This window comes from Lolium perenne, chromosome 7, assembly GCF_019359855.2.
Source record: "Lolium perenne isolate Kyuss_39 chromosome 7, Kyuss_2.0, whole genome shotgun sequence".
Taxonomy (NCBI): domain Eukaryota; kingdom Viridiplantae; phylum Streptophyta; class Magnoliopsida; order Poales; family Poaceae; genus Lolium; species Lolium perenne.
In genome coordinates this window covers 144,232,022-144,303,924 of record NC_067250.2, presented here as the reverse complement: position 1 = coordinate 144,303,924, position 71,903 = coordinate 144,232,022, and the positions used below count along the sequence as shown (strand labels likewise).

At 45.7% G+C, this 71,903-nt stretch overlaps 3 protein-coding genes across 3 annotated transcripts; 2 read left to right on the top strand and 1 right to left on the bottom strand.

Moving 5' to 3' along the window:
* The first annotated feature begins 30,181 nt into the window (after nt 1-30,181).
* LOC127318720 (5'-adenylylsulfate reductase-like 4) lies at nt 30,182-34,589 on the top strand. The gene is made up of 4 exons (XM_051349197.2): nt 30,182-30,516; nt 32,770-32,957; nt 33,042-33,166; nt 33,683-34,589. Exons 1-4 carry the CDS (start codon nt 30,343-30,345, stop codon nt 33,979-33,981), a joined length of 786 nt encoding a protein of 261 aa, XP_051205157.1. The 5' UTR covers nt 30,182-30,342; the 3' UTR covers nt 33,982-34,589.
* Nucleotides 34,590-41,582: 6,993 nt separating this feature from the next.
* On the top strand, nt 41,583-47,163 carry LOC127318632 (uncharacterized). The gene is made up of 11 exons (XM_051349117.2): nt 41,583-41,721; nt 42,809-42,920; nt 43,155-43,965; nt 44,068-44,120; nt 44,401-44,478; nt 44,564-44,862; nt 45,184-45,652; nt 45,745-46,047; nt 46,181-46,372; nt 46,465-46,556; nt 46,647-47,163. Exons 1-11 carry the CDS (start codon nt 41,627-41,629, stop codon nt 46,849-46,851), a joined length of 2,709 nt encoding a protein of 902 aa, XP_051205077.1. The 5' UTR covers nt 41,583-41,626; the 3' UTR covers nt 46,852-47,163.
* Nucleotides 47,164-49,636: 2,473 nt separating this feature from the next.
* On the bottom strand, nt 49,637-55,664 carry LOC127318629 (putative F-box protein At1g32420). Its single transcript, XM_051349115.1, has 2 exons — nt 55,364-55,664; nt 49,637-52,069 (listed from the first exon to the last, which is right to left on the bottom strand). The coding sequence occupies exon 2, from the start codon at nt 51,203-51,205 to the stop codon at nt 49,904-49,906; it is 1,302 nt and encodes a 433-aa protein (XP_051205075.1). The 5' UTR covers nt 51,206-52,069; nt 55,364-55,664; the 3' UTR covers nt 49,637-49,903.
* Between the last annotated feature and the right edge of the window lie 16,239 nt (nt 55,665-71,903).

Genomic DNA, 71,903 nt, shown 5'->3' with positions numbered 1-71,903 from the left:
GATTCTGCCTTTTATTTCGCATTGCCTGTTTTGTTATGTTCGATGGATATTTCGATTCCATTGATTTTCAGTAGCTTTGTGAAATGTCCAGAAGTGTTAAGAATGATTATGTCACCTCTGAACATGTATATTTTGATTGTGCACTAACCCTCTAATGAGTTGTTTTAAGTTTGGTGTGGAGGAAGTTTTCAAGGATCAAGAGAGGGAGATGATACGACATGATCAAGGAGAGTGAAAGCTCTAAGCTTGGGGATGCCCCGGTGGTTCACCCCTGCATATATCAAGAAGACTCAAGCGTCTAAGCTTGGGGATGCCCAAGGCATCCCCTTCTTCATCGACAACATTATCAGGTTCCTCCCCTGAAACTATATTTTTATTCCATCACATCTTATGTGCTTTGCTTGGAGCGTCGGTTTGTTTTTGTTTTTGTTTTGCTTGAATAAAATGGATCCTAGCATTCATTGTGTGGGAGAGAGACACGCTCCGCTGTAGCATATGGACAAGTATGTCCTTAGGCTCTACTCATAATATTCATGGCGAAGTTTCTTCTTCGTTAAATTGTTATATGGTTGGAATTGGAAAATGATACATGTAGTAATTGCTAAAATGTCTTGGATAATGTGATACTTGGAAATTGTTGTGCTCATGTTTAAGCTCTTGCATCATATACTTTGCACCTATTAATGAAGAAATACATAGAGCATGCTAAAATTTGGTTTGCATATTTGGTCTCTCTAAAGTCTAGATAATTTCTAGTATTGAGTTTGAACAACAAGGAAGACGGTGTAGAGTCTTATAATGTTTTCAATATGTCTTTTATGTGAGTTTTGCTGCACCGGTTCATCCTTGTGTTTGTTTCAAATAGCCTTGCTAGCCTAAACCTTGTATCGAGAGGGAATACTTCTCATGCATCCAAATACTTGAGCCAACCACTATGCCATTTGTGTCCACCATACCTACCTACTACATGGTATTTCTCCGCCATTCCAAAGTAAATTGCTTGAGTGCTACCTTTAAAATTTCCATTCTTCACCTTTACAATATATAGCTCATGGGACAAATAGCCTAAGAACTATTTTGGTATTGAATATGTACTTATGCACTTTATCTCTTATTAAGTTGCTTGTTGTGCGATAACCATGTTCCTGGGGACGCCATCAACTACTCTTTGTTGAATATCATGTGAGTTGCTATGCATGTTCGTCTTGTCTGAAGTAAGGGCGATTTACCACCTTATGGTAAGAGCATGCATATTGTTAGAGAAGAACATTGGGCCGCTAACTAAAGCCATGATCCATGGTGGAAGTTTCAGTTTTGGACATATATCCTCAATCTCATATGAGAAAATTAATTGTTGCTACATGCTTATGCATAAAAGAGGAGTCCATTATCTGTTGTCTATGTTGTCCCGGTATGGATGTCTAAGTTGAGAATAATCAATAGCGAGAAATCCAATGCGAGCTTTCTCCTTAGACCTTTGTACAGGCGGCATAGAGGTACCCCTTTGTGACACTTGGTTAAAACATGTGCATTGCGATAATCCCGGTAATCCAAGCTAATTAGGACAAGGTGCGGGCACTATTAGTATACTATGCATGAGGCTTGCAACTTGTAAGATATAATTTACATGATACATATGCTTTATTACTACCGTTGACAAAATTGTTTCTTGTTTTCAAAAATCAAAGCTCTAGCACAAATATAGCAATCGATGCTTTCCTCTTTGAAGGACCATTCTTTTACTTTTATCGTTGAGTCAGTTCACCTATCTCTCTCCACCTCAAGAAGCAAACACTTGTGTGAACTGTGCATTGATTCCTACATACTTGCATATTGCACTTGTTATATTACTTTACATTGACAATATCTATGAGATATACATGTTATAAGTTGAAAGCAACCGCTGAAACTTCATCTTCCTTTGTGTTGCTTCAATACCTTTACTATGAATTATTGCTTTATGAGTTAACTCTTATGCAAGACTTATTGATGCTTGTCTTGAAGTACTATTCATGAAAAGTCTTTGCTATATGATTCAGTTGTTTACTCATATCATTTACATTGTTTTGATCGCTGCATTCACTACATATGCTTTACAATAGTATGATCAAGGTTATGATGGCATGTCACTCCAGAAATTATCTTTGTTTATCGTTTACCTGCTCGGGACGAGCAGGAACTAAGCTTGGGGATGCTGATACGTCTCCGATGTATCGATAATTTCTTATGTTCCATGCCACATTATTGATGATATCTACATGTTTTATGCACACTTTATGTCATATTCGTGCATTTTCTGGAACTAACCCATTAACAAGATGCCGAAGTGCCAGTTGCTGTTTTCTGCTGTTTTTGGTTTCAGAAATCCTAGTAAGGAAATATTCTCGGAATTGGACGAAATCAACGCCCAGGGTCCTATTTTGCCACGAAGCTTCCAGAAGACCGAAGAGTCAACGAAGTGGGGCCACGAGGTGGCCAGGAGGGCAGGCGGCGCGGCCCCACCCTTGGCCGCGCCGCCCTGTCTCCTGGGCCCCTCGCGTCGCCCCCTGACCAACCCTTCCGCCTACTTAAAGCCTTCGTTGCGAAACCCCCAGTACCGAGAGCCACGATACGGAAAACCTTCCAGAGACGCCGCCGCCGCCAATCCCATCTCGGGGGATTCAGGAGATCGCCTCCGGCACCCTGCCGGAGAGGGGATTCATCTCCCGGAGGACTCTACGCCGCCATGGTCGCCTCCGGAGTGATGTGTGAGTAGTCTACCCCTGGACTATGGGTCCATAGCAGTAGCTAGATGGTTGTCTTCTCCTCATTGTGCTTAATTGTCGGGTCTTGTGACCTGCCGAACATGATCAAGATCATCTATCTGTAATTCTATATGTTGTGTTTGTTGGGATCCGATGAATAGAGAATACCATGTTATGTTGATTATCAATTTATATCTATGTGTTGTTTATGATCTTGCATGCTCTCCGTTATTAGTAGAGGCTCTGGCCAAGTTTTTGCTATTAACTCCAAGAGGGAGTATTTATGCTCGATAGTGGGTTCATGTCTCCGTGAATCTGGGGAAGTGACAGAAATCTCTAAGATTGTGGATGTGCTGTTGCCACTAGGGATAAAACATTGGTGCTATGTTCGAGGATGTAGTTACTGATTACATTACGCGCAATACTTAATGCAATTGTCTGTTGTTAGCAACTTAATACTGGAAGGGGTTCGGATGATAACCTGAAGGTGGACTTTTTAGGCATAGATGCATGCTGGATAGCGGTCTATGTACTTTGTCGTAATGCCCAATTAAATCTCACTATACTCATCATAATATGTATGTGCATGGTCATGCCCTCTTTATTTGTCAATTGCCCAACTGTAATTTGTTCACCCAACATGCTATTTATCTTATGGGAGAGACACCTCTAGTGAACTGTGGACCCCGGTCCAATTCTCTTTACCGAAATACAATCTACTGCAATACTGTTCTACTGTTTTCTGCAAACAATCATCTTCCACACTATACATCTAATCCTTTGTTACAGCAAGCCGGTGAGATTGACAACCTCGCTGTTTCGTTGGGGCAAAGTACTTGGTTTGTGTTGTGCAGGTTCCACGTTGGCGCCGGAATCCCTGGTGTTGCGCCGCACTACATCTCGCCGCCATCAACCTTCAACGTGCTTCTTGGCTCCTACTGGTTCGATTAAACCTTGGTTTCATACTGAGAGAAAACTTGCCGCTGTACGCATCACACCTTCCTCTTGGGGTTCCCAACGGTCGCGTGCTGTACGCGTATCAACGTCCTCATTATAGGATCGCCTGAATTGAGTGGCGGTCCTAGAGGGCCTTCCCGTGCTTGTCGTCTCTCTCTCAAACACTTCTCCAAAGTTATAATTATCCATCTTCCTTTTCTGAAATTTTTCAACAAACATTATAAAATTTGATTTGGTGACATATAATTGAGGGAAACTACTATAGGAACTTGCTAGAGTACTAATCATGCATCAAAACTAGTTTTTACAACTTAGAACAAGCATGCAAGCTCACTAAACATGTTACCTACAGCAGCAAAATATTCAAGATATACTCAACCAAACAAAATTCTACTTGGATAATCGGAGGAGTCACATACCGAAGAGCAAATGTGCCAAATTTCAGACAGAAATCTGGGCTGAGCAAAGAGATCGAGAAATCTTGAGCTCTTGAGCAGAAACGCGAGTGAGAGAAAGCTGGTGCGAGTTTTTTCGGGAGAGAGAAGAGAGTGGGAGCAAGAGATGAAGTGGTGGGGCAAAGAGGGGCCCACACGCCAGGGTGGCGCGCCCCCCTTGCTGGCAGCGCCGGCCTGTGGGGTGCCACCCTGGGGTGCCCCACTGGTCATCCCCAGGTGCTCCCAGGTGCGTCTTCGAAAAATAAGACCAACGGTATAATTTTTGTGAATTTTTGAAAACTTTGAAAAATGCACATTTATGGGTATTAAATTTATTATTATTGGGCAGAAAAAGATTTTGAAATCTCTAATTGACAAAAGAACTTTGCAAAACAAAAGTGCTACAGCAAGTAGAACAAGTGGAGGAAGAAAGAAATGTTGTTTACCTCCTCTATGCATATAAAAAGTATTTGTTAACAAGGTTGATCAAGTCTTGCCACCAAATAAATTTTACATAGCATAAGAAGATTTAAACCTCAAATCAATCATGTTACCTTGAATTGTATTGATATGGATCCAATCATAAGATTTTGATATCCTTCTTTAGGCTCATATATAGGACAATCAATAGCTCCCACTTTGATAGTTCTCACATTAGAAATAGTATTAACTCCACATACTTTATCAATCCTCTTGGGAAAATAAACGGTATGCTCCTTGTCATCGACATTGAAAGTAACTTTTCCTTTATTACAATCAATAACAGCCCCTGCGGTGTTAAGAAAAGGTCTCCCAAGAATAATAGACATATTATCATCTTCAGGCATTTCCAACACAACAAAATCAGTTAATATCAAGCAGTTATTAGTAACTTGAACAGGAACATCCTCACATATACCAACAGGAATAGCAGTAGATTTATCAGCCATTTGCAGAGATATATCAGTAGGTATCAACTTATCTAAATAAAGTCTCTTGTAAAGAGAAAAAGGCATAACACTAACACCCGCTCCCAAATCACATAGAGCAGTTCTAACATAATTATTCTTAATAGAACAAGGAATAGTCGGTATACCTGGGTCGCCCAACTTCTTTGGAACTTTGCCATTGAAAGAGTAATTAGCAAGCATAGTGGAAATCTCCTCATTAGGAATATTCCTTTTGTTAGAGACAATATCTTTCATATACTTTGAATAAGGAGGCAATTTAATAGCATCAGTCAAAGGGATTTGCAAGAATAAAGGTTTCATCCAATCACAAAATTTGTTATAGTGTTCTTCTTCCTTTGATTTTAGTTTCTTAGCAGGAAAAGGCATTTGCTTTTGAACCCAAGGTTCTCCTTCGTTACCAGGTTTCTTAGCAGTAAAATCTTCTTTAGTATACTTTTTATTTTTAGCATGCTTTTCAGGTTCATCTTCAATCTCTTCTTTATCAGAAGCATCATTCTTATCATTATCATTATCATGTTCATTACCACTTTCAGTTTCAGCATCAAAAATAGAAATACTATTAGGACCATTAACAGGTTCAGAGGATTCTACAACATTTTTATGTTTCTTCTTCTTTTTCTTAGAAGGAGCACTAGGTTCAATTCATTGAGAATCTTGTTCAACTCTTTTGGGATGCCCTTCAGGATATAGAGGATATTGAGTGGAAACACCGCCTCTAGTTGTTACTTCATAAGCATGTTTCTCTTTAGAATTATCTTTTAACAAGTCATTTTGCACTTTAGTGATTTTATCAATTTGAGTTTGAACCATATGAAAATGTTTAACAAGCATCTTAACATCATTGGAGGTTCTCTCCACAATATCATGCAAATTACTAATAGCTTTAGAATTTTCCATTAAATGATTCTCTACTCTCATATTAAAATTTTCTTGCTTAACAATATAATTATCAAACTCATCTAAGCATTGAGCAGGAGATTTTGAATACGGAATATCTTCCCTAGTAAAGCGTTGAAGAGAGTTTACCTCAATCATGGATGAAGGGGGAATTATCTTGCATAAATCTTCTATGTGAGGTAAATTCTTCACATCTTCGGATTTAATACCTTTCTCCTTAAGAGACTTCTTGGCTTCCCTCATATCTTCATCATTCAATTTAATTAAACCCCTCTTCTTCAATATTGGCGTCGGAGTTGGTTCAGGTGTAGTCCAATCATCATGATTCCGGCCTATTTTAGCCAATAATTCGTCAGCTTCATCTGGAGTTCTTTTCCTGAAAACACAACCAGCACAACTATTCAAATATGCTCTAGACTCAACGGTTAGTCCACTATAGAATATATCAAGTAAATCATGCTTTTCCAAATCATGTCCAGGTCGAGCTCTGATAAGAGCACAAAATCTTGCCCAAGCTTCAGGCAATTTCTCTCCATCTTCCTGGTCAAAGCTATAAATTTTCTGTAAAGCAGCATGTTGAGCACTAGCAGGAAAGTATTTCCGAAAGAAAACATCAAGCAAATAACTTGGACTTTTAATAGAACCAGGAGGCAAACTATTATACCAAGTTTTAGCATCATCCTTTAATGAGAAAGGAAAAATTTTAGCAACAAAATAAGTAGGCATCTTGACATCATTAGAAAACAAGCTACTCATAGAAGAAAGTTCATTCATGTGTTCTACAACACTTTATTTTTCAGTACCACAAAAGGGTGTTTTCTCAACAATAGCTATATGAGATAGATTAAGAGAAAAATCATAATCTTTATCCTTAATGTTTATAGGAGATGTGGCAAATTTAGGATCAGGAGATAGCTTATATCTAACAGTATGTTGTGCAAGAAACTTTTTAATTTTTCTTGCATCAGTAATAGCATTGCATTTATCAATAAAATCATCATCAAGTTCCACATAATCCTCATCAAGATCATCACTAGAATAATCAACAGACTCAGGTGAATTAACAGGTGTAGCAGCATTTTCATTAGGAGTTTCAATATCTTCAATTTGTCTAGACCTAGAAATTGTAGCATCTAGAAAAGATCCCAATGAACCACTATCATCAAGCACAACAGAAACATTATCAATATTATAAGAATTTTCAGATTCAGCAGAAGTACCAACAAGTGAAGCTTGCGGTGGTGAAACAAGTTGACTTATCACAGATGGTGAATCAAGAGTAGCAGAGGTACTCAGAGTTGTACCTTTTCTTGTAGTGGATGGTAATATGGCGACTTTAGGATCGCGAGATTTACCCATGATGGAGAATTTGCAGCGAACAATATCAATCCAAGTGAACTTCCAAATAAAGCTATGCTCCCCGGAAACGGCGCCAGAAAATAGTCTTGATGACCCACAAGTATAGGGGATCGCAACAGTCTTCGCGGGAAGTAAAACCCAATTTATTGATTCGACACAAGGGGAGACAAAGAATACTTGAAAGCCTTAACAGCGGAGTTGTCAATTCAGCTGCACCTGGAAACAGACTTGCTCGCAAGAGTTTATCAGTAGTAACAGTTTATAGCAGTAACAGTAGTGAAATAACAGCAGCAGTGGAACAAAGACAGCAGTAGTGATTATAGTAAACAGCAGGATTAAAATACTGTAGGCACAGGGATGGATGACGGACGTTGCATGGATGAGAGAAACTCATGTAACAATCAAAGCAGGGCATTTGCAGATAATAATAAAACGGTGTCCAAGTACTAAGCAATCCATAGGCATGTGTTCCGTATATAGTCGTACGTGCTCGCAATGAGAAACTTGCACAACATCTTTTGTCCTACCAGCCGGTGGCAGCCGGGCCTCTAGGGAATCTACTGGAAATTAAGGTACTCCTTTTAATAGAGTACCGGAGCAAAGCATTAACACTCCGTGAACACATGTGATCCTCACATCACCGCCTTCCCCTCCGGTTGTCCCAATTTCTGTCACTTTGGGGCCTCGGGTTCTGGACAAATGACATGTGTATACAACTTGCAGGTAAGATCATAAAACAATGCATATCATCATGAAACAATAACATGTTCAGATCTGAGATCATGGCACTCGGGCCCTAGTGACAAGCATTAAGCATAACAAGTTGCAACAATATCATCAAAGTACCAATTACGGACACTAGGCACTATGCCCTAACAATCTTATGCTATTACATGACCAATCTCATCCAATCCCTACCATCCCCTTCAGCCTATAGCGGAGGAATTACTCACACATGGATGGGGGAAACATGGCTGGTCGATGGAGAGGCGTCGATGATGATGATGGCGATGATCTCCTCCAATTCCCCATCCCGGCGGAGTGCCAGAACGGAGTTTCTGGTCCCGAGATGGAGTTTCGCGACGGTGGCGGCGTACTGGATGGTTTCTGGCGACTTCGACTTCTCCTCTCGCGTTTTTAGATCGAAACCCTTAAGTAGTCCAGAGGAGGGCGTCAGAGGGCAGCCGAGGGGGCCACACGCTAGGGCGGCGCGCCCCCCCTCCAGGCCGCGCCGGCCTAGCGTCTGGGGGCCCTGGGCCTCCCCCAGGCCTGCCCTTCTGGCTCTGTGATTCTTCTGGTAAAATAGGCCCTTTGGTATAAATTCCGAGGATTTTCCCGAAAGTTGAATTTCTGCACAAAAACGAGACACCAGAGCAATTCTGCTGAAAACAGCGTTAGTCCGTGTTAGTTGTATCCAAAATACACAAATTAGAGGCAAAACAATAGCAAAAGTGTTCGGGAAAGTAGATACGTTTTGGACGTATCAGAACCTCTCAAGGTTAATGATGCCCTTGAAGATTCCGATTGGGTGATCGCAATGCAAGAGGAACTCAACAACTTCAAGAGGAATGATGTGTGGACTCTCATGAAATGACCCGATCATTGTCGCAATGTTATCAGCACCAAATGGGTCTTCAAGAACAAACAAGATGAACATGGAATCGTCATCCGCAACAAAGCAATATTTGTGGCACAAGGCTATTCTCAAGTTGAAGGCGTGGATTTTGGTGAAACCTTTGCACCCGTTGCAAGGCTTGAGTCCATCCGTATCCTTTTGGCCATTGCCTCTCATCATGGCTTCAAGTTGCAACAAATGGATGTCAAGAGTGCTTTTCTTAATGGTCCTTTACATGAGGAGGTGTATGTGAAGCAACCCCCGGGATTCGAGGACCCCCATTTCCCGGACCATGTCTTCAAGCTCAAAAAGGCCCTATATGGACTCAAACAAGCTCCTAGAGCTTGGTATGAGCATCTAAAGGAGTTGCTTGTAGGCCGTAGTTTCGAAGTGGGGAAAATCGATCCCACTCTTTTTACTAAGAAAGTCAATGGGGAGCTTTTCGTATGCCAACTCTATGTAGATGACATTATTTTTGGCTCGACTAACACAAAATTCAATGATGAGTTTGCTATGTTGATGAAAAATAGGTTTGAGATGTCAATGATGGGTGAACTCAAGTACTTCCTTGGGTTTGAGATCAAGCAAATGAGACAAGGCACCTTCATCAATCAAGCAAAGTACCTCCAAGACATGCTCAAGCGCTTCGATATGAAGGACGCCAAAGGCATTGGAACCCCGATGCATCTCAAGTGTCAACCCTCCCTTGACGAGACCGGCAAGGCGGTGGATCCCAAGCTCTACCGTTCGATGATAGGTTCGCTTCTTTACCTTTGTGCCTCTCGCCCGAATATAATGTTAAGCGTTGGTATGTGTGCACGGTTTCAAGCAAGCCCGAAGGAAAGCCACATTGTGGCGGTCAAAAGGATCTTTCGATATTTAGTTGATACCCCACACTTCGGACTATGGTACCCAAGGGACACGGACTTTGCCTTGGTTGGTTTCACCGACTCTGATTGGGCAGGCGACAAGGTTGATAGGAAGTCTACATCCGGAGCTTGTCACTTTCTTGGCAGATCTTTGGTGTGTTGGTCCTCGAAGAAGCAAAATTGTGTCTCCGTCTCCACCGCAGAAGCCGAGTATGTTGCTGCGGCAAGTAGTTGTGCTCAAATCTTGTGGATGAGGCAAACCTTGCGGGATTATGGACTCGAGTATAGCAAGGTGCCTCTTTTGTGTGACAATGAGAGCGCAATCAAGATCGCCTACAATCCGGTTCTTCATGGCATGACGAAGCACATTGAGATAAGGAATCACTTCATCCGGGATCACATTGCTCGCGGAGATATTGTACTATCCTTCATTGGCACCAAGGAGCAATTGGCGGACATCTTCACGAAACCCTTGGATGAGAAGCGTTTCGTTGAGTTGAGGCATGAGCTAAATATCATTGATCCATTGAACTTTGCTTGACCGTCGTGCACACATACCACTCCTAAACTATATATCTAGATGAAAGGCACGCATGAACATAGGGGGAGTGCGGTTTAAACTTATTGAGCTATCCCTCCCCCCATAATGCATAAAGAAATCCAAAACATATGCTATTTGTCAATCAAGTGACTAATGAGCTTCATGTTGAGTTGTAGTCATGAGTCCTAGATACATCTACGAGACCTCACACTACTACACTCTTACACGGTGGCTTCGGCCACCAACCTCCTCCTTGAGGAGTTTTTCGGTTCTTCGTGTTTCTTTGTGACTTTCTTTTTGTCCTTCTTATTTGCTATATTTTTCTTCATGTTTTTGGAGAACCTCATTCAAGCTTGTTTTCCCTCTTGGTTTTTGCAAGCTTGGTTGCGTGTTCTCTTTCTCCATCCTTATAGTTTCCTTACCTTCCTTTTTGGTGTTCCGATGCCAAAGGGGGAGAAGTTCCTATTCGGATGGGGACCTTTGTTGATTGTAGCCTTTTGGTCCTCGTTGCTTATCTTTTCTTGTGGCTACATCAACTCTATGGAGGCATCTTACGGTGAGTTTGGGTATTCTCAAGGCTATGGTATGATAACTTCACCCAAATCTCTTTGCATGATCTTATGTTGCCTCCATATTGTGCATATGCTATTCGAACATGTCAAGTATCCTTGTTACATATGTGCTTGGTTTCCAAAATCTAGGGGGAGTTATGTCTCTAAGACATGTGCATTTGTATTCAAATACATATTCAAAATATGCACATACTTAGGGGGAGCTCCGCCGAGCTCTTGCAAATCTATATATCTCATCATAATATCATATGCCATTGCAAAGTCTTGTGTTGTCATCAAACACCAAAAAGGGGGAGATTGTAAGAGCAAAGTTGATGAGGTCTAAGACCCCGTGTGTGGCCCGATCTCGCGGATTGACTTCGAAACCAAGGGGGAAGATGGGAAAACACGAGGAACACGAAGAACGCGACGAACACGAGGAACTCCGAGACTCACGCACACACACAACCCGATACACCCGATGCTTACCTCCGTGGCTCGATGGACCACGCCAATAGAATCTCCGAGGAAGAGACACGCGGTAGAATTCCCCGGGGAGAGATTGGAGTTGGAGAGGAAGAACTTGGTGAGGGAGAGAGAGTAGCTTGTACTAGAATCTCACTCAACAAGTTCAAAGTCAACAACTAAGGTGCCTTGATTACAGAGGGATGATACCCAAGGGAGACTAAGCTCAAAGGTAGGTTTGAGTTCAAAACAAATCTAAAGAGCTAATGAGGGGTTCCAGCTACTTATATAGGCACACATGGCCAGCAAGGGCGAACAGGTACGCAAATGGATAAGTTAAGGCAGTTTGGTGGGGCATTCTCGTCAGGTCCGGTTTGGGGCCGGTCTGACCGGGCCTGGGGCCGGGCTGTCCGGTCATGGGTCCGGTCTGACCGGGCCTGTGACCGGGCTGTCCAGTCATGGGTCCGGTCGACCGGGCGCAAACCGGGAAACTGCGAAGTTTCCGGTCCTGGGTCCGGTCGTCGTCCGGTACGAGGGAGCTGGCCCGGTTTGCGCCCGGTCGACCGGGCCTATGACCGGGGCGTCCGGTTGTAGGTCCGGTCTGACCGGGTCCTGGACCGGCCAGCGTCCGTCTCTTCCTTGGAGCGCTTCGTGCGACGTCGGCTTCGGCTTCATGATCATTTCCATGTCCAGTTGCTTCTCTCCCTCCCTTGACCTTGGCGTCTCCTCCTCTCCGTGGTCTTGATGCGCCTTGTACCTAATGACACATAGCACGTCGGCATGAGGTAGCAATCCATCCAAAGGGGTACCAAGATCAAGGGTGGTGAGGAGCGAGTTCACCTCATCATGAAGAGCTTTGACTCGGGCTCGTGTCATCGGTCCACTTGGGGGACTTGTTGGTCTTGGTGTAGCGACGTCGGTGACCGGGGCTACATCATCTCCCCCCCCTTGGGAAAGAGTCGTCCTCGACTCTTGTACCTCCTCATCTCCATGATAGGGTGACAAGTCCGAGACGTTGAACGTGTTGCTCACCAAGTACTTGGATGTCGGTATGTCGATGACGTAAGCGTTGTCGTTGATGCGTTTGAGGACCTTGAAGGGGCCATCTCCTCTTGGCTTGAGCTTGGAGTTGCGCTCATGGGGGAACCGTTCCTTCCGGAGGTGGATCCAAACGAGGTCTCCTTCTTCGAATATCCTTGTCTTCTTCTTGGCGTTGATGCGGTTGGCTTGACGAAGAACATGTTCTTGTATGGTTGCCCTTGTCTCTTCATGTAGTTTCTTGACGGCGGCGGTGCGCTTGTCGAAGTCCATGTTGATGCGCTCGTGGAGGGGAAGCGGAAGTATGTCGAGTGCCGTGTAAGGTTCGAAGCCATAGACGACCATGAAGGGGCTCCTTGACGTAGTCTTGTGCTTGGCGCGGTTGTAGGCGAACTCGGCGTGAGGAAGGCACTCCTCCCATGACTTCAAGTTTTTCTTCACGAGGATGCGTAGGAGGGTGGAGAGGCTTCGATTGACCACTTCCGTTTGGCCATCCGTTTGCGGGTGCGATGATGATGAGAACAAGAGCTTGACTCCAAACTTCGCCATGAGTGACTTCCAAAGATAACTCATGAACTTGACGTCTCGATCCGACACAATGCTTTGCGGTACTCCATGTAGGCGGACAATTTCCCTGAAAAACAATGAAGCAATGTGTGAAGCATCGTCGCTCTTATGGAAAGGTATGAAATGAGCCATCTTAGAGAATCTATCCACTACAACAAATATGGAATCATGACCATGCTTAGTGCGAGGCAAGCCTAGAACGAAATCCATGCTAATATCGGTCCATGGTGCATAAGGAATAGGCAATGGCATGTAAAGACCATAAGGGTTGGAGGTAGACTTAGCTTGTAAGCATGTTGTGCACCGACGGCAAAGGCGTCCATGCTCTTGCAAAAGCAATTTTCGAAGCGAAGACTCGGGAATGCAAATCTTGTTAGCTTTAAACAAATAGCCATCATGCAAATAGAAATCATCCACTCCTCGCTCAACGGAGCACTTCTCAAAAATTGGAGCAAAGAAAGAATCGGAAGGATAGAGTTCTTTGATCTCTTCAAGTCCCAAAACATGAAAATCCAAACGAGTTAGCAAAAGGGTGTTTTTGCGGGAAAGAGCATCCGCCACAACATTGTCCTTGCCCTTCTTGTATTTGATCACATATGGGAAGGACTCAATGAACTCGACCCATTTTGCATGTCGTTTGTTCAAGTTGTGTTGGCTTTTCAAATATTTCAAGGACTCATGGTCGGAATGAATGATAAACTCTTTTGGCCAAAGATAGTGTTGCCAAACTTCAAGAACACGAACCAAAGCGTAGAGCTCCTTGTCATATATAGGATAGTTGAGGCGTGCGCCATCCAACTTCTCACTATAGTATGCCACGGGTTTGCCCTCTTGCATAAGAACACCACCAATACCAAGCCCACTTGCATCACACTCAATCTCAAAAGTTTTGGCAAAATTTGGAAGAACAAGAAGTGGAGCTTCGGTAAGGCGTTTCTTCAACTCATCAAAAGCGTTTTGTTGGGCCTTGCCCCAAACAAACGGAACATTCTTTTTGGTAAGCTCATTCAAAGGGCAAGCAATGGTGCTAAAGTCTTTCACAAAGCGGCGGTAAAACCCGGCAAGTCCATGGAAGCTTCGGACTTGGCCAACATTTGTAGGGGTAGGCCAATTATGGATGGCCTCCACCTTGGAAGAATCAACTTCAATCCCATTTGCGGAAACCACGAAACCATGAAAAACCAATTTGTTTTGAGCAAATGTGCACTTGGGGAGGTTAGCATAAAGCTTTTCATGGCGTAAGATGCACAAGACTTCTCTCACATGTTGCACATGGTCCTCGAGGTTTTTGCTATAAATAAGAATATCATCGAAGTAGACAACCACGCTCTTGCCAATGAGAGGACGCAAGATGTAATTCATGAGGCGCATGAAAGTAGATGGTGCATTGGAGAGACCAAAAGGCATAACGAGCCATTCATAGAGACCAAGTTTGGTCTTGAATGCCGTTTTCCATTCATCACCAATAGCCATGCGGATTTGATGGTAACCACTACGCAAATCGACTTTAGAGAAAATCGTGGCACCACTAAGTTCATCAAGCATGTCATCTAAACGCGGAATGGGATGGCGGTAACGGACGGTAATGGCATTGATGGGGCGACAATCCATACACATCCGTTGCGTCTCATCCGGTTTAGGCACAAGAATCACGGGAACCGCACAAGGGCTAAGGCTTTCTCGGACGTACCCTTTGGCGAGGAGATCTTGAATTTGGCGGTTGATCTCCTTGGTCTCTTCGGGGTTGGTGCGGTAGGCGGCACGGTTTGGGAGCGGAGCGCCGGGTATGAGGTCGATGCAGTGTTCTATGCCTCGGAGTGGTGGTAGTCCATGAGGGAGCTCGTCGGGGAAGACGTCATGAAATTCCTGCAAAAGAGACAACAAAGATGGAGGAATGTTGGTTAAGTCGTTAGCCGCCGCCGAGGGTCCCTTGCATATGAGCACATAGTGCAATATGGTGGATGGGTTCTCTTGGAGCTCTCTCCACTCACTCTTGGTGGCTAGAAGGACACTCTTGGACTCACTCATGTATGGCTTGTGGCGCTCACTCTCTTTGTGGTGGGTCGCTCCCTCTCCTCTCATCTCACTATGGTGGGTGCGGAGTTGTGCCCTCGCTAAAGCTTTCGCATTATCCGCGATGATTTGGCTAGGAGTCATCGGGCGCAACTCGAACTTCTTGTCGTTGACCTTGAAGGTGTATGTGTTGGAGAGTCCATCATGTATAGCCTTCTTGTCATATTGCCAAGGGCGGCCAAGCAACATGTGGCACACCGTCATGGGTACCACGTCACACTCGATGGTGTCCTCATAAGGGCCGATCTTGAAGTTGACGGTGACGGTATGTTGTATCTTGACGTTGCCCTTGTCACTCAACCATTGGATATGGTAAGGGTGAGGGTGCTTGCGGAGAGTGAGGTGGAGCTTCTCACACAACTCGGTGCTTGCAAGGTTATGGCAACTTCCACCATCTATGATGACCTTGATCGACTTGCCACCAATTCCGGCACGGGTTTGGAAGATGTTGCAACGTTGTTCTTCCATATCATGAGGTTGTGTGGTTAGCACCCTTGTGACCACAAGTGAGGGACTTGGGTCATGCTCACATAAGAGAGGATCTTCTCCACTTTCTTGCTCATAAGCTTCTTCGCTTTCCACGGCGGCTTGCACAAGGGCTTCATATTCATCTTCATCAAGAGTCTCGATGTCACCATTCTCCATAGTGATCATGACCTTGGTGTTCTTGCACTCAAACGATTTGTGACCTTGGGTGCCACACTTGAAGCAAGTGACACTAGAGGGTCCCGTGGATGCCTTAGAGGAGGCGGTGGAGGAGACCGTTTGCTTCATTCGACTTTGGATAGTCGGCTTCTTGGAAGGTGTAGAGGATGCGTCGGCCTTGGCACTTGTAGCATAAGGAGTTGATGTAGTAGGAGGAGTCGATGTAGCGAGCTTGGAGGAGAAATAGGACTTGGCCTTGGAGTACTTGATGTCCTCAATCACTTGGCGCTCGGCCTTCGATGCTTGGTGGACTAACTCAACCATGTTGGAGTAGGGTTGGAACTCGACAATCCTCTTGATAGGATAAGTAAGGCCATTGAAGAAACGAGCAATTGTTTGTTCCTCGGACTCTTGGATGTTGGCTCGCATCATAGTGAGCTCCATCTCCTTGTAGAACTCCTCAACGGTCTTGGTGCCTTGCTTCAACTTTTGGAGCTTGTTGAAGAGGTCGGTCATGTAGTGTGCGGGGACAAAGCGAGCATGTATCTCCTTCTTCATATCTTCCCAAGTGTCAATAGGAGGTTCACCCTTCTCTTCTCGAAGAGTGAGGACTTGCTCCCACCAAGTGTTGGCGTAGTCTTCAAACTCGAGTGATGCCATAGCCACTTTCTTGGCACCGGAGTAGTTGTGGATGCGGAAGATCTTGTCCACCTTGAGTGCCCATGAGAGGTAGGCCTCGGCATCTTCTTCTCCCTTGAACTTTGGCATGGTGAACTTGAGTCTTCCAAACATGTTCTCTTCATCCTCCAAGGTTCTTCTACGAGGAGGGGCGCCTTCATCTCTTGCGGCTAGAGGTGGAATAGGAGGTCTTCTACGGCCAACCATAGCATTGGGTTGGCGTTGGAGTTGAACGCTTGCTTCACTTGGTTCACGGTGAGGATGTGGTTGAAGATCTTGTCGCGGTTGAGGACGATGCTCAAGGTTGGGTCTCTCATCGTGATCATGGTGAGGCTCTCCTCGTCCACGTTGGTCATGGCGAGGGTGGCGACGAAGATCTCGCCGAGGTGGATCTTGAGGATCTTGGTCTTGGGGATGGCCATCACGCCCATGGTGGGCATGGCGATCCGCTTGGTGACGATCTTGGTGAAGGACTTGCTCTTGTGGAGGACGCTCATGTGGACGAGCATGGCGATGTATTTCTCCACGCCTAGAGTTGGAGCGGGAGTCTTCATGACGAGCATGTGAGCGATGAGGTCGATGATGGTCTTCATGCCTTGAAGAGGAGCTTGAGGACGAAAGGCCACCATGAGAATAGTAATCTTGTGGCGAGCTTGATGAAGAGGAAGTAGAGCGGTGTCGACGATGACGACCCAAGTTGGTGATGGCGCGCTCGAGGCTATTCATGCGCCGCTCCATGTTGGCATCATTGGCCGCCATTTGGCCATTCAAGTTGTCCGTAGCTTCACGAAGAAGAGCCAAGTCTTGGTTCACGGCGGAGAAGTTGTGAGCCACCTCATCGTATTGCTCATCGATGCGGGTCTCGAAGAGGGTGAGTTGCTCCTTGAACTCTTGTCGTTGCGTCCATAGGTTGTGTTGAGTAGCCAACCTCTCGGTGTTGCGGAGGATCTCTTCATCCCTATTGGTATCTCCGTTCCTATCCATGATGCAAAGACAAGAACTATGTTGTGTATGTTAGTGGAAGGAGACTACCTCGCACTCTTACCAAGGTAAGATAGTATTGAGGCAATCCACCAAACCGAAAGCAAGATCAAGTGTATCGGGAACACACGCAAAACCACACGCAAAAGCTAGCAAATATGGTGTTAGGCGAGTGTTGTGGAAAGCCAAAAGACAAATCCAAGATCGAGTATGTTGTTAAAAGTGGGTGAAGTCCAAAAATCCAAATGTCAATGTGAAGATCACTATAAACACGGAAAAAGTTGTGGAACACACACACGAGATAAGCGGGGTTAGTGCAACCAAAAGTGAGCGGAAAAGTGTATGTATAAGTGCTCGGTGTCACACTAACACAAGGAGAGCCAAAGCTTTGGTTGCAAAGGAAGAGACAACAAGATTCACACGTGGCCTCTCTTCTCCTATCTCTCTTTGCTTAAAAGCTTTTTCTCTTTTGTATATGGTGGCACTTGCACTCGTTTGTATCTTTGGTGGCACGTGGACACTTTGTATGTATGGGCGTATGGATGTATGGATGTATGGATGTATGGTGCTACTCGCACTCTTTTTGTGTTTTTGTGGCTTTTTCACGCACTATGTTAGCGTTAGCCTCGCTTTTGCTATCTTGCCACACGAGTGTTTGCTTGGGTGCCTTACTCAACGCGACACACACACCTCACAATGCGGGGCCACGTGCAATGTCTCGCAACACTAGACAAACAATGCTCGATGGGATAGATCGCAAAAGGAAGAGGGGTTACAAGGTGAAAACTGCAAGTTATACCTGCGATGGTGGTGGTGGTGGTGGTGGTGGTGGAGATCGCCGGAAGACGAGGTCGAAGGAGGGGGCGTTGCTGCGCCCGGTCTGAGGCCCGGTTGGACCGGCTCCTGGACCGGCCTGTCCGGTTGCCGCCCGGTCGACCGGGTTTTGTGCTGGCTTGTTCGGTCTGTGGCCCGGTTGACCGGGGCCGAAACCGGGTTTCGCGGGATGAAGCTTTCTCTCTCCTGTTCTTCACGAAAACCAAGCCAAATCGACCAAATCGAAGGGAAACGATGGAATTGGAGGCTAAAAGTTGGGGAAATAGTAGATCAAGCACAACAACACCAGATCCACGGACCAAAACCACTCAAAACGCAACCAAATCACAGATCGGTCAGGAGGCAATTTGGGGCTATTTTTGGGGATTTTTTGGAAAATTTTCTAGGGACGAAATCGAGTGGGTGGAAGGTCAAATCCGCGGTAACCAAGAGCTGCTGATACCATATGATGGGGTCTAAGACCCCGTGTGTGGCCCGATCTCGCGGATTGACTTCGAAACCAAGGGGGAAGATGGGAAAACGCGAGGAACACGAAGAACGCGACGAACACGAGGAACTCCGAGACTCACGCACACACACAACCCGATACACCCGATGCTTACCTCCGTGGCTCGATGGACCACGCCAATAGAATCTCCGAGGAAGAGACACGCGGTAGAATTCCCCGGGGAGAGATTGGAGTTGGAGAGGAAGAACTTGGTGAGGGAGAGAGAGTAGCTTGTACTAGAATCTCACTCAACAAGTTCAAAGTCAACAACTAAGGTGCCTTGATTACAGAGGGATGATACCCAAGGGAGACTAAGCTCAAAGGTAGGTTTGAGTTCAAAACAAGTCTAAAGAGCTAATGAGGGGTTCCAGCTACTTATATAGGCACACATGGCCAGCAAGGGCGAACAGGTACGCAAATGGATAAGTTAAGGCAGTTTGGTGGGGCATTCTCGTCAGGTCCGGTTTGGGGCCGGTCTGACCGGGCCTGGGGCCGGGCTGTCCGGTCATGGGTCCGGTCTGACCGGGCCTGTGACCGGGCTGTCCGGTCATGGGTCCGGTCGACCGGGCGCAAACCGGGAAACTGCGAAGTTTCCGGTCCTGGGTCCGGTCGTCGTCCGCACGAGGGAGCTGGCTCAGCTTGCGCCGGTCTGACCGGGCCTATGACCGGGGCGTCCGGTTGTAGGTCCGGTCTGACCGGGTCCTGGACCGGCCAGCGTCCGTCTCTTCCTTGGAGCGCTTCGTGCGACGTCGGCTTCGGCTTCATGATCATTTCCATGTCCAGTTGCTTCTCTCCCTCCCTTGACCTTGGCGTCTCCTCCTCTCCGTGGTCTTGATGCGCCTTGTACCTAATGACACATAGCACGTCGGCATGAGGTAGCAATCCATCCAAAGGGGTACCAAGATCAAGGGTGGTGAGGAGCGAGTTCACCTCATCATGAAGAGCTTTGACTCGGGCTCGTGTCATCGGTCCACTTGGGGGACTTGTTGGTCTTCGTGTAGCGACATCGGTGACCGGGGCTACATCAAAAGTCTAAACCCCGGGTTTTGTGTGTTTGATGACAACACTAGAAGGTTCTCACCGTGTGCTTTGAGTATCATTGTTAGATTTGCAAGTGCATGGTGACCTCACTGGACACGTCAAGATCGGAGGACTATAGCGTAGTTTATAGGTTTTCTGGTTTTGTGTGTGTATCGCGAGGTGTGATACGTCTCCGACGTATCGATAATTTCTTATGTTCCATGCCACATTATTGATGATATCTACATGTTTTGTGCATACTTTATGTCATATTCGTGCATTTTCTGGAACTAACCTATTAACAAGATGCCGAAGTGCCGCTTGTCAGATTCTGCTGTTTTTGGGTTCAGAAATCCTAGTAAGGAAATATTCTCGGAATTGGACGAAATCAACGCCCAGGGTCCTATTTTGCCACGAAGCTTCCAGAAGACCGAAGAGTCAATGAAGTGGGGCCACGAGGTGGCTAGGAGGGTAGGCGGCGCGGCCCCACCCTTGGCCGCGCCGACCTGTCTCCTGGGCCCCTTGCGACGCCCCCTGACCTACCCTTCCGCCTACAAATAGCCTTCGTCGCGAAACCCCCAGTACCGAGAGCCACGATACGGAAAACCTTCCAGAGACGCCGCCGCCGCCAATCCCATCTCGGGGGATTCAGGAGATCGCCTCCGGCACCCTGCCGGAGAGGGGAATCATCTCCCGGAGGACTCTACACCGCCATGGTCGCCTCCGGAGTGATGTGTGAGTAGTCTACCCCTGGACTATGGGTCCATAGCAGTAGCTAGATGGTTGTCTTCTCCTCATTGTGCTTAATTGTCGGGTCTTGTGAGCTGCCGAACATGATCAAGATCATCTATCTGTAATTCTATATGTTGTATTTGTTGGGATCCGATGAATAGAGAATACCATGTTATGTTGATTATCAATTTATATCCATGTGTTGTTTATGATCTTGCATGCTCTCCGTTATTAGTAGATGCTCTGGCCAAGTTGATGCTAGTAACTCCAAGAGGGAGTATTTATGCTCGATAGTGGGTTCATGTCTCCGTGAATCTGGGGGAGTGAGAGAAGCCTCTAAGATTATGGATGTGCTGTTGCCACTAGGGATAAAACATTGATGCTATGTCCGAGGATGTAGTTATTGATTACATTACGCGCAATACTTAATGCAATTGTCTGTTGTTAGCAACTTAATACTGGAAGGGGTTCGGATGATAACCTGAAGGTGGACTTTTTAGGCATAGATGCATGCTGGATAGCGGTCTATGTACTTTGTCGTAATGCCCAATTAAATCTCACTATACTCATCATAATATGTATGTGCATGGTCATGCCCTCTTTATTTGTCAATTGCCCAACTGTAATTTGTTCACCCAACATGCTGTTTATCTTATGGGAGAGACACCTCTAGTGAACTGTGGACCCCGGTCCAATTCTCTATACTGAAATACAATCTACTGCAATACTCGTTTCATCGTTTTTTCTGCAAACAATCATCTTCCACACTATACATCTAATCCTTTGTTACAGCAAGCCGGTGAGATTGACAACCTCGCTGTTTCGTTGGGGCAAAGTACTTGGTTTGTGTTGTGCAGGTTCCACGTTGGCGCCGGAATCCCTGGTGTTGCGCCGCACTACATCTCGCCGCCATCAACCTTCAACGTGCTTCTTGACTCCTACTGGTTCGATAAACCTTGGTTTCTACTGAGGGAAACTTGCCGCTGTGCGCATCACACCTTCCTCTTGGGGTTCCCAACGGACGCGTGTCGAACGAAAAGACAATACGTCAACCACGCGCATCAAGCAAAATTTCTGGCGCCGTTGCCGGGCAGATCAAGACACGCTGCAAGGGGAGTCTCCACATCCCAATCTCTTTACTTTGTTTTTGTCTTGCTTAGTTTTATTTACTAGTTTGTTTGCTGCACTAAATCAAAATACAAAAAAAATTAGTTGCTAGTTTTACTTTATTTACTGTCTTGCACTCCATATCAAAAACACACAAAAATTAGTTACTTGCATTTATTTTATTATCATGTCTAGTCCCGTAGTTGTTACTCTATCACCTGAGGAATCAATCTTCACTTTTAAACAAGGAGGTGAAGAGAATTTTAAAGAAGCATGGTCTAGAATTTTTGATTCTTATAGTAAAACTGAACCTAAAATGACCTTAAGTTTGCTTCTTAGTAATTTTTATTTTGGGCTTATTCTTCGCTATAGATATGCCTTAGATGCTGTAGTGGGAGGAGATTTCCTTCATTGTGATGGGGATCAAGCTTTTAATGCCATAAGGAAATTGATTACATCATTTAGTTCCGATAATAATTTTGATCCATCTCATACTAGCATGCATAATAGATTAAACACTATTGAAACAAATATATCCTGTTTAAAAGAAGTGTATAACCAAATTCGCGAATACTATGATTATGTTCCATTAAGCTTCGAACCTTCAATGTGGGTGCCTACCGTTAAAGCTACTATTGGTGGTGAAACTTTTCCTGCTCGTTGTGATATTATGTCTGAGTTTTGCCTTATGCCTGAAAGTATTTATAAATCTTTGACACTTTGGGAACTTATTGAAGGGGGAGAAGAAATAACTCTTACGGATAACTCTGTTGTAATTCCTAAGTGTATAGCTGAAGGTGTTTTCACAACCTTTCTTGGAAGGACGATATCCACTGATTATCTCGTTATTGAATGTGTAGGGACAGGACAAATCACGCTTGGAAGATCCCTGCTGAAACTCATGGGAGCAGTCATAGATGTTGGGAAAGGCACTCTAAATTTTACCTCTACACCCGGATGCGGTCATGTATTCCCTAGACCAAAGAGTAGGAATAAGAGTAAGAAAGTTAAGAGCAACATCCCTGGTAAGAATGCCAATGCATCATCTCTTGATAATACTTGATGCACACTTTCTGCGCCTAGCTGAAAGGCGTTAAAGAAAAGCGCTTATGGGAGACAACCCATGTTTTTACTACAGTACTTTGTTTTTATTTTGAGTCTTGGAAGTTGTTTACTACTGTAGCAACCTCTCCTTATCTTAGTTTAGTGTTTTGTTGTGCCAAGTAAAGTCGTTGATAGTAAGGTTCATACTAGATTTGGATTACTGCGCAGAAACAGATTTCTTTGCTGTCACGAATCTGGGCAAAATTCTCTGTAGGTAACTCAGAAAATTATGCAAATTTACGTGAGTGATCCTCAGATATGTACGCAACTTTCATTCAATTTGATAATTTTCATTTGAGGAAGTCTGGTACCTCAATAAAATTCGTCATTACGAACTGTTCTGTTTTGACAGATTCTGCCTTTTATTTCGCATTGCCTGTTTTGTTATGTTCGATGGATATTTCGATTCCATTGACTTTCAGTAGCTTTGTGCAATGTCCAGAAGTGTTAAGAATGATTATGTCACCTCTGAACATGTATATTTTGATTGTGCACTAACCCTCTAATGAGTTGTTTTGAGTTTGGTGTGGAGGAAGTTTTCAAGGATCAAGAGAGGGAGATGATACAACATGATCAAGGAGAGTGAAAGCTCTAAGCTTGGGGATGCCCCGGTGGTTCACCCCTGCATATATCAAGAAGACTCAAGCGTCTAAGCTTGGGGATGCCCAAGGCATCCCCTTCTTCATCGACAACATTATCAGGTTCCTCCCCTGAAACTATATTTTTATTCCATCACATCTTATGTGCTTTGCTTGGAGCGTCGGTTTGTTTTTGTTTTTGTTTTGTTTGAATAAAATGGATCCTAGCATTCTTTGTGTGGGAGAGAGACACGCTCCGCTGTTGCATATGGACAAATATGTCCTTAGGCTTTACTCATAATATTCATGACGAAGTTTCTTCTTCGTTAAATTGTTATATGGTTGGAATTGGAAAATGATACATGTAGTAATTTGCTATAATGTCTTGGATAATGTGATACTTGGCAATTGTTGTGCTCATGATTAAGCTCTTGCATCATATACTTTGCACCCATTAATGAAGAAATACATAGAGCATGCTAAAATTTGGTTTGCATAATTGGTCTCTCTAAAGTCTAGATAATTTCTAGTATTGAGTTTGAACAACAAGGAAGACGGTGTAGAGTCTTATAATGTTTTCAATATGTCTTTTATGTGAGTTTTTCTGCACCGGTTCATCCTTGTGTTTGTTTCAAATAGCCTTGCTAGCCTAAACCTTGTATCGAGAGGGAATACTTCTCATGCATCCAAAATACTTGAGCCAACCACTATGCCATTTGTGTCCACCAAACCTACCTACTACATGGTATTTATCCGCCATTCCAAAGTAAATTGCTTGAGTGCTACCTTTAAAATTTCTATCCTCTACCTTTGCAATATATAGCTCATGGGACAAATAGCCTAAAAACTATTGTGGTATTGAATATGTACTTATGCACTTTATCTCTTATTAAGTTGCTTGTTGTGCGATAACCATGTTCCTGGGGACGCCATCAACTACTCTTTGTTGAATATCATGTGAGTTGCTATGCATGTTCGTCTTGTCTGAAGTAAGAGAGATTTACCACCAAAATGGTTAGAGCATTGCATAATGTTAGAGAAGAACATTGGGCCGCTAACTAAAGCCATGATCCATGGTGGAAGTTTCAGTTTTGGACATATATCCTCAATCTCATATGAGAAAATTAATTGTTGCTACATGCTTATGCATTAAAGAGGAGTCCATTATCTGTTGTCTATGTTGTCCCGGTATGGATGTCTAAGTTGAGAATAATCAATAGCGAGAAATCCGATGTGAGCTTTCTCCTTAGACCTTTGTACAGGCGGCATAGAGGTACCCCTTTGTGACACTTGGTTAAAACATGTGCATTGCGATGATAATCCCGGTAATCCAAGCTAATTAGGACAAGGTGCGGGCACTATTAGTATACTATGCATGAGGCTTGCAACTTGTAAGACATAATTTACATAACACATATGGTTTATTACTACCGTTGACAAAATTGTTTCTTGTTTTCAAAATCAAAGCTCTAGCACAAATATAGCAATCGATGCTTTCCTCTTTGAAGGACCATTCTTTTACTTTTATTGTTGAGTCAGTTCACCTATCTCTCTCCACCTCAAGAAGCAAACACTTGTGTGAACTGTGCATTGATTCCTACATACTTGCATATTGCACTTGTTATATTACTCTATGTTGACAATATCCATGAGATATACATGTTATAAGTTGAAAGCAACCGCTGAAACTTCATCTTCCTTTGTGTTGCTTCAATACCTCTACTTTGAATTATTGCTTTATGAGTTAACTCTTATGCAAGACTTATTGATGCTTGTCTTGAAGTACTATTCATGAAAAGTCTTTGCTATATGATTCATTTGTTTACTCATGTCATTTACATTGTTTGGATCGCTGCATTCATTACATATGCTTACAATAGTATGATCAAGGTTATGATGGCATGTCACTCCAGAAATTATCTTTGTTTATCGTTTACCTGCTCGGGACGAGCAGAAACTAAGCTTGGGGATGCTGATACGTCTCCGACGTATCAATAATTTCTTATGTTCCATGCCACATTATTGATGATATCTACATGTTTTGTGCATACTTTATGTCATATTCGTGCATTTTCTGGAACTAACCTATTAACAAGATGCCGAAGTGCCGATTCTTTGTTCATTGTTTTTGGTTTCAGAAATCCTAGTAAGGAAATATTCTCGAATTGGACGAAATCAACGCCCAGGGTCCTATTTTGCCACGAAGCTTCCAAGACCGAAGAGTCAATGAAGTGGGGCCACGAGGTGGCCAGAGGGTAGGCGGCGCGGCCCCACCCTTGGCCGCGCCGACCTGTCTCTGGGCCCTCGCGATGCCCCCGACCTACCCTTCCGCCTACAAATAGCCTTCGTCGCAAAACCCCCAGTACCGAGAGCCACGATACGGAAAACCTTCCAGAGACGCCGCCGCCGCCAATCCCATCTCGAGGGATTCAGGAGATCGCCTCCGGCACCCTGCCGGAGAGGGGAATCATCTCCCGGAGGACTCTACACCGCCATGGTCGCCTCCGGAGTGATGTGTGAGTAGTCTACCCCTGGACTATGGGTCCATAGCAGTAGCTAGATGGTTGTCTTCTCCTCATTGTGCTTAATTGTCGGGTCTTGTGAGCTGCCGAACATGATCAAGATCATCTATCTGTAATTCTATATGTTGTGTTTGTTGGGATCCGATGAATAGAGAATACCATGTTATGTTGATTATCAATTTATATCCATGTGTTGTTTATGATCTTGCATGCTCTCCGTTATTAGTAGATGCTCTGGCCAAGTTGATGCTAGTAACTCCAAGAGGGAGTATTTATGCTCGATAGTGGGTTCATGTCTCCGTGAATCTGGGGGAGTGAGAGAAACCTCTAAGATTATGGATGTGCTGTTGCCACTAGGGATAAAACATTGATGCTATGTCCGAGGATGTAGTTATTGATTACATTACGCGCAATACTTAATGCAATTGTCTGTTGTTAGCAACTTAATACTGGAAGGGGTTCGGATGATAACCTGAAGGTGGACTTTTTAGGCATAGATGCATGCTGGATAGCGGTCTATGTACTTTGTCGTAATGCCCAATTAAATCTCACTATACTCATCATAATATGTATGTGCATGGTCATGCCCTCTTTATTTGTCAATTGCCCAACTGTAATTTGTTCACCCAACATGCTGTTTATCTTATGGGAGAGACACCTCTAGTGAACTGTGGACCCCGGTCCAATTCTCTATACTGAAATACAATCTACTGCAATACTCGTTCTACTGTTTTCTGCAAACAATAATCTTCCACACTATACATCTAATCCTTTGTTACAGCAAGCCAGTGAGATTGACAACCTCGCTGTTTCGTTGGGGCAAAGTACTTGGTTTGTGTTGTGCAGGTTCCACGTTGGCGCCGGAATCCCTGGTGTTGCGCCGCACTACATCACGCCGCCATCAACTTTCAACGTGCTTCTTGACTCCTACTGGTTCGATAAACCTTGGTTTCTACTGAGGGAAACTTGCCGCTGTGCGCATCACACCTTCCTCTTGGGGTTCCCAACGGACGTGTGTCGAACGAAAAGACAATACGTCAACCACGCGCATCAAGGTGACATGGTTGGAAAGAAAAAGGGGAGAAATACAGTTTTTGTCAGGCCGGTACTACCGGTACCAGTAGCGGTAGTACCGCTACCCCTACTGGTACCGCCCACGGTACCGCTCTGAAGTTCTGCGCTGAATTCGACCCACAGTACGAGTTACGGTACCTCTACGGTACCTTGAGCGGTAGTACCTCTTGCAAGCGGTAGTACCGCCCATGGTACCGCTCACGGTACCGTATCTAGTTACGGCAGTACCGCTTCGGTACCGCCGTGGTACCGCTTTGAGTCCAGTAAGGTTTGGACCCTATTGCGGTACCTCGAGCGGTACCGCAAGCGGTAGTACCGCTCTGTGTCGACGTGGACCAGATCTGAGGGGATTCGAACTCAGAGCGGTAGTACCGCTTACCAAAGCGGTAGTACTGCTTAGGCAAAAACTGCACCTAACGGTTGGATTTGAAGGGACCTATATAAAGGCCCCTTCTTCCCCAGCTCGTTTTTATCTCTCCTCTCTCCCTCTCCTCCATTGTTGCTGAGCTTAAACCTTGAGGATCTCCCCAACCATCCAACCAATCTTGCCCAAATTTTGAGAAGTGGTGGAGGAGACCCCGATCTATAGTTCTACCAAGAGAGATTTCACCAATACTTGCTACTCCTTAGTGGATCTTGGTGTTAGGGTTCCTATGGTGGGATCTTGGAGAACGTGCACCTATGGAGGCCAGCTTGGTGTTGTGCTAGCTCCATAGGTTGTTGGGAGCCTCCGTGTGGCGTGGAGCTCGCCCCAACCTTGTGAAGGAATCACCGCCTCGACCGGTGTCATAGTGGAGAAGGGGGAGCCCCTTTGTGGAGCTCTCTCGAGGAAGAAGGTGAGGCCTTCCTTCGTGGTGTGGCCGCCTAGCCTCTTGTGTGAGGCTAGCACCTCCTCAACGTAGATGTACTCTCTTTTGTGAGAGGAACTGCGGGAAACAAACCTCGCCTCGTCTCCGCGCCATCCGGTTATCCCGCTCCTTACTCTTACTATCTTGCGTGTTCCTTTGCTTGTTGCACTTGTCCTAGGATCATTGTAGGAACACCAACACCATTAAAGGATTCACCTTTACCTTCCACACCGCTAAAATTGAAAAAGACTAAAACTTGACGTAGCGTCCATTCACCCTCCCCCCTCTTGTTCGCTACGATCCATTCAATAGCTTTATACTCTACAGCATAACACTCTAATTTGTAGCTACTGTGTTGTAAATATATAGTTTGCAACTTAGTTATAATGTAGTTGTTTCTTTGGTAGATTTATGCTTCTAGGTGGCCATATGATGTGATAGAAATTGGGCTTGAGTAGTAATGGTTTGCTGAACATGACAATGAGGAGGGAATGCAAGTGTTGGAGTTAGGGTGGCATCGATCGGGATGAGAGGGAAGAGAGTTGGAAGATGAAAAACATGATGAGGAACATGTACATAGTGGCTGGTGTAATAGTCTTTTTTGTACTAATGAATAACAAGTGTGGTCAGATGTTAATATATCCGGGATGCCAAACTGAGTATATGAATACATTAAATGACATTTTAAAAATATATTATGAGAAATTTAATAGTTTCTAAGTAATTTTTAGGGAATTTTATAATTATTTATTGATTGTAATATGTATTTGTTGAGACGCGCGTGCACGTGCATACTTACTAGTGTAGCAAATGTTTCGCATGTAGCAAATGTTTTGCATGTAGCAATTTTTCTTTGTATGTAATACCGATTTGCAATACTTTTCCCAAGAAGTGTAAAAACTTGTGATGTAAGAAAAAAAATGTAGCACTTTAAATATGCCCACGTAGCAAAAAAAATTAATGTGTAGAAAATCCCTATTTATTTGGAGCAAAATCTACAACTATGTTGTAGTCTCCAATAAAAGAACAACACACCAAACATTTTTTCCTAACTCATCCTACATTACGAGAACACGCATGTAACATTGCATCAGTCTCTTTGTAACATACACACATAAATCATTTTAGGACTTTGCCCTTAAGACACATGCAACAAATTATAGCGGCATATATAGCATTGACAAAAATCCCCAAAACTTGACCTTCTCCGATGACCATGGAGGCACTGTCATGGCCTATTCAAGCTCGTCGGCCACCAATCCACCACGGAATGTCAAGCGAAGACAAACTGAACAAGCCCAAACAATCCACTCGCTTCTACTAAGTCTAGTGGCGTGGCCAACTCCGGCATGGCATCCTACAAGGAAATAAGAGCATCGGATAGCCGCGGGCTAGCGACGCGGGTAGGAGAAGTGGGAGCCACCAAAGGAGAGGCTCATGGTCGTCCCTAGAAGGCCCGGCTACGCCAAACGTGCTTACATGATCCCATTGACGTCTTCCAAGGCGGTGCTGACAGCATGCATGGGAGAGCACATGGGGGAAGCGGTGGCGGCAAGCCGGTGGAGGTATCAACATTTTGTTTTTGAGCATGTTTCCATTGTTGCCCCAGCATTTTCTTTGTTTGGAAATCTTGTATTGGTGTGGTTGCCATATTAATATGCCGGGCTATAGCCTTGATTCAAGGAACCGGTGGAGACCTTAGCCAGTGAGCATAGTAGGGTGTGGGGAAGAAGCGGTAGCGGGCAGAGCTCGCGAGGGAGGAGGAGTGGCACACTATGCGACATTCCCTACATTTCCTTATGGTTTACATCTTTTGCGAGACATTTGTTCTACTACCTCTATCCATAAAAGAATGATCCCTCCAGAGGTTTCCCTCCGGGGACCTGAAGCTGAATTGTGTCCCCCGGGAGCCTGAAGCTGAGACTCGTGTGTTGTATTGTTTGCACACCAACGAATCCACCAGTGTACACCCTTCCATAATTCATGGGTATTGCCGTGGTACCCTACGTCTACATCCGTATGTAAAAAAAAGATGAGACATTTAATTTTAGCATGGAGTATTGGGAAAAATGGTGTGGCTATTTTTCATCCGACTAAAAACTAATTTCTTTCTTAGTAAGATGATGTCATCAAATCTCAATTGCAACTCATGCTGCAAGTTATGACTAGCACGAATCACAAAATAAACCTAATGGTATAACATTTTTCTTATTTGCATCCCCATTTGCAGCTGGAAAAAATCTGAGTTGTTACAACTCAAAAAACTTAGTTGCAACCCAACTTACAACTTGTACTAATCACAATGCAATCAAAACGGTGTAAAACTTACTGAGCATAAACTTATAATTCTCAAATAGCAAATCTTTTACCAAAAAGAGTACTGGGAGTAGAAAATACGCGTACAACAGCTAGGGAGTACTCCAAAAATCCACACGGGAACCGCGAGAAACGGGGACGACCTTCCCAAAAGAAAGCAACGACAACGAGCCAATTGCATCCGTCTCTCACCCTCTTCCTCCCCTTCCTTCCATCCACATCTCCCCCCCCCCTCGCGCCCGGCTGCTGACGCCGGCTCCGCTGACCGTCTCCCCCTCCACCCGCGCCCAGGCGCAGAGCGCGCGCGGCGGCCCGCGCGATCCGTTCGGTGGGGTTCCCCTCCGCCCACCTGCGCCATGTCGGCGAGGGCCTTCGGGGTCCTGCTCTTCCTCCCCCTCCTCGCCGCCGCCGCCAGCGAGGGGGCCTGCCCGAAGCCGCCCGCCGCCGCCGCCATCCTGCCCCGGGCGTCGGGCTCGTGCCCCACGGCCGACTCGCCGGGGCTCTGGGTCCACCACGTGGGCGTCGTCGAGGTCAGCGCGACCTGTGGTTCCGCCGCTTAAAATTTCATCGCTGTTGCATACTTTTCGTAAATAAATTGATGACGTCGTGCTTCCTTTTTTCTTTCTAATAATTTTATCCTATCGTGCTGCTCATAAACTGTATTATCAAATCTACGCTGCCATGTCCACGATTCAATTTGATTGCATCGCTAAGTTGAATTTGAATTCCAACTTTGTAAGTATGCCAATATGAGGTGGGTGAAAACACGGGGGAATGCTTGAAGGGTTCCATGGCTTGCTGACACAATTTGGAGTCTGCAACATAAAACTTAGGACTGCCCCATAGCTCGCGTCGGCAAATTTGCGCGACCAAATCGAGAGTTGCCAGGTTGCAGGCGATGTCAGAGGCATCCGAAAATCACGCCATCCGTTCCCAGGAAACCATGGTTGGGATTGCGTCGCCCTGCCACGTGACGGCGGACACATCCCCGCGTTATAAGTTTCGAAAACTCAAGCGTTTAGGGCCTGTCATTTACCTGAAAATTAAGTTGTTAATTTTGGATGCGCTCTAAGCATGTCTTTGTATGGTTCTCTTTTGGCATGATGGTGTACTCCCTGATTTTGTTGGCACGATGGTGTACTCCCTGATTTTGTTGGCATGCTGCATTTTTATGGCATTCTTGTTTGATTCAGCTTTAAATTATGTTGAGGGTATGTTTGAACAAGTTGGCTGTCACCGATTGTGCAGTGGCAATTCTTTTGTTACGCAAGAGTGCCAACCTACCCTTTTGTTTACACTAATTCTGTCAAAGCTCGTGCTGGATTATGTGCTCTGCCAGTTGTCCCTGTTTTTTTTTTTTTTGGAGTCACTTGTCCCTGATTCGTTAATCTATAACTGGCACTGATTTTAGTACCCCCTCTGATTCATATTACTTGACATTAGTATAGATGTACCTAGAACTAAAATATGTCTAGATACATCTATATTACAGGCAACTAATATGGATCGGAGGGAGTATGGAAATGATTTGCTTAATCTTTGTGTTGGCCACCTTTGGTACTTTACTTTCAGTTCCTTATGCTATACACAAGAGCTGGTTGGCCACGGAAGCATTTTTCCTTTAGGGACACAATTCCTCAACATTAACATGCCTAATAGCTAGGAAGTGTTTGTATGCGCCACATAACTGAGGTACTGTTTATGCATGACATAGAAGTTGTTGTTTAAAACACATATCATTAAGCTATTGGAATTTTTTTATGCCTTCATAATATTTTATATCCTTTTTCATGGAGGAGGCCATGTTGCTTTTAATGATGTGCACCATTAACTAGGTGAATTATCACTTTCCATGTCTACTCCTCCCCTCACTTGCGCTCTCCACTATGACAACTTCAACCTTCGTCTCCATCATACTGCAACTCCCCCTCCTGTTTGTCACACTCGCCAGTCACCCCTGGTGAGTGATGGTGAATCCCTGTCACCTCCAGCTAGGCTCTTCTGCTGTAATTAGGCTTGAGCATGTGCATTCAGGCTCCATGCCAGGTTGATTTTTTGATTGGTTCTCTCTTATCTTCCATGGTGGCTCTCTTCTTCTCTGATCTCATTGACCGGCTGTGCACATTCTACAAGCTCAAGATGAAGGTTCTGCCATCGAAGAAAGCGAGCACCTAGATACTGATCCCACCTGATATCCTCCTTTCTGGTTGAATAACACTCAATTAAGTAGAGGCTAAAGGTCCTGACCAGAGAGAAGAATGTGGATGTGGATCCACATGCTTGCCGCAGCTCCAGGTCATGTTTTAGAATGGTCCAGGGGCCTTTGTGATAACACTTCCATAAGGCCTCTTAGTAGTCGGATGGATGTACTTCCTTCGTTCCAAAAAAAGCTTCTCCACCTTTTCCAGATACGGATGCACCTATAGCAAAAATATGTCTATATACATCGGTATCTACACAATTGAGAAGCTTTTTTTAGAACGGTACTAAACTTTATTAAGAATATATCTGCAAAGTTAGGGCAAATGAATCAAAAGTTTGAGCCATTATAGCTCAATTATCTTCCTACCTATAAAAAGTTGAAGCATCCATTATGTACCAGTAACATGTACGTAAATCCAAGATGCTCCTCCCTCATTAACTGGTAGATCTAGATTTATGTGCACAATCTGATTGGCTGAACTGACTGGGCAACTGATGAAGTGTTTCCGACCTGTACATTTCTTCAATGTTAGTGGATTACTCTAGATTTACTGCTTCATGCTCTATATTTCATATTCCAGGGAGATGATGGCGTTCTGCAGAGGGCAGTGACTCTTGTGCTGCAGAACAGGGAAGATTTTGTTGCTATTCTTTTTCATGCTTCGTGGTGCCCTTTCTCGAAGATCTTCAGGACTGATTTTCAAAAGCTATCATCCTTTTTTCCTAAAATTGCTCACTTTTCTTTTGAAGAATCACGTATTAAACCAAGGTGAGTATTTAGTCGAAAAACTAACATATTGGTTTGCTTTTATTATTTTTTGCCATATGATTCACTTGACTTTGTTAATTACAGAATGTTATCAAGATATGGAGTCCGTGCCTTTCCTACACTTTTCCTTGTGAACTCTACAGTGCGTGTACGGTATCATGGATCTCGGACCATGAGTTCTCTTGTTATGTTCTACAACGATGTTACAGGTATGATTCCATGATTTTCCAAGTTTGTGAAACCGACCAAGCATCTCTTTTATTGTCTTGAACGTGATTCGCAAATGTGCAATGTTTTGACCTTCCACATGTATATTTCTCTTCACATTTCGCATGATGCTTCTGCAACTATGGTGACATTGATTTGCTTTGAAATTCGCTGTGCTAAAGACAAGGTTCAAGAAAGCGTTAAGCGTAATTGGTGCGGTGGCCTTCCGCTTAGCGCTTCAGCGTGCATAAGCGGCGCTTTTTTCCTCTTTTTTCCACTTTTCTCCGCTTAAGCGCTTATGCAATCGATGTGGATGGCCTCCGCAATGCGCTTCAGCATGCATAAGCGACGTTTTTTTCCGCTTTCCTGAACCTTGGCTAAATACCAAAAGTATAATTGTATGTCTTACTATAAACATGAAATGCTGTTCACTTTCCAATTTGAGCTCCTGCTAGTGTTCTTTCATCTTTCTATGTTTCAAGCATTTCACATGCTTTCGTTTTCTAAAAACTATGTAGGTATAAATCCTGTATCAGTGGATGCAATATCCCTGAAGGGAATGCAAGACACGGTACATATAGTTGAAAATGAGAGTGAGAGTGAGAATGAGAAAAATACAGAGCTGGAGGATTCTCTGTTCTTATGGGCAAGATCACCTGACAGATTACTTCATGAGGATACATGTCTGGCATTTGCTAGCGCTTTTGTGATCTTGCGGTTATTCTTTTTCCTGCTTCCCAAGCTCAATGCATGTGTGAAGCAAGCCTGGAGGATGCGATTTCATGAACTGAAGAGGTTATTTCCTAGCTTATCTTGAGGAAACCAATGTGGAACGGAAATTTTAACTGACTAGGCAAGGCATCATACACAGAAGGGAGTGGTACAGGCAGCAAACTGAAATCATTTTGGGTTGGATTCCTGTTTTCTGCTCAAGGGTAATCCAAATTGATTGCCAAAACAGATAATTTGCAGCTCAGTGTATCACTGGATGTAATGTGTATTTCCACTCTTTGTTATCGCTGCATTTGTTGTTCAGGGAGTAAAATTTACAGCGGCCTGCCTGCAGCTTACTGGGGTGATGTCAGATGAGTTGTGGAGTAACAGTATTTTGCGTTTCATCTGAGATAATGTACAGGCTTAAGAGATGAGATGATTCTGTTTGCTAATGCTGATATTCCTGTAAAGCTAGCGTCAACCACCTCCTTCGAAACTTACAATGGAGTGTAAGATTGTAATTTGCTGACCTATTATTTTAGCTTGAGGATAGGTAGGGCGCAGGATTAGGTTTTGTGATCTGATAAAGCCAATACATCCCATGGAAGCTACTTGTATTTTTTCTTTTTGGATGGCTGATTGCTCTAGTACGGTTTACTGGATTATCAATGGAAATGTTGGCTAATCTTTGGATGGCTGATTGTTCTAGTATATCCCCTCATTTACACCAATTTTAATGTGAAATGTGAAATTAAATCTCATGTGCCTCAAATTTGTTGAAACCTAGAATTGAGGTGTATATTTTTTTTTTTGAACAAGATATATTACTTTTTGTAAGTAATGGTGATTTCGAACTGAAGGACTACATGAGGATTGAGTATGCGCTTGGCTTTTTTTTCGAGGTGATTCGATAGAAGAGAGTGGCCCAGATTATGAGGAAATCCGTGTCCAAAAAGCATACAAACTATACATTACTCCGTATTTGGTTTGGTTTATAAAGAAAACCGAGACAAAAACCACGCAAGCAAGCTGACAGGTTGTCCACGCAACGAAGCCACCGAACGCCACAAAAACAGAACTCCCGCACACAAGCCAAAACGTTGCACAGCCCAACTGTTGTGTAGCGATCGCTACCCAGTCGACCACCCACGGACCTTGAACGACTTGCCAAATCCGGAGCCGCCGCCTGACGTAGCTGTCAGGATGATCTTCGCATAGCACGGAGATGAACTAGTCGGGTTGACAACCTCGCCGCCTGCTCAACACCATAGGAGCATCTCCACCGGTAGCCCCTAAATAGGCGTCAGCAGGGGCGCCGGCATCTCCGTTTGGAGGCGCCGGTACAACATCCTCCATTTGGGGGAGCTGCTCCCACATCGGCGCCCCCAAACAGACGGCTCCGATATATTTTGAAAATCAAATTCAAATGTTGAAAACGATATTCATACGAAGTTCGAACGAAATTATACAAATTTAACACTAATTCAAACTAAAAAACTAAAAAAAAAACATCTAGCGGTGAAAGGAGTTGAAGGCGCTGAAGTCCAGGTCGTCGCCGTTGGACGACGGGAAGGACCAGCTGTCGGCGTCGTCGCCCTCCTCCTCGCCGGACTTCTCCTCCTTTGGCGCAGACAGCTCCGATGGTCCGGCCAGGTCGACGTAGTTGGTGACGTGGTCCCTAGCGGACCACACCGCCGCCTGCCGCGGGTCGATCGCGATATGCCGGTAGTCCTCGTCGACGGAGCTGCCGACAATGTACTGCAGGGCGGGGAACTCCTCCTCGTCGCCATCGCCACGGAGGGCCGCCTGCGCCTCGGCCTCCTTCTCCCACCATTTCTTCTTCGCCGGCGGAAGTGGTGGCGAGGTGTCCTCCTCCTTGACTCGGGAGCGGCGGCCCGACCTCGTCGTCGGATGAACCGGAGCAGAGGACGCGCGCTGCATCGCGTCGTCGCGGATGACGATGCCTCCGGAAGGAGGCGCGGCCGAGCGCGTGCGCCTGACGGCGGACAATCCGGTGCGGGAGGTTCCGGACACCGCGGTTCGTCCCGGTGACCTCAGCGGCGCGCGCGTCGGTGCCATGGTCGCCGCCTGCGGGGAGTAGACCGGCTCCCGTTGCCCACGGTGGCGTGGACGGTAGCCGTACTCGCGGAGCATGGCGTCGACGTCGCGGCCGTGCCACCAGGCACGGCGGCCGATGTTGTTGAAGCGGCCGCCAGAGGGATTGTCCATCCGCGCGTCCTCTTCGGCGCGCTCGCGGCCGAAGCGCTCTTCTCAGTCCGGGCTGCCGAGGGCATTCTCCGGGAGTCTCCTATGCTCCGGCGTCATCGAGGCCCGCCGTTCCCTGACGAGGGCCATCATCTGTGGTCCTCGCGGCGGCGGCAGCGGCGGCACGGCGAAGCCGCCGTTGGAGACGTGCTAGCCGTGCGGCAACTTGAACGGTACTGGCACGGGATCCGGTGCAAGTACAGCACATCGGCCTCTTCGAACGACAGCTGTGTCGAGCGTGGCATGCCGCCGCCACCGCTGCCGTCGGCCTGGTCGTTGTGCGCCATCCCGTTCGCGCGCGGGTGGGTGGGGGTTCCTGGCGGAGGTTGAGGACGGCGTCGGCTAGGGATGGACGGCGGGGAAAAAAGAGGAGTGCGCGCCGGTGTGGTTTTGAGGAAGGCGGCGGACGCGCATTGAAGGCGCGTGGGTAAGGTAGGTGGACGCCGCGTGGACAGTCGCCGCCCTCGCCGTTTTGGTTTCCATGCGGGAGACCATTAACGCCGATGAGCAACCTCCCCGCGTTGTTTCCGATGCGAACCGCCACGTCCCCTCGATGACAAGGCGCCCCCACCCGCGAAAACCGTCGTTCTGCGAGGCGCCGACGCGCCCAATTCATGCCCTTGGCGAAGGGGCCGACACGGGGTTGCCGACGATTCTATTGGGCTCCAAAATTGGCCGGTGCCGTTTGGGGCGCGCCGGTGCGAGCCCATTTTCGACCCCGGCCCCCAAATTGCTATTGGGGCCACTATCGGGGGCGCCGGTGGAGATGCTCTAATGCCACCCAAAAACCAGCTGAGCCACAAGCCTTCCTCATAGGACCGATACTACATAGGAGACCGAGGCCACCGATACCCTCAACGGCTCAACCACATAGGCATGTGCCCTACCGCGAAGGCCAAGAGCTCGAAGGCGGCACCTCCAACAAGGTAGTGATGCTTCTGTTACCGCTACCCGCCCCGGATGGAGCTTAGGTTTTCACCCGGAATCTGAAACCACTCGTGTTGGTCGGGATCGAAACTCCACAACAACGCCAAAAGGAAGGAAAACGACGCCCAAAGGCACCGCCTTCGACCACCAAGCTTTGCCTAGACTTCGACCGGATTGCAAAGCTCATGGAGCGCCAAGAAGGCCGCCTGGCCATGTCGTCGACCACCGAGCTCCACCGCAAGGCGCATCCACTTCTGCACCTCACACCGTGATGAAATCCCATGCCACGCCGGGCACAAGCTGCAACTACTGCTTCGGGGCGGCCACCCCAGCATCCTTGCACGCTACTGGAGCACGCCGGCTGGAGGAAAAGCAACCCCAATCAGCAACCACTACCCCTGCACCTCCACCTTGCGTAGGGCCTCCTCGCTCCCGCCCCAACATTCTTGGCCCTCGACCAGGTTGAAGGAGGAGAGGAGTAGAACTATCGACCTTCCCCCACAACCTCCGCACCCGCAATGCCAGGGCCACACCGCGCCGGCGACGACACTCCTCCACCGCGGTTGCAGCCGCACCATCACCACACCCAGGGCCTCCTCGCCACGCGCACCGAGCCGGCTTGTGCAACCCAGATCCGACCTGACTGTGTGCCGCCACGTGTAGCCGCAACGCCCGCCCTACTCCAGCAGCACCGCTTCGCGCCCGAAGCTTCGTTGCCGACCTACGCCATATGCAGAGCTCCCACTCGCGGGAGAAGAGGAATTGCCCCACCACCACCTTCCTCGAGGACTTGCCCGGCTTTGCTGATGGCCCCTCTGGCGGTGGCACTGCGTGGGAAAGCTCCTTCAGATGGTGGCAGCTATCCCCTCCCCCCTCCCCCCCCCCCCCCACCCCATGTAGACAGAGGTGGGTGATGTTTTAGACACGCTATTTTAAAATTTCTTGCGCTTGGCTTAGGGTTGGGTAAGTTTTGTAGAAAATGCAAACATATACTCCCTCCTTGGAAACGTAAGATGTTTTAGGTGTTTATAAAGTATACTAGATACAAACTAAAGTAAGTGAACCTACATACCAGAAATAGACTAGATACATACTAAAGTGGATGAATCAAAGAAAGTGCTTCACCATCTTACATTTTTAAACGGGAGAGTATATGGATACATACGGACAATATTTACTATGTGTGCTTGTTTTTTGGGGCTTGATTTCAAGTTATCTGTGTTCAAGTATTTTTTTTTTTTTTTTTTTTTTTGAACAGCGGAGCGCCCCAGAAGGGGCTAGAACCTTGCATTAATATAACAGAGGGAGTACAAAGTAATTACAAGGAATCCCATCAAATACAGAAATTACATATGGATCCCTAGCATTTGTAAGAAAGACCTTGCTAAAAGATGATACAAAGCAATCTAGTCCATCTTCTTTCCCCCTGCGGAGCAGGAAGTTCAGATCGCTGCAGCCATGATTGAAGACGGGGACAAAACCACTTGCCTCCAACCCAGCAAATCCATCAACGCCTGAACTCGAACAGGGCCTCCCGATGGAGGTTAGATAAACGCCGGCAAGTGGAGCCAGCAGGAGAAAGGCCATCTTGGCCAAAGATTTCTGCGCCTCATCTACTGACACAGAGAATATGCTCCAATATAATCTGGTTCTTGAGCTCCAAGGCCTCCCTAGCTTAACAGCAACCCTACCTACTTCATCCCCAAACACCACCATGACGTCGGAGGGAGAGAAGAAAGGTAGAGGCAGCTGAAAAACCAGAGTAGCAGAGGCACGACAGCACCACGCCGAATAAACCAACTCACCTTCAAACCCAAAGAACCTGCCACTGTCTTGGGGAGGTAAGCATAGATGATAGCGATGTTGACGAACCAGAAAATTCCGCTTATTGAAGAAGGCCTCCTCAGATCTGCAACAAACCACCAGCTTCCACCTCGAAGGCACAGTGGTGCGCAACATCGACGAACGCCCGGCGTTGCGGAGAAACACCAGAGCGATGAGCCTCCAAAAGGGAGGGAAGACGGCCTTATTTGGGGAGATGCCGCGTTCCATCCACCTCACAAGCCTCCACTCCCGCCACCAGAGCAGAATCGCAAGGAAAATAGAACAGAGGATGCTCAAGATCTGGCCGATGAGATCTTGATACCTACTCCCATACTCCACAAAGGGTAAATCTACACTAAAACAGATCCTATTACTAATTCCGGCGCTTCCCCATCGCCAACTCCAGCCATCAACGCCAGCAGGAGCGGCTTTGGATCGGCCCGGTGAGATGGAGGAGACGACCAGGCGAGAAGTTTCGGGGGAGAGCGAGAGGGGTGGGGAAAAGTGCTGAGGCGCTGATTATCTATGTTGTATTTTCCTGTGTTCAAGTATTAAATGCATTATGTATGTATATGTGGATCACTTTTTTTAAATGCACAATTAGTCGAACAAAGAATAGTACTCCCTCCATCCATAAATAAGCGAGTCAGGTTTGTCTAGATACGGTTGTATCTAGCCGCATTTTAAGTGTGTAGATACATTTGTATCTAGAAAAAGGTCAAGTCACTTATTTTTGGTCAAAGGGAGTGGCTTGAATAATTATGGACTTAGCGCACGAATTGTGGTGTTTGGTTGCAGTCACACTTTGCTAAGCCAAAGTTTAGCGGTTTTATGCTTGACAACCACGCAATGAAGTTAGGGACACAAGTAATTTGCTTTTGCTTTTTTTTAGCTTGCTTAAAGAGGACGAGAAGAAGAACGGTGAGTGGTTCTTCGGGAGTTCGATATAAACTCGGAGTCACCCTTGTGAGAAAAAGGCGCTTGCTACATCACTCTACACTTGGATTCTCAATGAGTTGACACACATGTAGTTTGGTGTCATCACCTGCCCCCCTAGAAACAGCCACCGTAGCCACCGTCGGCACCTCCGCCATCTCCCACCGTGGCTTTGCCGGAACTTCCGTTAGTATCGACGGTTCCATCGATGGCCACCACCCACAAGGTGTTCAAAGGATTGTTACGATGAGGAAGCCAATGCCACTGCCGAGTGTGGCAACAACAACTCCTCATGTTGACCAACCTTCTCTCCTTTCGACAACACTTACTCGTCGTCCCTCGGCGTGGCGGTTCTAGGGTTCGAAAGGCGCCAAACAAGGACCGACAGCATCAAGCCGGCGCACTGATGCTTGACTCTGACTACTTCTTAGATGATGCAACACCCTAGCACCGCCGAGGGCTTGCTCAACCTCCTCCCCATACAACGCTGCCGCGCTAGCCCGTGTCGCGGTGGCGCCAAACCTGATCCCAAAGGGGGTGGGGAACTCTAGCCGTTTGCGGCAGAGCCTCGACATGGGGCGGCGGATGGGCGGCGTCGTAGCGCTGGGCCCAGATGTTGCCTTCTCAAGTTGACGGTGCGCTCGATGCACATGTGGCCGGTGGCGTTGGAGCTTCAAGGTCTGGATTGAATATGAAGGCTCTAGTGCTCTTCTTGCACGAATTTGCCGTCTTTCTGTATCGGTCCTCCTTGATCTAGCTGCTGGCGAGTTCCGGAATTCACCCTCGGAGATCTAGATGGATTGTCGCATGGAGCCCCTTGATTTCTTGAACGGATGAGAACTGGTTGCACGCGTCCATATACTGCCTACACGCTTTTAGGAGGGCATTATGCGAAGCTCCACTTTCTGTCGCCACCATGGGACATGTCCACACCTAGATTTCCATGATATTTACAACATGATAAGTCATGTCGGCGGCGATTGGACGGCCAAAAGGCTTCCGTGACTCATATAGAGTTCAAAACTGCTAAGTAATGGCAGTAGCGGTGTCTTGGATGCGATAAAGAGAGCAACACTGGCAAGTCGGCGCGGTATCATAGGAGGATTTTTTTGTGGTACCCTTCGAGTACCGAGTCTTGATTTTCAAGATAAAAACTCAAAATGTGATCTTTATTGGTTGTACCTAACAATGATCTTATTGAAAACATTGTTTTTTAACCTCAAACTTTCTCCATCAGACGGGGCGACGGTGCTTGTATTCTCCGTGGTGTGGCTTTTGAAGAATCTCTTCTGTATCTGCAGTGTTGTCTTTGGTGGTAGTTTGTGTGCTGCTGCCAGTAGTTGATCACCATGTCAAGAATTTTTTTTTCCTTTCTTTTCTTTTTGGTTGTGTGCCCTCTTTACTATCATTCAGACATTTTGTTGTATAAAGGTTAAGTGTAATTAGTACCTTCACGATATTAATATGCTCCCTCTGTCTCATGATATTTGTCTTAATTTTATTCAAATTTAGTGTATATAAATTTTAATAAAATGAAGACATGTTTCGAGGGAGTATTTCTTATAATGAAAAAAGTTGAGCCGAGTGCGAGATTTTTTTGAACCAAAAAAAGAGAGGCTCGACGACTGAGAAGATCTCAGGAAAAAGAACACGTGGTCGAAATAATAGAAGTACTCCAGCACAAGTGAACGCGGCGAGCTATAAATACTCGCTCGCGTCGATCCGGCAAGAGTACGCCCACAGATCCCACGCGCTCCCCTCGCAGTCGCAGGCTCCTACGCCACCGCCGCAGCGAGATGGCCGCCGCCGGCGGGAGCAGCGTCGGAGGAAGCCGCCGCCACTGGTTGGAGGAGGAGCAGCCCGGCTTCCGCTCCGGCATGCTCCAAAAGATGTAAGCGGCAGATAGCACTCCCCCCTCCCCAGTCCCCACTCCCCTTGTCCGAGCGCCCCACCCTGGACCAGATTCCGCTCGCGATCGTTCATCTGGTAGCTAGAATTTCTGGGGGATTCGCAGTTTCCGTACGAATCTAGCCTCTGTACTGTGGTTGGATCGAGTGGAAAGTAACGGATTTGTTCACAGCTTAGGGCTTCCGCTCAGCCATTTTTGATCGATTATATGTAGCCATTTCTTGACCATTCCTGCTTGCTGGCTGCTGCCTGTACGCGATTTAAGTCGGGGCTGCATTTTGTGTCCTTGCTTAGTTCGATAGATCATCAATCCATTCCCCTACCTGCCTAGGACTAAGTACATTTGTTTTGACACGCATTGCTTCTCCGAAATTGGTAACCGGCAAATCAACCGGCTGCGGTCATCTCGGGATCCTAAGTAGTATTGGGTCTCAGCTTGCTTATCGTCTCGAGGCAAGAGGAAATAGTAAGGAGTGCTCAGTGCGCACCTATATCTGGGCTGTTTATGTTGCAGCAAGATCCGTGGCAGCTCCTTTTTTCCCTTATCTCAAACAACTTCTCATTTTTGTATATCTCACACCGTCACACCACACAATTTTTTTGAAATTGAAACTTTGCAGATCACTTAAATATAACAAATAGAATGTCGGAAAAATATTTCGGATTTTTATGTCATTATGTATATATATATTTCAGGAATTTAGTTTGAATTTTAAATAAATTTAAATTGCACAAAAAAATTCCGAACTATTTCCCCCCTTCTATTTGTTATTTTTGAGTGACTTGCAAAAAAATCGAATCGAAATATTATATAATTTAGGAGATATGAAAAAAGAAAAAGTCAAAACATGTGAAGGCATAGATGGGTTTCAACTTTTTCCTAATAACTTCGGCATAGATGGGTTTAGTTGGTTAGCTTTGGAGCGAAATACGCCGTTCTTGCTTTATTTGACGATGCCTCTCAGCTGTCGACACACCTTTTCATATGCACACGATCCTAATTTGGATATTAATTAAACTGGAGGAAACTTTTATGTTTCCTAACCCCATCTATTCCTAATGTTGTTCAGCACCATCAAATTGGCCCCAGTTTATGAGCCTAGGTATGCCCCTTATTCCAAGGAGGTCCAAACATTTGTTGCCAAATTTGAGGAGGATGCCTTCAGTGGGACCAACAGTAAGGTGTGTTTATCTATTCGTGTTTCCCGACACCAGTCAAATATCCTTTTCCTGCCATGTTTCAGATTGGTGGAATCTATCATTTTCATGTTAGGTATCCTTCTGCTAGTTAATTGGTCAACTTGAAGAAGCAATGTTAGTATGCATTAGATGTTCTTTCTGTACTTGGCTCACATTTTAATTTTGTTCGTTATTGTGCCTCGTGATTTATCTTTATTTAATTTTGAACTTGTCCAGGAAGACTACATGAGAAATATATCAAACAAGTTGCTCAGTATTGAGAAAAGAAAAGATGAACAGGTACGGCGGCAAATGCAGTCGTGTTGCAACTTGCAACGGCCTAATGCACCTCAGGCTTTACAGGGAGGCAATTCTTCTGTCATACCAGAGGCGGTGATAATGGCTAGTCAAAGGCCAAGTTCTCAGTCTATGACACCTAAAACTTCAAGCCTAGTGCCCAACCAGCACATGGTTTACCCTTCCACACCAAACGCGCCGATTGGGATTGAGCAAAAGCACCCTGGCATGATGAAAATCATGGATCGATGTCTAAACTTCCAACCCAGCACAGCGATTGCTACAATAGGGCGAGGTGTCCAACCCGGTCTGCAGCCGATGCAATCAGCAGCTAGCCAGAGTCAGAGCCAATATCCAGCCAGGCAACCACAGGCTATAAACATTGTAGGTTGCAGCCCGACAAGTGTGCCAAAGCCAGCTATTCGTCCATACTCTCAGCAAAATTGCCTACTTGGTATTGGTAGGCAGAAGCAGCAGTTGACAAGGATGAATCAACAAACTTTGGGAGCCAACCAAAAAGAGTTGGACATTCAAAGGCACCAAATGCTTGGAGCACAACAAGGCGATTCCTCTAAGTCTAAGTTACAGGCCAGTCAGTTTGGAGGACGGAATAATCAGCAGGATGCTAGGCAGAGAGATCTGCTACATTCGCCGTTCAAGGCATGCAAACCTGAGATTAAGACTACCCCTCTACAACAGATTAGCGGTGCTCAACAACACACTTCGATTTATCAGAACTCTCAGGTTCCAGGTACTGACTGCTTCATAAAGAACTGTGATTGTCATAGAACTTTACTCAGTGTTTTCCTTTGTCTTTTTTATCTTTCACAAGTTACAGTGTTTGTTATTTCAGCTACCATGGGAAGTGCTAGAGAATGTGACGTAGTGGAGAAAATGTTTTGCCAGGTGAGAATCCGCTATTTTATGTATGTGAATTAACTGTTCTTGAATCTATAACTATATCCCAGTATGTGTTAGTTATGCATAATGTTTTCTTTTTAAACCCAATTTAGTCATTTAAGGCTCTTGTAGATATAAAATAACGGGGCTGGTTTTGTTGACCTTATATTTCAATGCACAAGCATTACTAGCCGAATGACTGGATCACATTATTGAGCTGTTGATGATTGTTTTGTTAAATTTGAACATCTCAGCTTAATCATATTACGGCAATATTCCATTGCAGATCAAGTCTTGGAAGGATGCTTATTATTCGCAGTTTGTTGAACTGGATCATAGATTCGCTGTTCCAGCACTAACAGAGGTCATCTGCCCTTTTCCTAGAGATGAATCTTCATTCATTGATGATTTGCAGTGTCACTCATACTTCTTGTTCCATCTTTATACAGGAGCAATTCTCGTCACTACCCATAGAGAAAGCTAATGCATACAGACGAAGAGTAGGTACCAAGAAACTAATCAGGGAGATACTGAAACTCCTGCAATTGAGGAAAAGTGATGTGCACGAGGGTTTGAAGTTGGAGTTCCCCAAGTACGAAAAACACATACATAATTTTTTGGGTTTTATCGAGAGGACTAAAGCTCGCGATGCAAAGATGAATATAGGATATCAATTGCAGAATTGTGATGAGCAGTCTCAAGTCATAAATCTTACTGGCAATGCACCCCCAATCACTGGTGGTAAAAGGTTGGTAAAAGCAATAGCTTGGAAAAATCTGGAGATATTAACATCAATTCCTTTGAAAAATCACAATATAATGCTAAGATATATTGGATAGCTCAGACTGTCACCGTAGATTTTGAATCAATAGAACATGTCATCCTTAATAATAAGTACTAGTAATGAAGTGTTGGATTTCTTCAAGTATTTTTCTCTTGACATTTTGTAGTAACTAACACCGATAAGAATTATGTTCACTCTTATTCCCATTTTTCAGAAGTTACCATGAGATATTTGTGTAATCTGTAATGCTCTTTATTTACTATGCTTTACCTTTTACATTTTCAGTGCACAGCAAAAGCAACCTGCAGATGCAAGCATTTTGCAGTCAAATCAAACAACTAAGGCTAGAACACCACCAGCTCATCAACATAACAATGGCAACCACTTGCTAGGAATAGCAAGCCCTTCCTCGATCAGCTCATTAGGAACATTGCAGTCTTGGTCTACCAGTATGCTTGAGTGCTTGAGCCCCTCACCAGTTACCATGCCGGTGGTAGCACCAGCTTCACCCTGTGCTCCAGTGATGTCCACATCTTCAAAGGACGTTGACAGAACATCTGCCTTACTGTTGGGCGACAATGCAGGAGCAGCAGCATTAAAATCAAATAGTTCTAACCAAGTCACTCCTAGTAAACTGACAACGTCAGCCTCACCACTTCAGGCAGAGATAACAGCTGGTCAAGAAGAGGATCAGGCGCGAGGTGGAGACAGAACACCGGTGACTAAGAAGCCCATCGATCGCCTAATTGATGCGGTAAGTTTACCAGATTTTGCGTAGGTCAGTCACAGTTCAGAATTGCCGCAATCCCTTATACTGACAGTTCCGTGCTTATCTTGCAAAATCAGATGAGGTCTTCATCACCAGCAGCACTACGAAGCTCAGCTAATTCAATCTGGTCTGTCCTTAGCATAAATGACATTGTAACAAGTGGGAAAGTTGGCACAATTTTGGATTGCAAATCCTCTCGACAGCAGCAACAGGGTGAACCTAATGCTGTGAACAAAATGAAGCGTGTCTTCAATAATACAGCATCACACTCTGAGTCGGTACTATTGGGAAATATTGATAGCAGTTGCATGCCATTTGAGTGCGACTCCTCTGATTCCGGATCCACCAGCAAACTAAGCATCAAGAGGCAGAAAAAAGAGGTAACATGACCGATCATTAGATTCTTTAGTTGCCAATCTGGTGCCTTTTGTTTCTTTTCTATTGGAGCACTATTTATTTCTGTTTGTCATAATTTCATAATATTCTTAACATACTTCGAACATTTCCTGGCAGAATTCTTATGTTGCTCTGTTGGAAGAGATTAAATCTATCAATAGCACACTGATCGATACAGTAATCAGCATGTCTGGTGACTGTGGAACAGATGGGATTTCCTCCTACCATGGTGGGGCAATGATCAAACTGTCTTACAGTGCCGTGTCCATTTCGCCTATCATGAAATCACTCTTTGCAACATCTGAAATGGTACTTTGGCTTTCAGAGTTCAGATACTTCCTCCACTTTACAGCACATCCCTGGCTAGCACAATGTACTGACTTACTCTGTGACTGATGCAGTCTCTTGTCTTGCCTGCAAAGCTATTCGTCCCCCCAGATTATCCACGTAGCTCTCCGGTGCTTATTAATGATGGAGGAGATGAGGTGCTAAGGTGAGTTGAGCCCGTTCAAGATTGTCTACTAACTGCTCATCAGGATGTCCAAATCTGCCGCCGCTTCACAATAGCTTTGGCTACTTGCAGGAAGAATTCCAGTGCCATCGCGATCTCGGTAGATGTGGCGTTCCGGCATGCCCTCGCTGATCTCTCAGAACCCTGGTCAATCAAGGAGACGGCCAGGGCGTGGGATGCCTGCGTGCGGAAGGCCGTCACAGAGTTTGCACACCGTCACGGCGGAGGGACGGTTAGCTCGATGCTTGGCCGGTGGGAGAGATGTGCCGCCACATGAGAAACAGAGCATATATAGGCTTGTTTGATGTAGAACAGAACAGACAGTAGGGTGAGTCCATAAAGGTACTCCTAGTAAGGTGAGGAACAAAATAAGGGGGATCAATTCAATATTATTTGGTATGGTGCAGTGCTATAACTTATAGGGACTTCGGTTTCAACATATGGAGGTCGATGTAAAATGTTGTTTTAGAAGGGATAGATGTAAAATGGTGATCACCAGTGAATGACATTTTGACTAGGAGAAAATTTGGCAACTGTAAACTATGAAATGAGGAACGAGAAAAATGAGTAAATTGTAATTATGTCTGAATTATATCTCCTGTTCTAAATCTGAAGAGGTTACATTCTTTGAATTTGTCTTAGCATTCTATGTCTCTTTGACGCTGTAGAGAGGTTTCTTGGTATGCAGGCCGGTAAATGTGGATTCGTACTGGCTTCTGTATCACGAGCCAAAGTGTATGTATTTGTTTCACTTCATTATCTTCCCTTGAGTAGAGTTTTGAGTACCTTCTCATAAAAGGGTACAGATAAATGCTCCTCATCATGATGTTCTGATTACAATAGAAAACACTGATCTTATAGGTAATTATTATGTTGCATTAGAATTTTAGCTGGATCTATCCTTGCTTTAATTATTCATCAAGAAAAAAGACTCACCCGGTCCTTGAATTTTTAGTAACCAATTGACTTATTCGTTTATGTTTGCCAATATGAAGTGTCATGCTGAATATTTTAACATAAGAGGTAGCTGACGTACTCATGGTGGTAAATTTTCTTATAAGATACATTATCAGTAGTAGCAGGTTCTGAGTAGAATTACTTCAATGGCTCCAAAGAACCAAACACTGCATATGCTAATGAGAGTATGAGACACTGACTATTATTATGTACTTGAAAAAAAAAGAGATTTGCGGATATTTTTTTAATTCCTGAATGACATGTGTTTATGCAGAGCTACAGAACTTCTCCCAGTTCACAGACAAAGTGTCATGGCACCCATTCCTCTGTCAGTTGGTTGATTGTTGGAGATGCTCTGCACCTGATAGTTCATTTCCATTATGCAAAAAGGATTTTCCAAATGCAATCCTGAGCAAATAGAATGTACTGTACACGCTAGATTGGAATAGTTTAGGTTATCTGCACACTGGCATTTACTAGGAATGGCCATAGTGTTCTCTTACCAAAGCTACGAATATACAGCAGCAGTCGGTAAATGGCTTTTTTTGGTGCGAAATAGTTGTGGGTTATTTCATTATTGTTCTTGATACCTTTTTTTAAAAATATTTTGTGAGCTTTGCCATAACTCGTACAATGATGAAGTGAGATCCAAGAGCAATCCTAACAGTTCAGAAGTTCACCTATGTTTCCTTGTGATCTTCTCTCCTATTTAGCTAGTATTTTGTTGTTCAACTAACTTTTATTTTCTGTTGTCTTATTACTGATTCCAGTATTAATACATCAGTTTGATACAAGCCATATATTCTCTTAACCAAGATGCTTCTCGTCTTGATATGACTAGCATGGATGCACTGCTCCTGAAGGAAGCTGAAAAACGCGGAATGCTTGTTGAAGAAAGGGACGGGACAAGGAGCCTTTGATGGAGTGCTTGGGTGAGACCATTAGCCAAGAAAAATTGTGGAACCTTCTGTCAGGAAGGCCAATGGTCCTTCCTGCATGTATGCTGAGCTGGTCCTGAACATGTGGTAGTCTGCATCTCTCCCGATGAGGAAACAACGCGGCACTAACATCAGTGCCGACGATGCTTCAGTTCTGAAGCTGATTCAACGTAACTTTTTGACAGTCCTGGCCCTTTCCGCTAATCAAGAAGTGAATTGGGCGATATCTTATAGCTATCCTAAACCCACTGCCAGCCTAAGTACATGTCAGATGACCAGGCACTGTAAGTCCCTTGAGAAGGAATCAAGGAAGGAACAGCTTCCAGAGGCAGTGGCATCATCATGCATGTAAAGTTTGAGAGGTGCTCGGAGGGGCCTCTGTATCACCACCAGCTCGTGCTTGGCATACCTGCTAGGCAAACATCAAAACCACACTGAATCTTCGTCATCAAATGCTGCCATGCAAATCCTGAATTTTCTGAATTGTTATTTAGTCTGTTTTTCTTGCTCTTCGTCTCGTGAATATTGTCGCGACAACTTGTCAATGTCTGTCCTGACCAGAATAGGTAAACAGACGCATCTTTATCGCCTTTTTTTTCCTAGCTTGGAAGAAGCCCAGATTTGGAGCGGCTGCTGCCAAGAAGACGTTGATGAACTGTACCAGATCTTGTTGTGTGCACCTGTTGGGCACAGTGCTAACACTGATGATGCACTGGACCTGCCTTCAGCTATAACCCGACACTGTAATGAACTCCGCCTGGTTCCAACAGTACATATCAGTGTTTTTGTTTTTTGGATTACAATGAGATGACATACATGTACAGACACAACAGTACTGATAACAGTGGGCATTGATCGCATTGTGTTCAGAGGTACTTGGCTAACTTGTTGACCTGAACGTTTTGTTCTGAGCTGTGCCCCATGCAGTTGTAGATGATGAATATTGGGGTACATTATCGTTGCTGTTTCACTGATATCTGAGACTGGCTGAGCTGAATATTGTGGCGTGGTATATGGGTCTGTAAATGTTGGCTTGCTAGTACTTGAGCTAAGAGCTGTCTCTCCTCGGATGATATCCGATGTTTTACATATTTGAATTTGCTTACGGATCGATAAACAAACTGAGTTAGGCTGTAGAACATCTGCTTCAGATGAAGTTTTGCCTGTACTAAAATAGATTGATTCACTCAAGAATTTAGGCCGTACTAAACAATTATCTGCAGTAAAGCATAAAATGATTGACAGGAAAACTGTTATGCAAAGAGTTTTGTGACAAATCAGAGCATAGAAAACATTATCGAAACTGGAGTCTAGGACCGAAAGTTGGATTCGGCTAAAAAAGCAAAATTCTTCTACGAGTGCGCGGGAGCAAGCTTGGAACTGTTGTCAGGTAGAGCCCTGGAAGTTGCTGTCACACAACCGCTTGAACAAGATCTATGACCACAGGATGGTGCGCAGGGGGAACAAGCTCTCCACGAAGACGTCGGCGGTGATGCCGCTCATCATCTGCGGCCTGCTCTTGTGCGGGAACACCAAAACATCGCTGCCATCGCTGCTGTTAGCAGCGATATCATAGGAGCAGAGCGAGCCGTCGGCGCACTTCATGACCAGAGTCCTCCGGCCGCTCACGAACAGCGGCCTCGGGACGTGCCTCGCCGCGCCGTCCAGCTCAAACCTGTACCTGTGGATCCACCCCTGCTGGCCGCCGTCGCCGAGCACCCACACGTCCATGTTCGTCCCTCCCTCGCCACACGACGGCCCACCGCTGGGCACCAGCGACGCGCAGAGCTTGCCGTCGAGTTTCGAGAGCGACGCCACCGCGTCCTCGACCACTGGGAGGTCGATGTGGTTCCGCACGTGAGTCGAGAGGTCGAAGCTGACGACGGAGTTCCCGTAGAAATCGACGAGGAAGTACACGACGCCGTGGACGTGCACGCCGCGGCCGCTGGGGCAGTAGTTCACGTCCCACAGGCCAACCTCCTGCCACCGGGCCCCGTATGGCCGTAATCCCTTGCTGCCGCCGCGTCGACCGAGGGCGCACACGTCGCACGTGACGTGCGGGCGACTGGAGTACGGGAGGCGGACGTCGAGGCGCATCACCTTGTACTCGCCGGTCGAGGGGCAGCGCCCGAGGCAGTACCATGGGAGCTGCTTGGATCCCGTCCTCGTGTGGCGGTCGCCGACGAACTCACCGCCGCCAAGGCCAAGGCAATGGCCGGTCGCCGGGTTGAGCAGCTCGGCGTCGCCCTGGCCGCTCCGAAGGCAGGCGATCGAGCCGCAGCAATTCTGCACGTCGTACCCTTCCCTAGGCTCTGCCCTCCACCGGCGGAGCGCTAGCCGCGGTGTCCTGTTCTCGTCGACGATCGTGGCGGGGAAGCGGGCGGCGCCGTCGAAGAGGAGGATGCTGGGGTCGGAACGGCGGCGACGCACCGCCCTCGCGGCGGCGTGATCGCGCAAGAACGGGCGGCTGGAGATCAGGGAGAACCAGCTCTTGCAGACGGTTTTGCATCTTGTGACCGACGTTGGCGGCAGGAGGGTCAGGATTTTGTTGATCGTCAGCTCGGGGATGCGATCCATTGTGTCGTCGTCGGACTCATCGTCGTCGACTGGCGGCATCAGCTCGTCTTCGGATGAGGTGGCGTGGTCGTCGTCGGACCAATCGTCGTCGACTGGCGGCATCAATTCGTCCTCGGAAGAGGTGGCGCCGCTGACCGGGGAGGCGGTGGTGGAAGCCATGGATCCAATAAACCACGTTCTAGCGTCGACTAGGTTTAGGGATTCTTGATGTGATTTGCAGTACGGCGGAAAGAAAAGTCGTGGCGACGAAATAAACGACGACGATGACAGATTTGTGCTGAAGGTGATGACGAGGGAGGCGAAATCAAGAAACCGGACACTCCGGCCCGGAAACCTAGCGATGTTGGACGTGTTAACGCAATTGTATGTGTAATTTTGTATATACAGGACTCAAGAAGTCAAGATGGTAGGGTGATCGCAAAAAAAAAAAAGTCAAGATAGTAGGATAAATCATGTATATGGTCGTTCCCTCCGGATGAAACGACCCGGCCCATCGGAGGACAAGTGCCCCAGCTGGCCTTCAGCACTCCCGAAACTCATGGGGTGGGCTGACCGCCCCGATCCCCGGTGCTCCTACGTGGCTACACAGTGCCCTAGCACCGTGTAGTCTTCCACGGTGCCCTCCCAAAAACGGAAAGCACTGACCCGCCCGTTACCAAAAGGGGAAGTTTGACTGCCCACCCTTTCTTCTTACTGCAGTGTGCAGTGCGCAACATTCCCACGATTTGTACAGGTACCACAATTAATGCGGACCCCAAAAGTCTCCTTCTGTAGTAGTAGTACATGGAAAAGAAAGTGTAAATCTTGTACAGTAAAAAATACACTCACATCTGCGGTCGGCAAAACCCAAAAAATTATATCAAATGCACCATAGTCCTTTTAGTGTAACAAAATACATCGCTTGCTTTGCAACCCATAGATGAATTTTTTTCCTACGTAATCGACTAGAAGTACCAGGCCTCTCCCTGCTGCCACGTACAGTAGATGTAAATATATTGGCTTTATTTACATCTGTGGGTTAATCTTGTGTTCAAAAAAATACAGGCAGAGAAAATGAGTTAGATCTATAAATCTAGGTACCAAGGAAAATGAGAGTATTAGATAAAAATGAAAAACAAATAGATGATGTAATAAACCTATTATGTTTTACACTAAAATTACATCACAGTAAAAACACATGGCAGCTGATAGTTGTAAAATTACATCCAGATTGCTTGTGTAAATATTTTTTAGCAAATATATTACATGGAAAATTACATCACAAACTATTAACAACTACATTATGATTGTGCGACAATGCAGATTAAATCGAAAACATATGCAATTCATTAGTTGTAAAACTACATATACCATTGAAAACACATTGATGTGGGTTTGATTAAAAATAATAATCGAGGGATGTAAGAATAACATGCATCAGAATAAAAAATACATCATGTTGAATCAAGAAAAACCTAATGTCTAATCTGACCAATAATTGAGAGAATAAAAATAGAACATCATATGACTAGAAATATACATCCCATATGCAAAATTTTAACGAGAAAATACATCATGTTGAATCAAAAAATAATTAGGAAAGAGCCCTATTGTGTAATGTGAAACAAAACTTTAAGGGATGCAAAAGTACTTCCTATGATACAATAATACATCCTGTATGCACAATATTATTATGAAAATACATCATGTTGAATAAAAAAATCAAACAAGAAACCTACAATATAATTTTACTTACAGTTGAAGCAAAAATATTAGATGATCCCTTACTGTTACGGCTGGGAATGCTTTCAAACCAGATCAAATCCAACCCAAATTGTACAAAGTGTGTACCAACCTATCCCAACCAAACTAAATGCTGCATACTAGGATCCAAACCAAACCAAACTACAACAATTTTCCACACAAACCCATCCAAACTAGTTCCTTAGCTACGGGTTCAATCCACATGTTCAAACCGATCTAATAGTGGTCTACATCAGGCAGCTACCATGTTGGGTTTTTGATAGATAAAAGGCTATAAAGCCCAACTTTAAATTAATAAAGCCATCACGGCCGAACGATAAGAGGTGTTGAGGAGAACCTCTTGCAAAGTTGATCAAACAACAAGCTAAAACTAAAAGCAGGAGCACAACTACACTACATGGAACACACTCGGGACAGCAGAGAAGGCACCACCACTTATGGAACAAGCTTGACATCAAAGCTGAACACAAGCTCTAGATGTAACTAAACCAGCGAAGCATGGCAAGCAAGTTACTGGGAGCAACACCGCTGACATGGAACTGTCAACAGGAAAAACGCGCTATCAACCTATGATTCAAAGGCGACGATGAAGTCCAATCGATTATTCATTAACCAGGGCGTATTTAATGACTAATACTTACATGCTATGGATTATGCATTAACCATTTATTCTCAAAAAATCTTCATGTGAAAAAACTACAACTAGTACTAATGATTTTATTAGTTTGTTACATACAAATTACTTCTTAAAACATGGAAATATACATCCAGCTATTGTACAAAACAGCAATCAAAAAACATACTTAGTATTTTGATACATATAATAGTAATGATGTTAACGTTCATGTATGAGAACATACATCCAACATTTAAAAAGTACATCTAATACTAATGATTTCATGTGTTTGTTCCATCCAATTAACTTTTGGAAGATCATATTGTATATCCTTATGTAAAAAACTCAGGAATATGAAATATACATCCTACATGTAGGCAAGACAATGCAGTCGTGCGAAACAGGATGTATTTACATCCTACATGTTATTCAGAAAACTAGCCACTGTGTATTATGATCAAAACCTTCAAAGTGGAAAATATAAACCTACACCCCGTGTATAAAAAAATACATCTGGTACTATTGATTGAGTGGATCTGTTACATCCATAGCATATTTTAAGAACACATTTGCTTCACAACAAAAATTGAACATACGACTAAGTGCTATTTTAATAGAAAAAACTCAGAGCACATAGCTGCACACTATAAAAATGCATCAAAACATACTATGGAATGGAGAAACATGTATGACCTGAACTCTGTGCGGTCATGTCATGCACCAAAGCTCAAGCCCTCCGTTAGGCTATGCATGAGGTCTGGCATCTACCCAAAGAAGAAGACGCGGGGGAAACTGAGGATGAATGGGTCATCCTAGACAATCAGATAATGGAAATGAGATCAAAGCTCTTGTTCTTATGGTGGATGGTGTGGCATCTGCGCAACGACACCATCTTCGGCATAGGTGATGCTTTGATGAATAACTCAGCTTAGTTCATTATAAACTATCTTAACACCGAACGAACACAACCATAAAGGAAAAGGGAAGATCACGTTTTTTTCCTGAACGTGTTACTACTGATCATATTATAACTGGCCGAAATTCTCGCATTTCCTGGAGCAATACTAGTACAGGTCGGCTGAAAATCAACACCGACGCCTCCTTCATTTCTGAAGATGGTATGGGGCACTGGGGGCAATAGCCAGGAACCATACAGGGGAAATTATCATGTCTGCTTGAGGCTCTATTATGCGATGCCAATCAACAGAAGAAGCTAAAGCCTTGGCTGTCCTATGAAGCATGAAGATTGAGGCCACTCTCAACCAACCCATAACCGTGTGACTGTCAGGATGTTGTTAATGCTCTAAACTCTAGTTCCTGGGGAAGTTCTCAAGCCATTTTGGTGTATGCTTAATCCGCCCAGTTTGCCCATTCCATCCAAAACTTATAGGCTAGAGGTTCAGAAAATCCCAAGATCAGTCAATGGCACACCTCCCTGGCAGATTATAGTCATAGAACCTTGACTACTGGTGTGATGTACTGCTCTGCACCAGTGATTGATTATAACCCTGACGTTTCTACTTGATAATATATCAACACCATTTAGAAAAAAGAAACATGTATGAACTACATGGGTTATCTGCACCATGCACTAAGAGGCATGTAACAGCGACGCTGAAACTCTCTACAAGCACTACCATGACAGAAATATGTTAGATACAGAGGTACAAATCAAGCATTGGGCGGAGCCAGCTCGTCCATGGAGCATGGCAACGACGGAGACCTACGACTGCTACGAGTATACCTGCTGGAACACTCGTTCAGTCCTAAAAATTCGACGAAGTATTTGCCACCATAGCCTGCGCATATTCCAAGGCTAGCCGGGGCTATATCTCTGCAACTACGATCAAATGCGAATCGACTGCTAAGCAACTAAAATCGACAGCACGTCGACCCTACATCACCACCGCGGAAAAGCAACAACCGGATGGGGAAACACCCGAGATCGAAGCACTCACGAGCTCCAAGAAAGGACAGCAGTACACCGCAGCCTGGACGCAGCACCACGCCACCGATGCCCTCTCGCCTCCGCCTCCGAGCCCGTCCACCCCACCTCAAACGGGTCGAATCCCAGCGCCCGCCACGGACGCGCCGATCCGCGCGTCCGCAGAGAGGCTGCTCCACCGCTCGCACCCACCAGGACGACCACGCCGCGGCTTCCCGGCGGACCGCTCGTCGCCGACGAGGCTGATTTAGTGGGGAGATCGACGAGGGGGTAGTGGACACGGGTGAAGAGAGGAGAGGAGTTGAGGACGAAGTTGACTTTGAACGGGGAAACGGGGAAAGAGATAGTCGTCTTTTTTCTCTCGCTTGCGCTCCTTCGTTCGAGCCGTTCGATCACGATCTGACGACCGCGAGAGGGGAGCACCGTGTAAAACTACAGCGTGCCCAGGCAGTAGTTAGAAATTGGGCTATTTTTACCAAGTCTTTATTTTCTTCTATATAGAAAAAAAATATGTTTTACTTTTTATATATGTAGAAAAATGATTTGCTAACAAAAAAAAAAAAATACTGACCTCGCTAGAGACCACGTAGCAAAAGATATTATTCTATCGTAGCAAATCCAAAACCAACCTCGTCGTAGACCTCGTATCATAAAAATTGTATTATTGTAATAAAACCGACCTCGTCGAGAACGTCGCTGGTATCTCGTGGCAAAAAAAATTATGCTACTGTAGCAAACCAACCTCGTAGCAAGAATTATGTGCTATTGCAGCAAAAAGGCGTAATTGTGGTATGAAAAAGTTTATCCTATGATGCAAATTCACGAAAAGTATGGTTCAAAACCGCATAATGGTTTTAAAATTTTGTGCATGATGCAAAATCCCCAAACCACCGCAGCAAAATCATCAAAAAAGAGTCAACGCCTTTGCAGCAACACAACCCCTGTTCGTACCACCATTGCCCACTGACAATGGCATTGCCGCCTTGCCGGATGTCGTCCGTAGCATTGCCGCCATCCCCTTGCAGCAACCCATCCATGGTTACCGCCACATGTTCTTGGTACCATCATCGCCCATCCTTTATAGCACACAAGACTGCCGCTCGCAGCAACGGGGAGCACGCCGGCGCCGGCCACAGACCCCTTCACACATTGGACTCATGGTTTTGGATGCATCGACTTCGTCCCGCCCTAGATCGCGCTAGCTGGCGACGAATTTGGCTCGCCAAAGAGCTCTTAGCGCCACATCTAGCGACCCTTACCCCATTTCTCATAGTCGCCTTTACGAAGCTTCAGACCATGGAGGGTAGTGGTGTCCAGTGGCGGACCTTGGCCCATTTTACGAGGGGCAAATGGGTTGGGGGGGTAAATTGTTTATGTACGTACTGGGCTGATTTTAGATGGTAGATGAGCTGTTAGTAAGGATTTTTCTCCTGGGCTGGGGCCGGTGGCCCATTTCGCCCTCACTAAGGTCCGCCAGTGGCGATGTCGACGATGAGCAGCGATGTGAGGCCGCGCTGGTGGTTGGGCAGGCATGAGCTTCACCCCCCCCCCCCCCCCAATGAGTTTTGGGTGATCGGCAATAACACATGTTTTGGGACTAACCATTCTATCAGGTACTTCAGGCACTCAATCCTAGCATGGTTAGATGTTTCCTACCAAATTTGACATTCAAGAGAGAGATTTAGTTGCCACTTGGCTTGCGGCATGGAACACTTTTATTGAGCTATTGACAATGTTCCAATTGGCGCAAGAGAACGTTGAATTTCGCTGAACTCTAAATGAAAATGGTAAGTTTTTGGTGAATTATATGTATAGATTGCTCCTTCACTCTGAAGTGTTAGTCGACAATAATAATAAAATATGAAAAATGAAGGTACTGCTAAAAATTGAAGGTTTTGCATGGTACATTTGCAAATGTGTAACCCTTATCAAGGATAACCTAGTAAAGAGAAATAGGCATGGAAATATACGATGCATATTTTTTCCTATTGATGATACAATAAAGCACTTGTATATGCAATGCAAGTTCGCATGTTCTATGACATAAATCACAAATCACAAGTACAGGATCCTCACTTGGGTGGGAGCGTTTATTGTTATTTAGTCATTACACCTATGTAGAAATTACCTTGTTATTAGTGGTAAGATTTCTACTCCTGTGCAGGTTATCTATGGGTGCACCCATACCCCTTGTTTGTGGTCGTCTCTTTGGCGCATGGAGAACAAATGCCTGTTTATGGAGGTATGTACATGGTTGGAGCAGGATGTGAGGGGAACATATTTTATCACAGATGGATGCCTGCGTAATCTACGAATTGACCCTCCACCATCCTAGCCGTTGTTGCGAGTCCATCATATTTCTTCAACATGTCCTATATATTGTGTTTTTTTATTTTTAATTGTGGGAATGTGTGCATACTTACTATGAAGAGGCTGAGTGTAAGCTCCTATGTGTACCATGTGATGCAAACTTATGAGTTTAATAAATTTCCCTTTATAAGAAAAATCTACGAGCGCTCCTCATGAGGAGGTGAACCGCGAGTGACATGGGGTAACCACGAAATTGCTCATACGTGATGGATTTGGGTTTTGGGGAAGAAGTGTAATGGTGGTTTCGACGTCGTACAAGCACAACACATAGGAAACAAAACGAGGTTTTACCCAACTTTAGGCCTTCGATGGAGAAATCCTACGTGTTGCTTGTCTGCTTGAATTATGATGATGATGATTACAGGAAGTTGCCGAGGAGGTGAAAGTGGTATTGATCTAGCATAGCTAGGGTTTGGCGTGTCTCTCTCTTGTATCACCCTTGCCTGGAGGCCCCTCCTGGATTTATAGACGAAGTCAGATCTCAGGTCACCGAGTCCAGGCAGGTTACAACGACTAAAACTTTCCTTTCTAAGCTTAGTCCTTATTATACACGTTGAGTCTACGGTCCTTCAGAAGCCTTACACGGCCCAATTCTAAACTCGGCGATGGGATCTTCATGGGCTTTTGCTTGAGCCATACGAGGTATACCAACACGATTGACCCATTAAGCGTACCCACGTCACCGACACATCCCTCTTCCTTGTATAATCTACATCAATAGACCGAGATCGACTAGGTTTGGTTTGAATCTAAGAGTTCATGTTGATTTGAATTCAAGTCTCCAAAGGCTTGCATATTTGGTGTTTCTTGTTGGATGGATTCTCAAGTTGGGATTGGTAGTTACCCTTCAATTTTTATTTAACGGCTTCCACCTCTCTCTCGAAATGGCTCCCACCCCTTGATATTCCTTAGGCGTGTGTCAGGCCAATCTGGAATCCTTCCCGCTAGAATAGCCAATCGGAGATGTACAAGGAGAGGCGTTGGATCTAGGGATGCAGTAGCCATAATAAAAGTAGATGTGGGTTGTGTCAGTGTTGTGATGGAGTTAGGCTTCATATCGGGAGGGGGTACTGGATCCTCAAGGCAAAATCTGGTACTACCTAGTTCGATATATGGTCGTTGTGGTGCTCTGGAGGTCAGAGCCGAATGCGATGTGGAGGGAGACGGCTGGAGTATGCGTACGTGAAGTCCTCTACATCAAAACCTCAACATAGTTGGTGGACGCGGTGGTGCTAATCCCCTCTGTCAACACCCGGACTTTTAAGTCCGGATGCCTATTATGTCATTCATCGCAATCCCAGGATAATGTTGTTGCGAGGCATAATAGTCGAATATCACAGTCATTATTTATTACAAGCCATATTGTCTTACAACATTGAATCACATGATTCATCTTACACAAATAGTTGATCTATCAATCAACATACATACACAAGTTCATACATAGCGGAAGCGTGACAACAAATGGACTCTCTAGTCCACAGGCCAACATTTGACGTCAGAAACCCCTAGTTGTCGTAGGCCTCCTGCTGGTCATCTTCGGGATAGTTCTGTTCATCATCGTACTCTGGCCATTTGAATAGCCAGGGACAAAGCCGTAAGTACATTAAGTACTTGCAAACTAATACTAATGTAAATGCCAACTCTTTGAGTAAAGGTGCTAAGCTCTAGTTTAATTTGCATAAGCCATATTTTAGTTCACAAGTATTTGATCATGTGCTAACTAACTCAAGTGGGAACATTAGTGTCATTCCCACAACATTGGTGGTAAATCCAACAAGTCACCAAGTCATCATTCACATTCACTAAGTTTTTTCAAAAATCTGACACCGGAAACTGTATGGCCTTTCCAACCGTCCGTAACCGTGGACACGGCTATTCGAATAGATTTACACTCTGCAGAGGTTGCACACTTGTGCCACAACATTTGATTTCATCCGTCGGAATAACTCCGAATCATCGTAACACAGTACGCGGATCATCAACCATAACATTTCACTTACAAATCCTAGTATGAGCACCTCTCCCCGTGAGCTTGGCCTCCCAGTGAAAACCAACTGTTAACCTGGGAACTGCACAGGGCTTGGCCGTACAATTTCACCTCAATTCACATCATTTCTCACAACGGAGGCAGCCTTGGCATAACCCCTATGACGTGTGTTCAGAGGGAACCTATACTAAAATCTATAAACTTCCAGTTAAGCCGTACCCATAATCAGGTATTGTGGGGGTACTCAAAAATTGGAAAGATATCGCATTCAAACCAATATCAGGTTTTCATCAAAAATCACTATCTTCTCTTGTTCACATTCAACCTCAAATCATTCAATGGAATGTTGCATCATTCCAAGGTTTCAAATTCAACAAGTCATATGTTCCCATCTAGAGTAGTCAAGTTTTAGTATTTTAGCACTAGCACTAATCATGAAGGGTGCTACATTGCTTTGCTATCTTTGAGACTAAATTTACTACTCTAGTAATCTTATTCACCTAAACCAAGTTAAATCAATTCTTTGAAAACAACAAGTAAAACTTGTATGGTGTAAATGTAGGATAGGCTTGTATTAAGAAAGATAAGAATCATGGTGCCTTGCCCAAGGAGGGCTTTGCACTTTGCAAGAGTATTAGCTTGCCTTGGTAGTTCTCTAGGTTTTCTTCTTCCTCTTCTGGGTAGAATTCTCCTTCCTCTTGGTAATCTCCGGTGCTAGCGTCTAAATTGGGAATACGAGGTATGATGCGGCCTAAGGCCACGTGGGTTGCCCGATCTCACGAATTGACCGAGGGAAAGGCGGGGGAGAGGAAGAACACGAAGAACACGGCGATGAACCCGATGAACACACGCAAGCGCACACCAACCCGATACAATTCGGTTTACTCCCGATAGCCCGAACCACTATCCCGATAGAATCCCTCAAGAGAAAGACACGCGGTAGAATCCCCGAGAAGAAGATCGGTATACGATCGGTGGAATCACACAAGTGAGAGACCGGTGGTAGAATCACAAGTGTGAGAGACTAATCATATAAGGAGTGCCTTGTACAATAGATTATGGTAATCTAAGGAGGGGGTTTCCCTAATCCCAAAGGGATGGTGGAGGCATGAGCCAAATTCTAGTTCATCAACTCTACCCTAATGAAGGGGGAGGTGGGAGCCTATATATAGGGAGCCACTAAGGAGGGGTAGTTTAGGCATACAAAGGGATAAGGGTTCAGATTTGATGCTCTTTGCAGTGGGGCGGTAGTGTCGGCGCAGGTAGGGCGACAGGGCCATCATCCTCAGGTGTAGTGGTAGGGCGGCAGTGCCGGTGGAGATGGGCGGCAGTGCCGGTCGTCCTGAGCGGCAGTGCCGGCCTTCGCGGCGCGTCCCCTTCTCCTTGACGATCTCTTCCATGCCTCCCATGACCTTGACATTGACCTTGACTCCTCGAGCCTCCATGGCGTCATCCACTTCCTCCATACTCGGCGATGCATACCTATCATGGTCATATGACGTAGGATGAAGTAGCATACCATTCAGGAGAGACATTTGTAGGAACGCATAAAGGAGAAGATTCACCTTTGCGTGACGTGTAGATGTTGACGCACATGATGCGGTGGAGACCGAAGGTCGCCCCGTATCATCTCCCCCCACTTGAAAAAGAGTCGCCCTCGACGATAAGTCATCATGAACGGGTAGAGGTGGGAGATGGCAACAACTCTTGAATGTGGCATCACTTATCATGAACCCTATCAATAGCACAAGACAAGCAACGCAACACTCAAAGAGTAGATGAGGTTCCACGGGTGTAGAAGGAGAGCGCAAGTTGAAGGAGGTCACCTTAGCAAGATGTCGGTGTGCTCTCATTGAGAGATCTTGTGTAGTCGAAGTGTGCGGGCAAAACCATTCATTGGAGCTCACTTGTATCATGCTCTCAAGAGCTCGTTTGGTCAACTCGTGCTCAATCGAGGTTGACCTTGTCTTCCGTGTACCTACACACACAATAGGAAAAGCAAAGAACGTGTGTGCATGGTATATGAACACATCATCCATCATGATGGTCCATTTCTTTTGCACATCACCATTAGCATTAAGCAATTTACCATAGTAGATGTGGTGAATATGCGGAGTAAACATGGGAACATGCTCAACATGGATATATGCAAAGTCTCCAAAATGTGAGAGAGCTATGGGGGCAATCTCATGCACAAGCAAATTAACATTATTGCAAACCAAGCATTCAAAAGAGCAAGTATTCAATATTTTGGTTGCATTAATGGGAGAATATTGCAAGCATGTAGCACAAAACATGTTCAAGTTTGTATCATAGCATGGCATGGTCAAATTATCACAAGCAACTAATTCCACATGATCAACAATAGTGGTATCACAAGTATCACAAGGGAAAGTGAAAGAAGCATATGACATAGCAATAGGATCATCCAACTCATGCAAGCACTCACAAATCATCATGTCCACTAGTGGGATCATGGCATCATCAACACCCATATAGGTACCTTTGTGGTCCCGCTCATATGAGGTAGGTGTTGTGGAAGTGGTAGGCTCGATGTGGCCTCCATGTTCATCTTCAATCAAGCATGGTGTGATAGCATCATCTTCATGCACCATGTACATCTTCTCCATGATCGGCGTCTCGTCATCCATGGGATCTAATGAGACACAAAGAAACACACTAGAGGTAGAGGGTAAGTTGTTAGAATGCAAAATGGCCTCACATGACCTATCAACTACCACTCTCATCTCACTTGGTGTATCACTCATGCTCTCGAAGTGGAGTCTCTCGAGCTCACATATAGTGGAGTCACTCATCTCACATATAGTGGAGTCGCTCATCTCACATATAGTGGAGTCCCTCATCTCCATGGCAATGGCGTCGTCGATGTCCGAGCAACCTAGCAAAGAGGAAGACAACACAAGCGGAGTAGAGGTTAAGTTGTTAGAAATCGAAACATCCTCACTCGACTCATGGTGTGTATCACTCTTGCTCTCAAGGTGTTTGAAGTAGGATTTGCACTCGGCTTTGTCTTGGAGGGTCATTTTGGCCTCTCGAGCATCTAGCTCGGCGAAGTATGCTCTCATCTCGGCTTGCTCTTGTGGGGTCATCATGTATATATCTCACTAGGAAGGTGTATATGTATGTGGTGGAAGGAAAGCTACACAAGTATCTCACCTATCAAGAAAGTATCGGAAAATGGTTCAAGCCAAGAGCAAAGTCGAAATGTATCGGGTTACTCACACACACACTCAAAGCACACGCAAAAGGCTAAGAACTCTATATGTGGTGGGTAAGGGGTGGATAGCAAACGAAAAAGATCAACGGAAAAGTCTATTGTCAAATGTGGGTAAGATCCAAAGTCAAATGTCAAAAGTGGTGATCTATGTCAAAGAAACACGGAAACACACACAAAGGAGAACAATGGGGTTAGCGCGACCAAGGAAATGAGCAAATGACAAAGATGGTCCTAACGAAGACTATATGCTCGATGTCACGCCAACACAAGAGAGACCGTAGCTTGGTTGCACAAGAAAGAAGCAACAAGATTTGCAGAAATGCCACTCTTCTCTTTTCTCTCTTAGTGCTCACAAGCTTTGCACTTCTCGGTATCGGTGGACACACACTCTTTTCTATTTTTTTTTCTCTTTTTTTTCACTTTTTTTTTCCTATGCTTAGAAGCTTTATTTTTCTCTATGTATATGTCACACTTTTTCTTCTTTTGTGTATCTTTCTCACCGAGCTTGCTTCGGAGCTTCGCTCAACACAACGCACACACACAAACCCTCTCACGGTCGTGACACTTGTGCAATGCTTCGCAACGCTCGGAAAGCCACTCTCAATGGGATAGATACGCAAAGGAAGAAACGGGGCTACAAGGGGTGAGGGGGGCAAGTTATACCTATTGACGTTAGGCGGTGTCAAGCACACGAACTTGCGATGATGGTGATGACGATGGTGTCGAAGATGCGCCGGAATCCGGGGTGCCAACGGTGTCGTCGCGGTGTTGATGTAGGCGCGGAAGCGGAATAGACAACCGATGCACTCCAAATCGGAAACCGAGCAAATTAAGTCAATGCCCGAAAAGTTGGGTCAAAACGAGCGATCAAAAAATATGTTCCAAAAATCGTCAAAAATTAGGGATGGGCTATGTGGAGTATTTGGGGGATGCTGTTAAAATTTGGAATCAAAAAATTTGGAGTCAAAAGTTGTCAAAATTTGGGGCAAAAAGTGAAGTCAAAATTGGACGAAAATGGGTCAAACCGGTTCAAAACCCGGTCAAACCGGATCTGGGACCGGCGCGCCCGGTCCAGACCGGGCCCCGGACCGGATGGAGCCCCTGGATTGCGCCGGATGGCACCGGTCTGTGCTCCGGTTTCAACCGGGTGGCCCGGTGTGTCGCCCGGTTTGCTCCGGTTTGAGGCGATTTTGCAGGCGCGCGGCTTAAGCTGGAGCTGGATTTGGAAATTGGAAATGGAGCAGAGGTGAGGCTTGGTGCTGCAGATGGTTTGCTGCTGCCGATGCGTGTGCGGGCCGGGGCAGGAGGCAGCTTGAGGGCAGCGCGGGCGTGGAGCCTGGGCGGGCTGCGCTGAAGGTAGCGGCGTGGGCCAGGGGAGCGGCGGCGAGCGGAATCAGTGGAGAGCATGCAGGACGCGGCTTCGGGTGACTGCTGCAGTGCTGCGGGCGCGCTCGAGCCTGGGGCTGAGCCAGGGAACAGCGGGTGCGGCGGCGCTGTGGGCCAGGAGGTGAGCGGAGACGAAGCGAGTGCGGGGCGCGGCCGTGGGGCGGCCTGGGCGCGGCGGGGCGGCGGCTTGGGGCAGCGGACGTGGGGCGGGGCGCGAGCGGCGAATTGGTGGAGGGCGTAGTGGGGCGGCCGGCGGCCAGATGGCAGGGAGGCCGGGGCTCGAGCTGCTCACCAAGAACAAGTTCTTTCTCCACGAAGAACAGCAACAGAACCGAACGAAAAATGCTCAGATTCGCACTAAATCGGATGAATTTGATGGGGAAAAGATGGGGAAAAGATAGATCAACCACTATAACACCAGATCCGTGGATCGAAACCACAAAAAACGCAACAAATTCGCAGATCGATTTTCGAGCTATTTTTTGGGCTAAATTTTTTGGAAATTTTTTTTTTGGACGAAATTGGTGAAATTGGAGGGTCAAATTCGTGGCAACCTTTGCTCTGATACCATATGATGCGGCCTAAGGCCACGTGGGTTGCCCGATCTCACGAATTGACCGAGGGAAAGGCGGGGGAGAGGAAGAACACGAAGAACACGGCGATGAACCCGATGAACACACGCAAACGCACACCAACCCGATACAATTCGGTTTACTCCCGATAGCCCGAACCACTATCCCGATAGAATCCCTCAAGAGAAAGACACGCGGTAGAATCCCCGAGAGGAAGATCGGTATACGATCGGTGGAATCACACAAGTGAGAGACCGGTGGTAGAATCACAAGTGTGAGAGACTAATCATATAAGGAGTGCCTTGTACAATAGATTATGGTAATCTAAGGAGGGGGTTCCCTAATCCCAAAGGGATGGTGGAGGCATGAGCCAAATTCTAGTTCATCAACTCTACCCTAATGAAGGGGGAGGTGGGAGCCTATATATAGGGAGCCACTAAGGAGGGGTAGTTTAGGCATACAAAGGGATAAGGGTTCAGATTTGATGCTCTTTGCAGTGGGGCGGTAGTGTCGGCGCAGGTAGGGCGATAGGGCCGTCATCCTCAGGTGTAGTGGTAGGGCGGCAGTGCCGGTGGAGATGGGCGGCAATGCCGGTCGTCCTGAGCGGCAGTGCCGGCCTTCGCGGCGCGTCCCCTTCTCCTTGACGATCTCTTCCATGCCTCCCATGACCTTGACGTTGACCTTGACTCCTCGAGCCTCCATGGCGTCATCCACTTCCTCCATACTCGGCGATGCATACCTATCATGGTCATATGACGTAGGATGAAGTAGCATACCATTCAGGAGAGACATTTGTAGGAACGCATAAAGGAGAAGATTCACCTTTGCGTGACGTGTAGATGTTGACGCACATGATGCGGTGGAGACCGAAGGTCGCCCCGTATCAAGGTATAATCACTAAACAAGCTCAAGAGCCATACTAAGCTCATAATTACTTCACACAAACTATGCTAAGCACACACATAAAATAATTAGGTGTATTGGTTTTCTTTATTAAAGAAAAGTAATTTCCTCTCATTACATATGTAATTTATAATTTCTATTTGGTTCTTGAGAGAAATAATTTCCTCTCATTGAAATCTTCTTAAGATTTAACTTCTCAAATAATCATACATGAATTCATATTGACCTAAGTCAAACATTCATTATCATCATTTGAGAAAATGATTTAAATGAGGTAGATCACCTCATACCATTTTATAATTCCACAAATGATTTAAATCTCCAAATATTCATATAGGAGTGTTTGGATCAGGGGTGCAAACATCACATGAACTCATTTGGGACAAGATTTAAATGAAGTGAAATACTTCATATGATTTACATAATAGTTTTGGACAATATCACTTAACTAAACTAGCCATATTGTCCATTAATTAAACTAAGGCATGATCATGCAAAGTGACCACACCATTTTCTTGCAGAAACAATTAGTGTAAATCAAATGTGAGCTATTGGAGTTGGAATTTATTAAATATCTATTTTGGTTGATTTTTAATAATTATTTGAATATGAAAAAGTCCCTGCATTCTTCTTTTTATCGTTTTATTTCCACAACAGATCTCGAGGTGAGACCAGTGGCATATTGTAGATCTTTTTACTAGCTTTCCAAATATATAAAATTTGTTAAATTTGGCCAAGCCAAACAGATTCTATGAATTTTCAAAGTTGGGTTCAGTATTGAATTTGGATTAAATTTATTAAACGAGATTTGAATTAAAAAAAGCCAGCGGGAAAACTAACTGGGCCTAAACGATTAAAACGGCCCAAGGCCAGCCCACCACGCATCCACGCACGCGTGGGCTGCCTGACAAGGGGCTCCACCCGTCAGTGACTCATAACGCCCGAAGCGGTATGGATCAACGAGGAGCGTTGGATTAGAACAGGATCTAACGGCGCAAGTTCATCATCGTCGACGGCGAGAGAGGGGTTCGCCGGCGGCTCAGGTAGGGGGTCGGAGGCTCACCGTGGCTCCAGCTAGGGTTGGGCAGTGTGCTTGGGGACGTGGTGGACGACGGCGTAGCTCCTGGTACCGGCGGCAGCTCCAGGGGCGGCTTCCTTCTCCGGCGATCGTCGGCTACTGTGGGCGGCGGCGATCTAGCAATTGGGAGCGTCTGGTGGCTAATCGAGCATGGCGAGGTGGCGAGGAAGTCGAGGAAGGAGAGGGGAGTGTGGTGGTGTGAAGGGATCGTCGAGGCGATGCCTCCTTTTATAGGCGCGAGGGTGGCCGTGGGTGCTGCGGCAAGGGCGACAAGAGTGCGGCCGCTCAGGTGGGCTAGAGGGCTAGGCGACGACGGGGTCGTGTTCACGACGTCACGGCGAGGCTAGGAGCGTGAACGGCGCGGCAAAGGGACGCGTAGGGTGGTCGGGACCGTGCATGTACTGGCGCGGCAATGGCGGGCGCGCTCGTCCTCTCCGGCGGCCGTGGTCGCCAAGGCATGACATGAGCATGTCCGGCGAGCTCCGCGTGGCGAGGAGGGTACCAGGGCGCGCGGGGTTGGTCGGGGTACGACGAGGTACGGTGAGCGCCGCGTGGCCGTGTCGCGCGCGTCCGTGCGCCGATGACGTCGCCATGCCGCTGGCGGCGTACCTGGGACGTACTGGGCGCGCGTCGTCCGGGTCCTGTCGTCGTCCTCTCAGTCAATGGCGCGTACGGGAGATCTTCTGGGATCAATGGCAACGTGTTTGGCAAGGTGGTGAGGCTGATCGTGGAGAGAAGAAGAGGGGAAAGTGTCGAGGTGGAATGTGGCCGGCATGGCCATGTCCACGCCATGTCTGGCCCTCTCCTGGTGTTTCCTTGGCATGGCTAGGTGTAGCAGTGTCCAGGGGTCAAGGCTAGAGCAAGTGATGGTCAAATGGTGGCCTGGTTTGATCACATTTGAAAAATGGGGAATGTTGCATTTGTTTCAATGTCTCATCTTCTCTTGATCATAACTCTTGATCCAAAATGAATTTGGTATGATGGTCTTTACAAAAGTTGTTCATCTTGTTGTGTACTTGGATGACATGCAAAGATTTGAATTTGTTTAGTTTAGAAATCTTGAAATATAGAGGCTCAAAGTGGTGACCAGAATGTAAAAGTCAAAAATGACCATTATCTCATGTGATCATATTTTGATTTGTGAATTTGGTTTGAATGGTATTTCCTTGATTCTCAAAGTTGTATTAACTCTTTAATGTCATATTGCAAATCATAGTGGAGATCAGATAGGTTTAAGATCAAATTTGCAAAAATGGCATATGCCATATGTTAGGGTTTTTAGGGTTTTATTTATATTTGATTTCTTTCTCTTTTTGCTTTATTTGTTTGATGATGTTCACTTGATCATTTTAGGGTTCTAGAATTCATCACATAAACAATAAAACAATCATCATGGCATAGCACTCAAAATGCACAAGTCCTATGCAGGGTACTATATGCAAATTTAAAAGTTTTTGTTGGTTCTCAAATTTGGATCTCTGGAATTCCTCTTCTTCCTTTTATTGAAATTTGGGATGTTACAAACCCTTCCCTCTTACAAAAGATCTCGTCTCGAGATCTTAAGGAAATTTAGGTACTAAAGAGATCTGGGTATTCTTTCTTCATGTCTTCCTCTCGTTCCCAAGTGGCTTCATCTTCAGTATGGTTGCTCCACTGTATCTTCAGAAACTTGATGCTTCGGGTGCGGGTGGTTCTGTATGCTTCTTCCAAAATGCGAATCGGCACCTCACGGTATGTCAGATCTTGGTTGATATCCACCGAACGGTGATCGATGTTCTTGAACACTTCGGTCTTCTCAGGAACTTCAAGGCACTTCCGAAGGAGTGAGATGTGAAATACGTCGTGCACAGCCGACATTTCTTCAGGCAACTCCAGTTGATAAGATACTTCGCCTCGGCGACTCAGAACTTTGAAAGGTCCGACATATCGGGGTGCGAGCTTTCCTTTCAGCTGAAATCTCTGCATTCCTTTCAGGGGGGATACTTTGAGATAGACAAAATCTCCGATCTCGAAGGTCATTTCTCGGCGTCTCTTATCGGCGTAACTCTTTTGCCTGGACTGAGCAGTCTTGAGGTACTCTCGGATCTTGTGCACCTTCTCTTCAGCTTCACGAAGAACATCAGGTCCAAAGACTTGACTCTCTCCGACTTCCGACCAGTTCAGGGGGGTACGACACTTCCTTCCGTACAGAGCTTCAAAGGGGGCCATCTGTAAACTGGCTTGGTAACTGTTGTTGTAAGAGAATTCTGCGTACGGCAGGCAGTCTTCCCACTTGGATCCATATTCCAGTACACAGGCTCTCAGCATGTCCTCTAATATCTGGTTGACTCTCTCGGTCTGTCCATCGGTCTGCGGGTGATAGGCGGTGCTGAAATTCAGACAGGTTCCTAGTCCTTCATGCACCTTCTGCCAGAATCTTGAGGTGAATTGTGATCCTCTACCTGACACTATTGACTTCGGGGTTCCGTGCAGGGCGACTATTCGGGAGATGTACAGCTCAGCTAACTTTGGGCCCTGATAGGTGGCCTTGACAGCGATGAAATGAGCGACCTTGGTCAATCTATCAACAACTACCCATATGGAATCATTGCCTTTGCTGGATTTGGGCAAACCTGTGATAAAGTCCATTCCTACAGAATCCCACTTCCATTCTGGAATCTGTAGTGGTTGCAGCAGTCCTGCGGGTCGCTGATGTTCGGCCTTGACTCGCTGACAAATATCACACTTGGCGATGTAACTTCCGATCTCCCTCTTCATTCCATGCCACCAGAATTCTTCCTTCAAGTCTTGGTACATCTTGGTACCTCCGGGATGAATAGAGTATAAGGTGTCATGGGCTTCCTTCAGGATGACTTGCTTCAACTCTGAGTCTGACGGTACACACAGGCGTCCGTTGTACCAAAGAACTCCTTCTTCATCTACGTTGAATCCCGGTGCCTTTCTTGCGGCTATCTGGGTCTTGATTCCATCAATGCTGGCATTTCCCTTCTGAGCTTCCTTGATCTGACCAATCAAGGTGGGTTGTAGCTCCATGCTAGCTAGAAATCCTTCACTGACTAACTCCATTCTAAACTGCTCAAACTCCTGGTATAGGCTGGGTTGTTCTTCGGCTATCATTGAGTTCAACTGACACGGCAGTCTGCTCAACGCATCCGCTACCACATTGGCCTTGCCGGGGTGGTAGTGAATCTCCATATCATAATCCTTGATCAATTCTAACCATCTTCTTTGCCTCATATTCAGCTCCTTCTTGGTGAAGATATACTTCAGGCTCTTGTGATCCGAATAGATCACGCATCGATTTCCCATGAGATAATGGCGCCACACCTTCAGTGCTAAAACTACGGCTGCGAGCTCGAGGTCATGTGTGGGGTAGTTCTGCTCATGCTGCTTCAGTTGCCGGGACAGATAAGATATCAATTTGCCTTCTTGCATAAGCACACATCCGAGACCAATCTTGGATGCATCGCAGTAGACGTCAAAGGGTTTGGTGATGTCCGACATGATCAAAATTGGGGCTAAGGTCAGTCTAAGCTTGAGTTGTTGAAAACTCTCCTCACATTTGTCGGTCCATTCGAACTTCTTATCCTTCTTCAGCAATTGGGTCATTGGTCGAGCGATGCTCGAAAAGCCTTCTACAAATCTGCGGTAATATCCGGCTAATCCAAGAAAAGCGCGGACCTCGGTCTGGGTGGTTGGGGCTTTCCATTCTGCAACAGTCTTGATCTTGGCGGGATCTACAGCAATTCCTCCTGCAGACAAGATATGTCCCAGGAATCCTACTTCCTTCAGCCAAAACTCACATTTGCTGAACTTAGCATACAACTTATGCTCTCTAAGGGTCTCCAAGACAGCTTCCAGGTGTTGTTCATGTTCTTCCTCAGACTTGGAATATATTAGAATGTCATCGATGAAAACGACAACAAACTTATCCAGAAAGTTCATGAAGATCTTATTCATGAGATTCATGAAATAAGCGGGGGCATTGGTCAATCCAAATGACATGACATTGTACTCGTACAATCCATATCTGGTGGTAAAGGCAGTTTTGGGAATGTCCGATGCAAGAATCTTCAGCTGGTGGTATCCAGTCCTGAGATCAATCTTTGAGAATACTACGACACCGGTCAGCTGGTCAAACAGGTCTTCTATCTTCGGCAAGGGGTATTTGTTCTTGATGGTGACATCGTTAAGCTTACGATAGTTCGTACATAAATGGCTGGCACCATCTTTCTTATCCACAAACAAAACTGGGGATCTCCAAGGCGACGCACTTGGTCGAATCAGACCTTTGGCTAACAGTTCATCCAGTTGCTTCTTCAGCTCCACGAGCTCTGATGGGTTCATGCTATAAGCTCTTTGGGCTATAGGTCCGGTTCCGGGGATTAACTCGATGATAAACTCGATATCCCGATCTGGGGGCATACCAGGTAAACCATCAGGAAACACATCAGGGTATCGACAGACAACCCTAATCTGATCCAAAGTTGGCTTGGCTACACTCTGGTTGCAGGTAAATTTTCTGGGTAGTAGTTCAGAGACATGTTCTACTATGATACCGGTGCTACTGGTCATGGTGATGGCTTTCTTGGCACAGTCAATCATTCCATGATGCTTGGCCATCCAATCCATACCCAGCACTACTTCCAAACCTTTGGTTCCCAGAATTATAAGATTGGCATAGAAATCTACTTCATGTATTCTGATGGGTACATTTTTACAAAATTTTCTGGCTTTAGTGGTTGATCCGGGGATTTGAACTATCATGACATGTTTCAAACTGAGAGGTTGAATTTTACTTGTTGATGCAAAGTCTTCAGTGACAAAAGAATGAGATGCTCCGGAATCAAACAACACTCGCGGCAGTAATCGAGTTGACAGGAAACATACCCAGTACAACATCTAGTGCTTCCTGGGCTTCTTCGGCGTTCGTGTGGAAGAGACGGCCGTTGCGGTTATTGGGGTTGTTGGGGGCGAACTTCTTTCCGGTGGAAACGCGGCGTTGCTGCTGAACAG

What these genes read in the sequence shown, in the direction of transcription:
- LOC127318720 (XM_051349197.2), top strand. Translation starts at nt 30,343, where the DNA reads ATGTCGGCGAGGGCCTTCGGGGTCCTGCTCTTCCTCCCCCTCCTCGCC. An exon ending in GAATCACGTATTAAACCAAG is followed by an intron (nt 32,958 to 33,041) that starts GTGAGTATTTAG and finishes TGTTAATTACAG; the next exon opens with AATGTTATCAAGATATGGAG. An exon ending in GTTCTACAACGATGTTACAG is followed by an intron (nt 33,167 to 33,682) that starts GTATGATTCCAT and finishes AAAACTATGTAG; the next exon opens with GTATAAATCCTGTATCAGTG.
- LOC127318632 (XM_051349117.2), top strand. Translation starts at nt 41,627, where the DNA reads ATGGCCGCCGCCGGCGGGAGCAGCGTCGGAGGAAGCCGCCGCCACTGG. An exon ending in TGGAGAAAATGTTTTGCCAG is followed by an intron (nt 44,121 to 44,400) that starts GTGAGAATCCGC and finishes ATTCCATTGCAG; the next exon opens with ATCAAGTCTTGGAAGGATGC. An exon ending in GGAGGAGATGAGGTGCTAAG is followed by an intron (nt 46,557 to 46,646) that starts GTGAGTTGAGCC and finishes GGCTACTTGCAG; the next exon opens with GAAGAATTCCAGTGCCATCG.
- LOC127318629 (XM_051349115.1), bottom strand. Translation starts at nt 51,205, where the DNA reads ATGGCTTCCACCACCGCCTCCCCGGTCAGCGGCGCCACCTCTTCCGAG.